Here is a 72,089-nt window from a genome sequence, read left to right as displayed (position 1 = left end):
TTCACTGGCTTCAACATTTATCTCTTCATTGGCCACAAATCTAGACTCCTCCTCCTCTAGCTATGCTGTCTTTGGCTGTTTTAGGTAACTCCTTGTCCCTCCTACCCTTTTGGCCCAGCCTATCCAAGCTACTTGGCCACCTTGCCTCAGGGTCCTATGGACAGTGCCCGACTAAGTTTTCTTCAAGCCCTGCAAATTGGATCATAACTGTTGCGAGAGGTGCATCTAAGTCACTTGTGAAAAGAGGTCATTCAACTTTGAATATAATGGTCACATTTTTTCTTCTTTTCTGACCCAGCATTTCTCTGGGGTATCATTCCTTCTGAATTCAGTTCATGTGATCTGGATGGGGAAAACCATCCCATTTGCCATACTCAAGGGTAGGGAAAATGACTTAGGCCTGGCTAATTAGAGTCCTTCCTTGGACAAAGTAATTAGTCCAGGATGGGTTAATAAAAGTATGGCCAATGTGCTGGGACACTTCTTGGTCAACAAGACAACGTAGTAGGACCACAAGCTCTCCTCTCTGCATGACTACAAACAACACCACAACTAACTGCTAAACAACCATTGGGGAAAAAAACACTGGAAGATAGCAAAAAACATCTTCAACTTGAAACAGAAAGAGAGAACTACAGCAAGACAGTAAAAAGGGGTGTGTTCATGACATAATCAGGCCCCATACCCCCCAGGTGGGTGACCAACAAGTTGAAGAATAATTAAGTCACAGAGGCCATCCCACAGGGGTGAGAGTTCTAAGCCCCATATCAGGCTCCCCAGCTTGGGGTTACAGCATTGGGAGGAGGAGGAGACCCCAGGATATCTGGTTTTGAAGGCCAGTGGGGCTTAACTCTAGGACCCCCATGGGACTGGGGAAAACAGACTTCATTCTCTTGGGAAGCATACACAGAATCTCACGTGTGCCAGGTCCAAGGGCAGAGGTAGTGTTTTCATGAGAACCTGCCTGCTGGATTTGGAGGGTCTACTGGGGAGGTAGGGGACAGGCTGTGCCTCACTCAGGGGACATAAAAGCTGGTGGCAGACAATCTGGGAGTGTTCATCTACATGAGATTTCCTGGAGGCTGACATCTTGATTGGATCATTGGCACCAAGATCTAGCTCCACCCAATAGCCTGTTGGCTTCAGGGCTGGAAAACCTCAGGCCAAACAACATAGTAGGTGGAAACACAGCCCCACTCACCAGCAGATTTCCTGATCCACAAACACCTCTAGAGAGGCTGTACCCACCAGAGGTCCAGGACCAAGCTTCACCCAGCAGTGGGCAGGCACCAGCTCCTCCTGCCAGGAAACTTGCATAATCCTCTAGTCCGGCCTCATCCACCAAGGGGCAGATATCAGAAATAAGAAAACAACAACCTCAAAGTCTGTGAAGGAACCCACAAACAGAGGCCAGACTCTACGCTGGGAATGGCTGGACCCTGGTCCTTGAGTGACAAGAGAGGAGTGTACTGCTGGGACACATAGGACATCTCCCACAGAAAGCCACTTCTCCAGGGTTGAGAAATGCAACTAACCTATCTAAAGATACAAACAAAAGATAGACAATATGAGGCAGCCAAGGAATATCTGCCAGACTAAGGCACAAGATAAAATCTCAGAAGAAGTAAGTGATGAGGAGATAGGTGATTTATCTGAGAAAGAGTTTATAATAATGATGGCAAAATTGTTCAGAGCACTCAAGAGGACTATAGATGCACAGAGTAAAGTTTTTATCAAAGAGTTGGAAAATATAAAGGATAACCAAACAGAGTTGAAGAATAAAATCACTGAAATGAATAACACACTGGAAGGAACTAAGAATAAACTAAATGAGGCAGAAGAGCAGATCGGTGAGCTAGAAGACAGATTAGTGGAAATCACTACTTCAGGACAGTAAAAGAGAAAAAAGAATGAAAAGAAATGAGGGTAGTTTAAGAGAACTCTGGGACAACATGAAGCACACTAACATTCACATTATAAGGGTCCCAGGAGAGAGAGAGAAAGGACCTGAAAAAAATTTTTGAGAGACAATAACCAAAAACTCCCCCAACTTGGGGAAGGAAATAGTCATCCAAGTCCAGGAAGCACAGAGAGTTCCACACAGGATCAACCCAAAGAGAAACACACCAAGGCACAGAGTCATCAAATTGACAGCAATTAAGGATAAGGAGAAAATATTAAAATTAGCAAGAGAAAAGGAACAAATAACCTACAAGGGAACTCCTGTAAGGTTATCAGCTGATTTTTCAGCAGAAATTCTACAAGCCAGAAAGGAGTGGCACAATATATTTAAAGTGATTAAAGGGGAAAATGTACAACCAAGAATACTCTATCCAGCAAGGCTCTCATTCAGATTGATGGACAAATCAAAAGCTTCACAGATAAACAAAAGCTAAAAGAATTCAGCACCACCAAACCAGCTTTACAACAAATGTTAAAGGAACTTCTCTAGTCATCAAACCATAAGGTAGGGGAACAAAAATAAGAAAGAGGAAAAAAAGACCTACAAAAGATTGCTTTGGCAGTTTGGAGTCTTTTATGGTTCCATATAAATTTTGGAATTGTTTGTTCTAGTTCTGTGAAAAATCTATTTTGACAGGGGTTGCATTGGATCTATAGATATCTTTGAGTAGTACAGCCATTTTGATAGTGTTGATTCTTCCAATCCAAGAGCACAAGATATATTTCCATTTCTTTGTACCATCTTCAATTTCCTTCATCAGTGTTTTACAGTTTTCAGAGTATAAGTAACCTCCTTGGTTTAGTTTATTTCTAGGTATTTTGTTGTTTTTGATGCAATAGAAATGTTTATGCCAATTATAAAATTCTGGTTTTTGAAGTAAAAAAAAGTGAATGAAAGGCCACAATTTGCAAAATATCCTTCCTTTATGTGTGGGTTGTATTCCATTGCATATATATGATGCATCTTCTCTATCCATTCATCTATTCAAGTGCATTTAGGATGCTTCCATATCTTGGTAATTATAAATAATGTTGCTACTTAAAAAAAAAAAAGACACTGGATTTTGTTCTCCTCTTGCTACTTTTGCCTCCTGACTAACTTCCCCAAGTGGCTCTGTGTGGTATGGTGTACCTTTCCTCTTGGGAATTGTAACAACTCTTCTTTCAAGTTAAAAAGAAGTAAGGCCTGTGAAATTTCTCCTTGGTATTTTTGCTAGAACTGTTGGGAAAGATGCACTCTTACTCTCTGAGATCAAAGACATTAATGGATCATGTAAGTCTGCAGCTAATAGAGGCTGCCTTTATCACCACAAACCCAAGGACAAAAAAAGCAAAGAAAAATCAAGCCAAGAGACAGAGGGACATAGATATTTGGTGATATCAATTTAGGCCTGGATCCAACTGTACATGTAGCCAGTTGTACTCCTACACTTCTTCTTTTGTCTTATACCACTTTTGCTTGGGCTTCTGTCACTTGCAACCAAGAGAGTTTTGACTGCGGCACTTAAATTCTTACTTTTCAAATTTCACCTTAGGGACATATTGATACAAATAAGCCAGAAAAAATTAGACATGTTCATGCTATGTGAAGTCATAGAATTTATGAAGGTGTGATTAAGGCAAATTGTAGCTTTCTGCCCATCTCTGCCTTCCCTACCACAATTCATAAATTTCTGGAAGACACAGGTAAACTATAGAGGCTAAACCTATTTGAGAGTTGCCTATATCTGATCTGGAAGACACTCCTTTTTCTTCTCCTGGATCCTCTGGAGATTTTCCTTGTTGGAGAGTTTGGCTTCCTGAAAGTAATCCAAGGCTTGAGATCAGAAGTCACATATGGCATTATTAAGGACCAAAGTCATAAAGAGTGCACAAGGATTAAGAGAGAAGAAAAGATAGCTATGGTCTAAGATAATCCTTTCCAGAGTCTGAGTTCATATTCTTTGGTTTTGAGGAGGCAGTTTGGTAAAGTATAAAGAACATGGGTTTTGGAATCACATATATTCCAGTTTTATCTCTGCCATTTCCTATTTGGATGGCCCTGAAAAAACTACTTAACTTGTCTAAGCTTTAGTTTCTCCAGCTATAAAATGAGGAATGTACCCTGCACGGTTGCCTATGAAGAGTAACTAAGATATCAAAACCTATAGTTGAGATGAGTGCAGTAACTTTCTAACAAATATCCTGCTATTCTTGCTCCCTACCACCCATTCCTCAAACAGTAGCCAGAAAGTTAAAATTTAACTTAATTGAATTATAATTTACGTATAATAGATGATTCAATAATACAATTTGATGGTATGATGGACAAATTTATGCACCTATGAAACCACCACAATCAAGATACAGAACATTTTCATCACCCCCAAAAGATTTCTCATGCCTCTTTTCAGCCCATCCCTCACTCTACCCAGAGCACCATAACCAGAGTGACTTTTAAAACAGGTAACTCAGATCATGCTACCCCGCTGCTTCATGCCCATCAATAGCTTCCCATACCTAAGAAAATTAAATCTAAATTCTTTACCATGTCCTTTCAAGACCTTTTGTTTTGAATCTTGCTATTTCTTATCATAGGGTCCCCCTATATTTACCATGCTTTAGCCACACTGGCCTCCTCTGTGTTCAGGAAGCTTATCAAGCCCTTTCTTACCTCTAGGCCTTTGCTGTTGTTTCCTCTATTTGATATCCTCTTTCCCCAGTTATAATCACCTCACTGGCTTGTCATCTTTCAGGTTTCAGTTTAAATACCACTACTTCAGAGTAGTCTTCCATGATCCTCCATCAAAAAGGAACTCTTCTAATTACTCTTTTTCAATACCCTGTTTCTTTCTTTCTTTTTTTTTTTTTTTCTAAATTGAAGTATAGTCAGTTTACAATGTTGTGTCAATTTCTGGTGCATAGCACAATGTTTAAGTCATATATATATATATATATATATATATATATATATATATATATTCCCTTTCATATTCTTTTCCATTATAAGTTACTACAAGATATTAAATATAGTTCCCTGTGCTATACTATAGAAACTTGTTTATCCTATATATAGTAGTTAGTATCTGCAAATCTCGAACTCCCAATTTATCCCTTCCCACTCTCTTTTCCCCCTGGGAACTGTAAGTTTGTTTTCTATGTTTGCGAGTCTCGTTTCTTTCTTTCACAGCCCTCATCTCATTTATTTGCTTACATGTAGTGTCTGTCTCATTCAATTGACTATGGTATCCATGATATAGAGAGCATAAATCTTTTGCTTCTCATTGTATCTGCAGTGTCCAGCACACAGTAGGGACTCAATAAATTTTTTTCAGTGACTTAATGATGCATTAACATCTAGAAGAGTTCCTGGCATATAGCGTGCAGTAAATATTCAGTTCCTCTGCCAACTCCTATCTCATCTTACTCTGCATGATAAAGACCATATATGAAAAACCCAAACATAATATCAAATTCAATCATGAAAGGCTAAAAGCTCTTCCCCGAAGACCACAAACAAGATAAGGATGGCTGCTTTAACCACTTCTATCCAACATGTTATTGGAAATTGTATCTAGAGAAATTAGACAAGAAAAAGAAATTAAAACCATCCAAATGGGAAAGGATTTGTAAAATTATCTGTTTACTGATGACATGACATTATATATAGAAAACCTTAAAGATTACACACTAACATACACACACACACACACGCACAAACTATTAGGTCTAATAAATGAATTCAGCAAATTTTCAGGATAAAAAATCAAAACACAAAATCAGTTACATTTATACATTAGCAATCAAAAATCCAAAAAGAAAATTAAGAAACAAGTCCATTCACAACAGTATTAAAAACAATACAATATTTGGGGAGAAATTTAACAAAGGAGACAAAAATCTCATACACTGCAAACCAAAAAATTATTGCATGAAAACTAAAAAATTAGTGCAAAGAGGGAGTGATCAAAGTACTGAAGGAACTAAAAGAGATAGTGTTTAGAGATATAAAATATGTCAAAAATGAAATGGAAGCTATAAAGAAGAGCCAAGAAAAATTGGAAAACTCATTTGCTGAGATGAGAGCTAATCTAAAGGCTGTACAAAGCAGGCTAGATAATGCAGAGGAACAAATAAGTGAACTAGAAGACAGGAAAACAGAAAACACCCAATCAGAACAGATGAGAGAAAAACAAATAAAAAATAATGAAAACAATATAAGGGACCTATGGGATAACATAAAGCGTGCCAATCTACACATAATAGGGGGTCCAGAAGAGGAAGAAAGAGCAAAGGGGAATGAAAAGGTATTTGAAGAAATCATGACTGAAAGCTTCCCAAACCTAAAGAAGGAATCAGATATCCAAGTACAGGTAGTTCAGAGAGTTCAAAACAGGAAGAACCAAAACAGACCCACACCAAGACATCATAATCAAGATGGCCAGGGTCAAGGATAAAGAAATGATCCTAAAGACAGCAAGAGAAAAACAAAGAGTGAGTTACAAGGGAACCCCCATAAGGCTTTCAGCTGATTTCTCTACACAAACATTACAGACCAGAAGGGAGTGGCAAGATATATTCAAAGTCCTGAATGAAAAAAAAGATGCAGCCTAGGATATTTTACACAGCAAGGCTATCGTTTAGAATAGAAGGAGAGATAAAGAACTTCACAGACAAGCAAAAACTAGAAGAGTTCAGCAACACTAAACCCATGCTAAAAGAAATATTGAGAGGTCTACTCTAAATAGAAAAGAAGCAGTATGCTACAGAAATGAGAAAATCATAACTGGAAAGGTGATAATGAATTACATGTATTACCATGAATTACAAAGAGAATAAACATGAAATTGTAAAGGAAGACATCTAAATCATTAAGAGTGGGAGAGGAAAGCAAGAAAGTAGTTTTTTTGTTTGTTTTTTTTTTAATTTTTTTGTTCTCGGTAGGATGGGTTTGAGCTTATGTTACTATCTGTTTAATACAAATAGTTATACTGATGGGTTAATAGGCTTACAAAAAAGGGTAACCACAAGCCAAAAACTTACAAGGGAGTCACAAAAACTAAATAAAATCCAAGATAATAGAAAGGAAAATTATCAAATCACAAAAGGAAGAAGAAAGGAACAAAGAGGAAATACCAAATCAACTGCAAAAATAAGTTCAAAATGGCAACAAACACACATCTATCATTAATTACTTTAAATGTTAATGGACTAAATGCTCCAATCAAAAGAAACAGAGTGGCAGACTAGATAATAAAGCAAGAGCCTTCAATATGCTGCATACAAGAGGCCCACTTTAGTGACAATGACACATATAGATTGAGAGTGAAAGGATGGAAAAGGATATTCCATGGAAATGGAAAAGCCAAGAAAGCAGGTGTAGCAATATTGATTTCAGACAAAATAGACTTTAAAACAAAGGCCATAAAGAAAGGTAAAGAAGGACATTTTATAATGATTAAAGGAGTAATATAAAAGGAGGATATTACACTCATTAATATATATGCACCCAATAGAGGAGTACTTAAGTACATAAAACAATTGCTAACAGAGATAAAGGGGGAAATTGATGGGAATACGATCATTGTCAGAGATTTTAACACTGCATTAACATCACTAGACAGATCTTCCAGACAGAAAATAAATAAGGCAACAGAGAAATTAAATGATACAATAGGAAAATTAGATTTGGTGGATATTTTCAGAGCATTACACCTTCCCAGAATAGGATATACATTCTTTTCAAGTGCACATGGAACATTTTTTAGGATTGATCATGCACTTGGGCACAAAAGAAGCCTCAACAATTTTAAGGACACATAAATTAACTCAAGCACCTTTACTGACCACAATGCCATGAAACTAGAAATCAACTACAGAAAAACAAAGGGAAAAAAATGAAAGCATGAAGATTAAACAACATGCTATTAAAAAAAAACCAATAAGTCAATGATGAAATCACACTTGAAATTAAAAAATACCTTGAGACAAATGATAATGAAAACACAACCACACAAAAATTATGGGATACACGAAAGGCAGTGCTAAGAAGGAAGTTTATAGTGATACAGGCCTTCCTCAATAGAGAAGAACAGTCTCAAATAAACAATCTAACCCACCAGATAAAAAATTAGGAAAAGAAGAGCAAAAACCCCCAAAAGCTGACAGAAGGAAGGAAATAATAAAGATCAGGGAGGAAATAAATAAAATAGAGATTAAAAAAAATAGAAAAAATCAATCAAACCAAAAGCTGGTTTTTTGAAAGAGTAAATAAAATTGACAAACCTCTGGTGAAATTCACAAAGAAGAGAAAAGAGAGCACAAATGGGCAAAATAAGAAAGGAAAATGGAGAAATTACAACAAATAACATAGAAATACAGAATATCATATGAGGATATTATGAAAAACTATATGGAACCAAAATGGATAATCTAGAGGAGATAGACAAGTTTCTGGAATCATACAATCCACCAAGACTGAATCAAGAAGAAACTGACCACTTGAACAAACAGATCACTAGAAATGAAACTGAATTAGCAATAAAAAAAAAAAAAAAAAAAAAAACCTCCCTACAAATAAAAGTCCAGGACCGGGTGGCTTCACTGGGGAATTCTACCAAACATGCAGAGAGGAACTCATACCAGTCCTTCTCAAACTCTTCCAGAAGATTGAAAAGGAGGGAATATTCCCAAACTCATTCTATTAAGCCACCATCACCCTGATGCCAAAACCAGGCAAAGACACTACTGAAAAAGAGAATTAAAGGCCAATATCACTGATGAACACAGATGCCAAAATCCTTACCAAAATATTAGCAAATAGAATCCAACAGCACACACACACAAAAAAGATTATACAACATGACCAAGTGGGGTTCATCCCAGGGGCACAAGGCTGGTTCAACATATGCAAATCAATCAATGTAATGCATCACATCAACAAGAGAAAGGACAAAAACCACATGATCATCTCAATAGAGGCAGAAAAAGCATTTGATAAAATTCAACACCTATTTATGATAAAAACTCTCACCAAAGTGGGTATAGAGGGAACATATCTCAACATAATAAAATCTATATATGACAAACCTACAGCCAGCATGGTATTCAATGGTGAATAACTCCAAAGCTTCCCACTAAAATGTGGGACAACACAAGGATGCCCACTATCACCACTCCTATTCAACATAGTCCTGGAAGTCCTAGCCACAGCAATCAGGCAAGAGAGAGAAATAAAAGGGATCCAAATTGGAAAAGAAGAGGTAAAAGTGTCACTATATGCAGATGACATGATACTATATATAGAAAACCCTAAAAAGTCCACACAAAAACTACTAGAACTAACTGAAGAATTCAGCAAGGTAGCAGGTTACAAGATTAACGTTCAAAAATCAGTTGCATTTCTTTACACTAACTATGAATCAACAGGAAAAGAAAGTAAAGAAACAATCCCTTTAAAATAACACCCAAGGTAATCAAACACCTAGGAATAAATCTAACCAAGGAGGTGAAAGACTTATACATGGAGAACTATAAAACATTGATGAAGGAAATGAAAGAAGACTTTAAAAAATGGAAAGATATCCCATGCTCCTGGTTTGGAAGAATCAATATTCTTAAAATGGTCATACTGCCCAAGGCAATCTACAGATTTAATGCAATCCCTATCAAATTACCCAGGACATATTTCACAGAACTACAACAAATCATAATACAATTTATATGGAACCACAAAAGACCTAGAATTGCCAAAGCATTACTGAAGAGAAGGAAAGAGGCTGGAGGAATAACTCTCTCAGACTTCAGGCAATACTATAGAGCTACAGGCATCAAGACAGCATGATATTGGTACAAAAACAGACATATGGTTCAATGGAACAGAATAGAGAGCCCAGAAGTGAACCCACAAACTTTTGGTCAACTAATCTTCAACAAAGGAGGCAAGAATATACAATGGAATAAAGACAGTCTCTTCAGCAAATGGTGTTGGGAAAACTGGACAGCAGCATATAAATCAGTGTGGCTAGAACACTCCCTTACACCACACACAAAAATAAACTCAAAATGGATCAGAGACTTAAACATAAGACAAGATACAACAAACCTCCTAGAAGAAAACATAGGCAAAACATTATCTCACATACATGTCAAAAACATTCTCCTAGGGCAGTCTACCTGAAATAAATGCAAAAATTAACAAACGGGACCTAATTAAGCTTACAAGCTTCTGCACAGCAAAGGAAACCATAAACAAAATGACAACTAATGGAATGGGAGAAAATTTTTGCAAAAGATCAAAGGCTTGATCTCCAGAATATATAAGCATCTCATACGACTTAATAAGGAAAAACCCAATTCAAAAATGGGCAGAAGACCTAAACAAGCAATTTTCCAAGGAAGAAATACAAGTGATCAATAGGCACATGAAAAAATGCTCAGTATCACTAATTATCAGAGAAATGCAAATCAAAACTATAATGAGGTTTCACATCACACCAGCCAGAATGGCCATCATTCAAAAGTCCACAAATGACAGATGCTGGAGAGGCTGTGGAGAAAAGGGGACCCTCCTACACTGCTGGTGGGAATGCAATTTGGTGCAGCCACTGTGGAAAACAGTATGGAGATTCCTCGGAAGACTAGGAATAGACTTACCATATGACCCTGTAATCCTGCTCCTGGGCATATATCCAGAGGGAACTCTACTTCAAAAAAGACACCTGCACCCCAATGTTCATAGCAGCACTGTTTACAATAGCCAAGGCATGGAAACAGCCTAAATGTCCATCGACAGATGACTGGATTAAGAAGTGGTATATTTATACAATGGACTACTATTCAGCCATAAAAACATGACAACATAACGCCATTTGCAGCATCATGGATGGGCCTGGAGAATGTCATTCTAAGTGAAGTCAGCAAGAAAGAGAAAGATTGCTCATATGTGGAATCTAAGGGAAAAAAAGTTTATACTGTATAAAAGTTTATACTGTATAGCCCAGGGAAATATATTCAATATCTTGCAGTAACTCAGGGTGAAAATGAATATGAAAATGAATATAAGTATATTCATGTATGACTGAAGAATTGTGCTGTACACCAGAAATTCACACAACATTGTAACCTGACTATAAGTCAATAAAATTTTTTAAAAATCATAAGTTATTCCTATGAAATATTTTAAGCCAATAATCTGAAATCTTAAACAAAATGACCAATATCCTGGGCAAACATAACTTAACAAAAGTGGCTCCAGAGAAAATAGAAAACATGAATAGACCTTTGAACTTTAAAGCAGTGAATCAGTAGGTAAAATTCTACCACAACTCTCATTCCAAATCCCACAACCCAGATGATTTCAAAGGTGGCTTCTATCAACATTCAAGAAACAGATAAACCTAATTTCACACAAAACCTGTTTAGGGAATAGAAAACTAAGAAAAATCCTCCCACAATTCATTTTATGAAGCTTTATAACCTTGACAACAAAATAGACAAGAAGATTAAAAGAAAAAGTGTGGGAGGGTATAGCTTAGCAGTAGAGTACATGCCTAGAATGCACATAGGTAATGGTTGTTTATATTTATCTAAGTTTCTTTGCTCATTATTTTTTCATAAAAAAATCATCTTTCATCTCATTCTTTCCAGTAATTTGTTTGAGATCTTTTAGTGAGAATCTGATATTACATATCTGAAAATGTCTTTTATTTAGCTCTTATTTATCAATATTAGCTTTTCAAGGATGGATATTCCTGATCGACAGATATTTCCCCTTGGCACTTTGAAAAAAATTATCCCCTTATCTTCTGGCTTTGGTTGTTGCTTTTGAGAAGTCTGCTCTCAGTTTAATAGTCATTCTTTGTAGATAATCCATTATTTCTCTGTGGCCCCTTTTCAGACATTCTCTATCATTTTACTACAATGGGTCTATACACAGTTTTATTTATATTTGTTTTGCCTGGGATTTGTTGTAATTTCCAAATCTAAGGATTCATGTTGTTCTTCAATAAAAGAAATTTATCATACATTATTCTTTAAATTTTGCTTCTCTCTCATTTTCTGCATTCTCTCCATCTAGAAATGCAACTGGATTTATGTTCAATTTTCTCATTCTATCATCCATATCTTTTAATTTCTCATTTATAATTCCTATTACTTTCTTTCTGCTGCATTCTGAGCAATTTCTTCAGCTCTACTTTTCTGATCACTAACAGTCTCTTTATTTCTGTCTAATTTGCTATTTAATCTGCCCACTGACTATTTTAAATTGATAGCTACATTTTTAATTGAAGTATAGTTGATTTACAATATTGTATTATTTTTTGCTGTACAGCACAGTGATTCAGTCATACATATATATGTATTCTTTTCCATATTCTTTTTTGTAATAGATTACTGTAGAATATTGAATATGGTTCCCTGTGCTATGCCATAAGAACTTGCTGTTTATCTGTTTTATTAATCTGCTATATTTGCATCTGTTTGTCTACTTTATATACCTGTGATATTTGTATCTGCTAATCCTAAACTCTTAATTTATCCCTCCCGTCCTTCACTTTGGTAACCATAAGTTTGTTTTCTATGTCTGTGAGTCTCTTTTTATTTTGTAAATAAGTTCATTTGCATCTTTGTTTTTAGATTCCACACATAAGTCATATCTTGTGATATTTGTCTTTCTCTGTCTGACTTCACTCAGTATGATAACCTCTAGGTCCATCCATGTTGCTACAGAATTACATTTTTCACTCTAGAAAATGCATTTGGTTCTCTTAAAAAGTTACCTAGACTTCCATGACACCAGACTTGGTAGTGTAGACTAATTCATCCCTGCTCTCCTTGCTACAATTACAAATCCAAGAAACAACACACAAGGTAACAAAAAGAGAATTCTGAAAGGTGGAAAGAGGACAGTGAAGTGGTTAGAGACTCAGGGACTTGAGGAAAAGTACATCAGCAGGGCATCTAACAATCCCCTACCCAACAGAAGTTGGCTCAGGCCTATCAATAACTGATCCCCAGATTAGCAACACAAGGTGACCCAGGTAGGTTTATTTCTTCCCCAGATGGAACAAGAGCTTCAGTGACAACCCTAAGTGAGCTCGGCAGCATTGGCAAGGTGGATCAATGGGCATCACCTTTGACAATAAGTGGCCGAAGCAAGCCTCTCCTTCCACACCAGGTCCAAGACTCCCCTCCTCCAGAGAGACAATATGTGGCCAGACAGTATCAGCAAGGAGTATCCCACTGTAACATATGACCTAGATCTAGAAACCCATGGGCTTGAGACTCATCGTCCCCAACCAGAGACATGGGGCATGGCAGCTCAGGGGGCACCAACAAGGAAAATCCCATTGCAACAGGCTGTCTTGGCCTGAAACCACTCTCATCTCTCACAGAAAAGGGGAAATCCTGCTACAAGAAGCACCTTGCCAGAAACCAATCTCCTTCCCCCACAGAACCAGAGACTTCCTGCCACAACAGGTGAGAGGTAGTGCCAGGCAAGGGGGACCTCACCACAACAAATGGCTTGGACCAGGAAGAACTCTTCATCCCTGTGGTTACAGAATTCCTTTCCCTATCTAGATGCACTAGGCAGCCTGACCATGGGAAAAGTTCTTCCACCTTCTCAGAGACCAATAGGAACCCAAGCAGCACCAAATAAACAAAGCAGATGAAAAGAGAATAGCAAGGGCTATGAAAATTAAATTAGCATTGGAACCAGAGCCTACAAAAGTAAGCCAGGATCTGTGTGCTATACCTAAACAGGATGAACTGCTTGCTAAAATAAAAGATTTAAATAGGACCCAGAGTCTCTTAACATAATAGCCAAAATGTCCAAGATACAATAAAAAAAAAATCTGGCTTTTTGTAAGAAGAATCAGAGCCAGAAAAATCACCACATGAATGAGAAAAAAACAATCAAATAACACCACCACCAAGATGAATCAGATGTTGGAACTATCTGTCAAGGATCATAAAACAGCTATCATAAAAATGCTTCAGCAAGTAGTTACACATTCAGTGGAAACAAGTGAAAAAATAGAAAATCCCAGAAAATAAATGGAAGATACAAAAAAAAATGGAAATTATGGAACTGTAAAGTACAATATAGAAATTTAAAACTTGCCACATGGGTTCAATAGTAGAGTGGAGATGACAGAGGATCGAATCAGTAAATTTTAGGACTGGTTAGTAGAATTTACCACATCTGAACAACAGAGACAAACGGATTGAAAATAAAATGAAGAGAATCACAGATGCTTGAGGGACAGTGACAAAAATCTAACATTTTTTTCATCAGAGTCCTAAACTGAGAGGAGAATGAGAATGCAACTGGAAGAGTATTTGAAAAGTAATGTCTGAAAACTTCCTAAAATTGGTGAAATACATAAACCTACACATGCAAGAAGCTGACAGAACCCCATAAAAGATAAACCCAAAGAAATACAAATCAAGGCACATCACAAATAAACACCAAAAGATGAGTCCATAAAAGGAAAATTTGATAAATTGAACTTCATTGAAATTAAAAACTGTTGCTTTGCGTAAGACTTTTAAAAGGATGAAAAAACAAAGACTGGGAATCTTAATTGCAGACCACATATCCAACAAACGATTCATATCTAGAATATATAAAGAACTCTCAAAAGTCAATAATAAAAAAAAGTAATCAATCCAATTAGAACATGTGCAACAAACATGAATAGATCTTTTACTAAAGATTAGATACAAGGGCAAATAAGCACAGCAAAAAGTGTTCAACATTATTAGTCATTAGGGACATGCTAATTAAAACCACAATGAGTGAGCCACAATGAGCCATTCATATCAGAATGGCTAAAAGAAAAATAGTGACAACACCAAATGCTAGCAAGGATGCAAATAAACTGAATCAGTCATACATTGCTGGTGGGAATGTAAAATAGTAAAACCACCTCAAAAGCAGGTTGGTAGTTTCTTTTAAAAACTAAGCATACAATGACTACATGACACAGCAATTGCATTCTTGGGCATTAATCCTAGAGAAATGAAAACTTATGTTGACACAAAACCCTGTATACAAATGTTCATAGCATTTTTACTCATAGTATCCAAAAACTGGAAACAATCCAGATATCCTTCATCAGGTGAGTGGATAAACAGACTGTGTTACATCCATATTGTGGAACAATAAAAAGGGAAAAAAAAACTATTGATAAAAACAACTACTTAGATAAAGCTACAGGGAATTATGTTGAGTGAAAAAAGTTAACCCTGTAAGGTTACATACTGTAGGATTCCATCTATATAGTACCTCTGAAATGATTAAATTAATTGAGATTAAAAAGAGATTAGCAGTCACCAAGAATTAGGGAGAGGCATGGAGGCAGGAGAGTGGTGGGTATTTTTTATAAAACGGCAATATAAGGGATCCTCATGGTGATGGAACCATTCCATATCTCAGCTGTGGAGGTGGATACGTGAATCACACATGTGATGAAACTGCATAGAATTAAATGCATACACATACAAACACACACATATATACACACACACACGAATACAAGTAAAACTGGGAAAATCTTAATAAAATTGGTGCATTATAGCAATGCTAATATCTTGGTTATGATGTACTATAGTTTAGCAAGCTGTCACCCTTGGGGGAAACTGGGTAGAGGGTACATGAGTTCTCTCTGCATTTCTTACAACTGTATGTGAATCTACAATGATTTCCAAATAAGATCAATTTTAAAAGAACTGTAATAAGTGTGGAATATCCATATAACGAAATATTATTCAGCAATAAAAAGATACCAACTTCCAGAATGGCAGTATGAGGAATGCTCTGAGCCCTCTGCCCAGAGAAAGAACAATCTCATTGCTGAAAATTATTTTTAAAACAACCATTTAAAGTCTATGGAAATTGTTTTTAAGGGTATACACCAAATGGAGAAACATCTATTCAAAAAAAATGTATGATAGTGAGGGTCTGTGGTCTTTGAGCCATTACAAACTCCCTTATCAGCACCCCAGCTCCTACACCAGTCATGTGTGGCCAAGAAGACAGGCCTCTCTCTCCATCTCTACCTGTAGGTCGCCATCTGGCACTATGGTTTCATCTTTGGAAGGGCAACCCGATAGCATCTCTCATCCCCCCAAGATTCATATTACAGAAGCTCTAATTTGGGCAAACATTGCCAAGAAGACCAGTCTCCTTTCCCCAAGACAGGCTGAGAAAGCTGGGTCCCAAATGTCCTTGTTCCAGCTTATTTAAAGGGTAAAGGGGAAAGTTCAGAAGGGGCTACAGCCTCAGCTGTGAGCCCTGCTGATAGAGCAATAGAGTCGTGGTAGGAGAAGAATCAGGCTACTGCCCCCAACCCCAACTCTTTTATAAAGGCACAGAGGTTCTTCCCAAGAGACAGATCATAAGAACAGAGAGTTCACACTTACAGGGGCAATTAATCTACAACAAAAGAGGCAAGAGTATATTATGGAGAAGACAGCCTCTTCTATAAACAGTGTTGAGAAAACTGGACAACTACCTGCAAAAGAATCAAACTGAACTACTCTCTCACACCATACACAAAAATAAATTCAAAATGGATTAAGACCTTTAAAAAGGTAAGACCTGAAATCATAAAACTTCTAGAAGAAAACATAGGCAATACACTCTTAGACATTGGTCTTAGTAATATTTTTTTGTATATGTCGCCTCAGGGAAGGGAAACAAAAGCAAAAATAAACAAATGGGATTATATCAGACTGAAAAGCTTTTGCACAGTGAAGGAAACTATCAACAAAATGAAAAGGCCTACTGAATGGAAGAAAATATTTGCAAATGATAAGGGGTTAATATCCAAAATATACAAAGAACTCACAACTCAACATCAAAAAGTAAACAATTCAATTAAAAAATGGGCAGAAGACATGAATAGATATTTTTCCAAAGAAGACATACAGATGGCCAACAGGTACATGAAAAGATGCTCAACATCACTAATTATTAGAAAATGCAAATCAAAACCACAATGAGATAACACATCACACCTTTCAGAATGGCTATCATCAAAAAGACAACAAATAACAAATTTTGGCAAGGATGTGGAGAAAAGGGAAACTTTGTACACTGCTGGGGATGTAAACTGGTGCAGCCACTATGGAAAATAGTATAAAGATTCCTCAAAAAATTAAAAATAGAACTATCATATGATCTAGCTTTCCATTCCTGGGTATTTATCTGAAGAAAGTGAAAACACTAAGTAGAAAAGATATATACACCCATATGTTCATTGCAGCATTATTTACAATAGCCAAGATATGGGAAGAAACCTAGGTGCCCACCAATGAATTAATGGATAAAGATGTGATATAGGTAAATATATAGGTAGATATATACACAATGGAATATTACTCAGCCATAAAAAATAATGAAAATTTGCTATCTACAACAACATGGGTGGATCTAGAGGGTATTGTGCTAAGTTAAATAAATCAGACAGAGAAAGACACATACTGTATGATTTCATTTATATGTGGAATCTGAAAAACAAAACAAATGAATAAACACAACAAAACAGAAACAGAGTCATGGATTCAGAGAAAAACAGGTGGCTGCTGGAGGAGAGGGAAGTGGGGGGAGAAGAGAAATAAGTGGGGGAGATTAAGAGCTACAAACTTCCAACTGCAAACTAAATGGGTCATGAGTATGGGATGTATAGTGTGGTAATATAGTCAATAATTATGTAATATATTTGTATGATGACAGATGGTAACTAGATTTATTGTGGTGATCATTTTGAAATGTATATAAATATCAAATCAGTATGTTGTGTAACAGGAACTAACAGTGTTGTGGGTCAATTATATTTCAAAAACACAAACAAACTCACAGAAAAAGAGTTCAGATTTCTTGTTACCAGAGGCAGGGGGTGGGGGGACAGGGAATTGGATGAAGGCAGTCAAAAGGTACAAACTTCCAGTCATAAGTAATTATTAGTGATGTAGTGTACAACATGATAAATATAATTAACACTGCTGTATGTTATAGATGAAAGTTGTTAAAAGAGTAAATCCTAAGAGTTCAATCACAAGGAGAACCTTTTTTTTCTATTTCTCATTTTTGTATTTATATGAGATGATGAATGTTCACTAAACTTATTGTGTAGTCATTTTATAATGTATGTAAGTCAAATCATTGTTGTATATCTTATACTTACGTGGTGCTGTATGTCAATTATATCTCACTAAAACTGAAAGAAAATAATTTTAAAGAACAGAGAGCCCTCTTCAAAGGAAGAATGGAACAGAGTGTGGGGGCACTCATGTCTGAAAGTATTATTGAAAACAATGGAGACGTTGATGCTGAACAATTAAAAGAAGGCTGGTATTTCCAGAATACTCAAAGCAACAAGCAAAATGATATACCATCTAGAAGTTTAACAGAGAGACACAGGGAAAGAAGCAGCTAATAGTCTTATGGGATATGAGCAGTCACAAAGATTGGTAACACCCTGCTTCTACAAAGAGTGTGTACTTTAATCATATCAGACCATGGAGTAATTCATGCCCCACGGTATCATCAAAAACAATGGAGCAATCAGCTAGCAATTAGTTGACACTAAGAACTGGGTAAGAAACCAGTAGAGGAAGACTAGCCCAGACACTCAAAGAGACTGTGTGTTTGCCCAAGGCTGTGCCTCTGAGGAGTGACATAACAGGCAGCATACTGTGAGGGAAACAGATATACTGAAATCGTCCAGCCAAGTCATTAAACTATAACCAAGAAAACAAGCAAACAACAATAAAAACGAGCCCCCAGGATAAATTAGGAGTTTTGGATTATCAGATTCAAGCTACTATATAAATAATAAACAACAGGTTTATACTGTATAGCACAGGGAACTATATCCAAAAGCTTGTAATAACCTATAATGAAAAAGAATATGTTTATGTATAACTGAATCACTATGCTGTACACCAGAAACTAAAATATATTGAAAATCAACTATATTTCAATTTTTAAAAAGAAAATAAAAAGAAAGAGCCCCCAGGGGACCAGGGGGATCAGTATCCAGGGCTGCTATATTACATAAAATATCCAATTTTCTAAAAATATTATAAGATGCAAAAACAACAGGAAAGTATGACCCATAAACAGGAAATAAAGCAGAATATACAAACTGCCTGTACGGACACCCAGATGTCAGACTTAGCAAACAGACTTCAAAACAGCTATTGTAGATATGTTCAAAGAACTAAAGGAAACTATGATTTAAAAAGTAAAGTAAACTATGATGACAATGTCTCATTAAATAGAAAATGTCAATAAAGAGACAGGAATTTTTTAAGAGAACCAAATGGAAATTCTGGAGCTAAAAAATATAATAACTGGAATTTTAAAATTCACTAGAGGGGTTCAAGAGTCATTGGAGCTAGTAGAAAAAAGAATCTGCGAACTTGAAGATAAATCATTAGAGATTATACAATCTGAAAATCAGAGAGAGAAAAGAAGGAAGAAAAAATTAACAGAGCCTCAGAGAAGTGTGGGACACCATTAGGAACATCAACATTCATGTAATGGGAGTACCAGAAGGAGAGAACAGAGAGAAAAGAGCAGAAAAATACTCAAAGAGGTAACGATGGAAAACTTTCCAAATTTGATGAAAAATATTAAGTTATACATTGGAGAAGCTTGATGAATTCCAAATACAATAAAGACAAAGAGATCCACACCCAGATACATCATAGTCAAAATGCTGAATGACAAAGACAAGGAGAAAATCTTGAAAGCAGCAAGAGAAAAACAAATCATCACATGTAAGGGGCCACAAGAAGATTACCAGCTGATTTCTAATCAACAACAATGAAGATTATAAGGCAGAGGGATGACATATTCTAAGTGCTGAAAGAAAAAAATTGTCAACCAAGAAACTTATACACAGCAGAACTATTTTTCAAATATGAAGGGAAAATTAAGACATTCTCAGTTTGGCAGTTACTCTAAATGTAAACATGGGACTACCTATGAGACAAAAGAAATGAACACATGTCCACACAAAGACTTCTACATATATATTCATAGCAATATTATTCATATTAGCTAAAGGGTGGGAATAAACCCAATGTCCATCAACTGATGAAAAGGTAAACAAAATGTTTTATATCCATACAATGAAATATTATTTGGCCATAAGAAGAAATGAAATACTTACTGATACATGCTACAATATGAATAAGCCTTGAAAACATTGTGCTAAGTGAAAGAAGCCAGTCACAATAAAAACATTTATCATATTATTCTTTTTGGATGAAATGTCCATAATAGGCAAATCTATAGAGATACAAAATAGATTAATGGTTGTTCAGGGCTGAGGACAAGGGCAGAGGCAGCTGGAGGGTGACAGCGAAGGGGATTGGGGCTTCTTTTTGAGTTAATGAAAATGCTCTAAAATTGATTGTTGTAATTGTTGTATGACTCTGTGAATACACTAAAAAACAGTGAATTGTAAATTTTTTATGGGTAAACGGTATGGTATGTGAGTCATATCTCAATAAAGGTGTCACCAAAAAGGTAGTGGGAATAAAGTATCTGATATACACAATGTGTAGAAATTGAAAATATTATATGACCAAAATAAGTAGAACCCTAAAGAGTATATACTGTGTTATTCCAGTATACCAGATTCTATAACAGTTCCAGAAAATATATCCACAGCTGCCTATGGGGGCCAAGGATTAACTGAAAGTGGAAATGAGAGAACTTTCAAGTGTGATTAAAAAATGCTTTATATTTTGATTTAGAGTGGTAAAACTACAGTGTATACATTCATAAAAACTCATTGAGTTATACATTTGGGATATGTACATTTCACTGTATGTAAATTTTATTTCAGTTAAGAGAGAGGATATAGGAGACAAGAGAAAGGAAGAGAGGAGGAAGAGAAAGGGAGAGGGGAGGGAGCAGATATATAAGCTATTTATAAAGTAGAATCTGTAAATTTGGCATTTGGTAGGATATAAAGGGTAAGGAAGAGGATCTAAAGGGATACAAAACAACAAAAGGTGGCAGAGTGATATTCTATAAGAAGCTGGCTTAAAAGCCAGATAGACGTGTAAGAGACTCCTCCAAGACCTATCTGTGACACTGTGGCAATCATCTCACCGCACAGAGCCTTGGTTTATTCATCTGTAAAAAAAAAATTATTATCCTTTCTTTTTCCACAAGGTTTTTATGAGGATTAATGAAGTAATACATGTAAAGTACCTAGCAGTCTTTATTATTATGACTCTAGATTTCTAACTTTGGTCCTAGGTAGGTCCAGCTCTGCCTCTGGGATGGGATAGGGGTCTTGGATCCAGGAAGGATCCAGGAATAACTGAAGGAAGAAGCCAGAAGTCAGGATGAGCAGCAGTTTTTCAGCATGCTGAGGGATGGCCTTGGAGCCCAGGATGAAAGTTGCTAGATCTATTTCTAGGAGCCCTCTCCCTACTTAATTCTCAAGCTGGGAGGTGGGATGCCAGTGGTATCCTTACTCTGCCAGCTCATCCTCAAAGAGAGGGGCATAAACTCTCCAAACCTGTCTCCTTATCTCTGTCCAGGTGGTCAGGCTTGGCCTGGGACCCATTTTCTGGCTCAGTAGATAGAGTGGTACTCTCTCTGAGAGCAATGGGACATTTCCCTGAGATCTGTGGGGGAGCCTCCATTTTTTTGCATCAGATCAAGAACCTGCTTCCTCTTCCATCCATGCCCTAATGTCCAAAGGTGTGCAGAGCCCAGAGGGTGAGAGGTAGTGCAGCTGGGCTCTGGGCCATGTCTGACCTGCCAGAGCCATTTGGCAAAGAGTAGTAGAAGCTGAGTCATGGCTCCTGGGTTAACTTCAAGGCATACCTGGGAAGGATCGTGCTCTTAGACTTTGAGATGGGTGCTCAGAGATGCTAGGGGGCTTCAGGTTAGCGATTTTGAGACTGAGCAAACTCTGAGAGAAATTATCCATTCCCAATGTCTTCTTTTTAATTTCTTTTTTTAAAAATGGAGGTACTGCGAATTGAACCCAGAATTTCGTGCATACTAAGCATAAGCTACCACTGAGCTATACGCCCCCAACTCCCAGTATCTTAAATGCCATCTTTCTCCACTCACTTCCCACATCCCTAGAAGAGCTCTGAGCCAGGTAGTCTGGATATAGGCCAAAGGGGGCAACAGCGCCTCTTAGTGATGGCCTGAAGCTTACCAGTCTCATGATTTGACCGAGTTGTGTTCTGCCCCTGTCCCAAGAGAGAGCCATGTTCTTGGCAGCACTGCAGAGAGGGTTGGGGTGGCTAAAAGGAACTGGAAAAAGTAGCCAGTAATTTGGAAATCTGACAGCCTTTTTTCAGAAGTCACCTCAGGTGAGGAAAAGTAACCTCAGTTACCATGGGGGGGCAGCAGAGGCCAATTTACAGAACGCTTAGTCTAGACTTAGAACTGGTTAGAATCTGTTTGCATCTGTGCATGGAGTCATATGCTGGGGCAGCTCAATCCTAGGCAGCATCACCCCACTGAAAGCCAGTTTAGACTGAATCCAATGTAGGGTGAAGGCAGTCTAAAGAGCAACCAGAGGTCAGGGAAGATGAAAGTCTCCAGAACAGAAGAGACCCAAAATGCCACAATAGAGAAGTCCAAAGCATGGTAAAGGAGGAGGGCCGTTGTTTGCATATAATTTATTTCAGTCCTTACTATGTCTGTGTACAGAAATATCTCCCTCCCTAACTGACTCTCACATAGAAACATTCTCCCACTTTTGATATTCTAGGCTGAGCTCTGCCAGCCTAGAACTGCTCAGAACAGCTGCCTCAGCTTCTCCCACAGATCACTCTAGCAATGACTTTTTTCTATGTCTACCCTGCTGGCCTCTCTGGCCTGGAAAAGCTACCTTTTTACTTTTATGGTCCATACATTTAAGGTCTCCAGATATTATAAATAGGCAATTCAGGGACTCTAGGAAGAGTTCCACTCTCCCTCTGGGTACACCAAAAGGGTGAATCATCAGTGATTTCTTGGTACAGAGGGTGGTAACCAATGCTAGCCAGATTAGTTACTAAACTCAGAAGACATTGGCCTTCTACATCCTGTAAATGAGCTGAAAGCCAAAAGCACTCCTGAAAAATAGGTCCTCACTGGGAGAGTCCAGAAGCAAGCTCTGACTTCAGAACAGAAAGAGATTGTTTTTTGTTTGGGGTTTTTTTTTTTTTTTTTTTTTTTGCAGGGGAGGTAGTTGGGTTTATTTATTTTTTAATGGAGATACTGGGGATTGAAACCAGGACCTTATGCATGCTAAGCATGCACTCTACCACTGAGCTATACCCAAGAGACTGTTAACTGACATACCAGAGCCCAAAATGGCATCCACTCAAGAGACCACAGAGCTGACAGAATAAACAGGCCCAGATATGAGTTGAAACCAACCTGTGAAGGTGCTGAGCTTCCCTGAGGGATACCCCAGGGAAGCCTCATGTGCTTTTCCTCCTAAGCCCCTAGACTATGTGTCAAGTTCAAACCAACTCCAAGAGATTCACTGGCTTCCTTCCTGAAGACCTAGGGATTCAGCCTACTTTGTTTTTCCTCTCTAAAGCTGCCATTGGCATTCATCCCTTTGAGTGGGACACAGCTCTCCTTTGGCTGGCTGAAGAGTGAGAGTCATCCTGGCACTCCCCCAAAGATCAGTCTAAAGATAACCTTCAGGTAAAGAGCTCTACTGACTACCACCAAAGCAAAACAGAACAGAAGTATTAGACCACCACTACAGAACAAAAGAACAAAAGCAACAAACTGCACATACTATGTTTGGTGAATTGTTACAGTGGAATGAATATAAAATGGCAAAGGTTCCATCTTCCGAAGTTCTCAGATTGGGGAGGTTGAAGAGGCTGGGCTCTATTTCCTGACTCCCTTCTGAGCTGGCCACTAGAAGGTCTGTGAGGCTTTTCCCCTCCACATTCCTTATTTGGAGGATGGGGATCACTTCCCCCTAATACTCCCTCACACACATTTCTCCTAACTAATACCTGAGAAGCAAGGGCTTAGAGGCTCCCTTTCTCTGTATCTGAGGATGTTTGTCCTGAGGGTGGGGGGGTGGAGACAAGCACAAGGCTCTGCTATACCCAGAAAGTGTCCCCTTTGAGAATTTCCTCTCACTCAGAGAACCAGACTTAATAACCTACTAGTGAATGTGTCTCAAGCAACAGAATAGAACAAAGACACCATGATAGATGAAAAAGGGGATGCTTACCTTGTCCTCCATGGAACAGTTCAGAGTAGTCTAATACATACTAAGGGCCATGCATGAGACACTTTAGAGCCATCATGATATTTTATCTACACAACAAGCTTATGAAGTACCTGTTTTTCCCATTTTGTGATAGGGAAACTGATAGATTCTGATGGCTTGTGCTTGGAAGTGCTGGGCTGGGATGCAAACTCAGGCCTCCCTGACTCCAAAGTCTGTACTGTTTTTACTATCAATGTGCTGCTTCCCAAAGAGGATAGGAGCCACCTGAAAGAGGCAACTTCTAGATCACTGTATTAAGCCCCAGCACTCACAGAAACCCCAGGGGACAGGACAGCTACAAAGTCAAAGTGCAGCACATGCCAGAGTGTGGGCCTCCAGCCTCAAGCGGTGCAGCAGCAGGTTGTGGGATAGACTGAAGGAGAAGTCTAAAAAACCCAGGCCTTCCTTCCATAAAAGTCCCAGCTCATACGTGGACCAATAGTCAAAGGTGACTCAGACTTTAGTGCTCAGCCCAGTTCTGCTGCTTTACAACCTCCACTTAGTTCCCTTCTATATTCGGCTCTGCTGGTGGCAGAAGATGAGGCAGACAGTGACTAGGTATTGACTTGTGGAGGACGGAGGCCCTTACTTGCCCCCTGGGCCTACCTTTCACCACCTTTACTAGGCATTTCCCTGTGGTGTGATGAGGCAGGAAGCTGCAGAGAGGGGCTTTCTGGCCTTTACAAGCAATCTGCACCAGATCTCAGGCCAGAAGTCTTTGGATCGAGGTCTTGCCCAGCCTAAGGGGCTGGCTCCAGAGAGGATCTGAAGAGCAGTGCTGTACGGGTACCATCTGCTCACTGCCAACTGGAAAATCTGCTTCTGTCTCGACAGGTAGATCTCTTGTTTGACCTATGAGAAAGTATCCAATGGCTAAAAGACCATTTCCCTTGTTAGGAGAAATCCATTGCACTAAAAAGAGAATCTTCATGGGGAAGAAGCCGTGGTTTCTTCCCAACTCTGGTCCACTGAATCTCCTCTTTTCCCTTAGGGCCCTAGGTCTCACTCTGACCTTACGTCTGTCACGTCTTTGGTAAAACAGAACATGGACTCTCTCAGACTGGGACAGAGAAGACCTAAAGAAGGAGGGTATGTGGGAGAGAAACTCTCACACCCAGGACCCCCATAGTGGGCCCCTCGGTAAGGCTCTGCCTCTTTCTCATCACCCCTCCTGCCATGTACCCAGCTCCAGGCACGTGCCACTCTCTTTTCAACACTTTGGCCTAAGAAGGCCACAAAGCCAATCTTTGGTTTTCCCTGGACACAGTAGAGGCAGCAGGAATTATCTGCACAAACAACTTCCTGATGCACTCTGGAGGAAGCTATGCCAGAAACCCAAACTTCCACAGCACATATTTCTGAGCCCACCATGGCTAACTCTTCCCTGGGACTCACACACTACATGTACTATATCCAGGCTCCAAAGGGTCAGAGGCATGGCTCTTTCCCTCTCTGCCCCTGGCCTGTGTTCACGGGGCAGATATCTCTTACCTCCAACTTCAAGGAGGAAGTGTTTGAGGGCTAGGTTCCCTCCCAGCCAATACTATGGAAGCCTGATTCCCAGACTTCCCAGAGGCCTCCTCCTCGGCCCTCGTCCCCTCTCTGATGAATACATTTCCCTCTCAGGTGATCCTCAGGATGATGATTGATACCAATTATTATCCTACAGTTCAGATGAGAGCCAGCCTCTACATTGAGAGGCATGGCTTTGTCCTGTACAGACCCCAAAGTCTGACAATACTTCAACCTTACAAGACCCTTCACATCTGAATGCCTAAAAGTAGCCCACATACGTTATAACAGATGTCACCTCAATTCTCTGTGCTGTGAAATGTGGGGACTTACACTCAGCCCAAAACCATAGCCTTTATCAAGAACTCTTTGGATATAGCTGAGGCAGTACACTTCCATCCTTACTATGAAGCATGAAGAAATAGCTTTAAATTCAAGCAAGAAAGATGAAAATTAGAAGCAAGATTGCCAGTAAATGATGGAACTGAGAGAGCCTTGGAAGTTGTAGAACCTCTACCCCATAGCAATCCTCAGTATAGGAAAAATCCTGGTTCTCCCAAATATGCACTAGAAGAGAATTTCTTTGGATAGAGAAGGAAATAAATGTGGTATCAATGAGGCTAGGATCCTAAAGTGGTTTCTTCCATGCCTTTTTCATTTTCCATTCCAAAAGGAGTCTGAATCCTCTTTGCTCAAGCTACCCTTTCTTTGTACCAAACCTTAGAACTGTAAAACCTTGGATAGCAAAAACTTTGGAAGTCATCTAGTCTAGTAGCTACTTAACTACAAGAAGTCATTCAGTTTCTGCTTAGACACCTTCACTGAGAGGAATTCACTACCTCTGGAGGCAACTAAGAGGGAAAGACCCTCTATTTCTATATGTTGTGGTTCATCTTTGGCATTAAAACACAGTCATGCTAGAAGATATGTTAGAGTAAAGCCACACCCCTGTAATGAGGTGGGGATGGTCCCACTTGAAGTGTCTATCCACTCACTCACTCATTCATTCATTCATTCATTCAACAAATACTAAGCATCTATATGTTAGGCACTATACTTGCTGCTAGAGAAACAGGGAGAAACAAAAACAGACTTGGCTCCTGCTCTGATGAAGTTTGAAGTGTAGTGGTTGAGACATTAATAAACCAAGGAATCACACAAATAAGGGTGAAATGCAACTGAGATAAGTATCATGAAGAAAGGAAGACAGTTCTATGAGAGATATAACAAAGCAACATGCCCTGTCCTAGAGGGACTGGTCTAGGAAATCTTCCATGAGGAAGTAATGCTAGAACTAAAATCTGAGTATTAAATAGGATTAGCCAAGCGAAGCAGATGAAGGCGGGAAATGGAGATGGTGTTCCAAGAAGTGGGGGGAAAGTATGTGCAAAGGCCCTGTGGCCAACGAGGAATAGTATATTTGGGACTAAAAGAAGTCCAGTGTGGCTGGAGCATAGAGCATGAGGGAGAAAGTGATGTGAGCTGTGGCTGGAGATACAAGTTTGGGCAAGATCTTAACAGGGCCTCACAGGACACATTAATGGTTCTTCTTTCTTTTATAATGGTTCTTCTTTCTTTTATGAGTCATAGGAAATTATTGGAGGATTTTTATACAACATGATAACACAATCAGATTTAACTTTTGAAAGCATCACTCTGGGTTGAAGAAAAGCTAGCATGGATATGTAAAGACCAGTCTATTGTAATAGATAAAATGAGAGATGATGGTAAATTGGACAAGGGTGGTGGCTGGCAGTGTCACTGGAAAGATGTGGATCAGCGAAGAAGCTCTTTAGAGGTAAAATAGAACTTAGTGATGGATTGGATGCAAGGAAGAGGGTTTGCCAAGAATAACTCCTAGGTTTCTGAATTGCATAAATGGATAGTTGCAGATGCCATTCACTGAAAAAAGGGGAAACTGGTAAAAACCTGGATCTCAGGGAGGAGATTGGAGGTTTGGTCCTGGATGTATTAAACTTGAGTAGTGTTTGAGTCATTTCAGTAGACATATAACTATGGAATGCATACCATGGTCATGGATGAGATTTCCTAGTGAAAGAGTATAGAGGGAGAAAGTCATGAAGATTTAAGGAATTCCAACATTTTAAAGCCAGTTAGAGAAAAATGAGCTCCTCCCCCCCAAAAATCAATAAAGCGTGCTCAGGGAGGTAGGAGAAAAAGAAAATAGGCTAATGGAAGAAAGTGTCTCAATAAAGAGGAAGCAGTCAATAATGTTAAATGCCACTGAGAAGCCAAGTAAGATAATGATGGAAAGAATCCTTTGAATTGAATGGCATGAAGGTCATTGGTGACCTGAGTGAAAGCACTTTCAGGTTAGTGATGGGGAGGAAGCATATTTGGAGTAGGCTGGGGAGTTAATGCAGACAACTCTTTTGAGAAGTTTATTTTGGAAGGGGAAAAGAATGAGTGGTCACTGGAGGGAGGTATGGAGTTGTGGGGAACATTATTTTTAAGATGGGAGAGACTGTTCTACCTGCTACTGAGAAAGATCTAGTTGAGAGAACGAGGTTGAATACGTAGGAGAGAAAAGAAATAGTTGACAGTGTGAGAAGGAGAGACAGGATAGGCTACAAACACCAGTGGAAGGAGTGGCAGTCTGAGAAGAAGGGACACCTCTTCCACTATTACAGGAGGAAAGTCCTACAGAGGATGTTGATGAGGTAATGTGAGAAGTGGAGGGCCTGCCTGATGCTTCAATCATTTTTTGTATGTTGGTGGGGAGGAGGTAGGTAGGTTTATTTATTTATTTTTAGAGGAGGTATTGAGGATTGAACCCAGGACCTTGTGCATGCTAGGCACGCACTCTAACACTGAGCTATACCCTCCCCTCTGCTTCAATCTTCTTGATAAAGTAAATGATCAGGTTATCTGCTATGAGAGAGAGAGGGTAGACACAGGGGTTTGAAGTTTAAGAAAAGAGTAGAAAAGTTTTGAAATAGTCATCCTGGAGAGTGAGAGGTACTAAAGCAATTTAGTACCTAGTAGGATTATGAAATGGTGTTGAGGGCTCAATGGAGACTGGTGATTAATAGTAGAGCAGATCCAGTTTGAGACAATGGAGGTAGGTGGCTCAGGTGGAGTGGAAGAGATGAGGATGTTTAGGAAGCAGGAGGTCCAAGTGATGGCTGAATTATCAACATGGACCCTAAGTCCCTTAGGATGATGGCAGGACTTACAGTTGGGGGGGAGAGGAAAGCCAGTGAGACGGAAACCAAAGTCTTCATTGAGAAACAGGCTGTATTCCTTTCCCAGGGCTCCTCTACCAAATTACCACAAAATGTCTTGCTTAAAACAGAAATTTATTCTCAAACAGTTCTGGAAGCCAGAAGTCCTAAATCAAGATGTTAGAAGACTTGGTTCCTTCTAGGGACCCTGACAGAGATCTACCTATTATTCCATGCAACTCTTCTAGTTTCTGGTGATTGTCAACAATCCTTGGCACTCTTTGGTTTGGCTTATAGACTTGTCACTCCAACATCTGCCTCTGTCACCACATGGCTGTCTCCCCTCTGTATCTTTCTCTGTGTCCAAATTTTCCTTGTCTTATAAGGACACCAGTCAGGGGCCCATCCTAATCCAGTATGACCTCACCTTAACTTGATTACATTTACAAAGAGCCTATTTCCAAATAAGGCTACTTTCACAGGTACTAGGGGTTAGGACTTCAACATATCTTTTCACAGGATGCAATTTAATCCACTACAGAGGATATGACCAGGAGGTCCATAAATGACAGCGATGAAAAGGAGTGAGTGATATATTGAAATGATGTGAGTCTCAAAAGAGCTGTAGTGTTTGCAAGAGGGAGGAAAACAAATGGTCCAGAAGTAGTAGTGGGGAGCAAGGAAGACTCGTACCCAACCTCCTGACCCTAAAATACTGAACAAGACAATAAGCAGCTTTCACATAAGAAGGCAGCAGGGGAAACAGAACCTTCTGGGGAGAACTAGGTTTCTATTAGGTAAAAGAGGTTGAGAATGCTGATTTAAGAGCAGCTGGTCAAGAGGGTTCTGGTGGAAGACTTTGGAAGGTGGACAAAAACTGGAAGGAGATGAGCTCAAGAGAAAAACCAGAGTAGTATGAGGACCAATTGGAGGGTGGAGGTGAGGCTTACACTTCGGGAGTAGACTGATGACTCTGGGAAATATAGGGCAGGGTGGATTTACTCCTAGCATCTTTGAGGAGTTATCAGGCTCTGGGCCTGCTTAAAAGGTGGCCAGAAAACCAGCTCTCTTGGCCTGGGTTGGTGGCAGTTGCAGGAGCCACAGACAGCACACTACAAGCTTTAGGGTGGTGGTGACCCCAGAAGTGGCCAACCATCTCTACCTTTGCCACCTAGAGTGGAACAGAGTCTAGGGTGAGGCCACTCTGTCAGTTCCCTTGGGCTGAGGTCAGATTCCTCACACTGGAAATTGGAAGCAAGAGGAAAAGCCCAAGGTGGGCTAAGATGTGGGCATTTACTTCTTTGGGTTTTGGCTGAGAAGGTATCAAGATATCCAAGAGGAATCCCCTGAGCTGCAAGTCTTAAAATGGGGCCCTATCCCTCTCTGCCCCATCTGTGCCAACTTACTTGCCATTGCTGAACAATCAGGCAAGCTGCAAATGCTATCTGGTGTATCTGGTGTTCAAATCTAGGCAATTACCAAGAATTACCAACCCTCTTCTGAAAGGAGGTAAGGTAAGCATGAACTCTTGTGTTCAAATTCTACCCCAGCCACTTGCTATGGCAAGTGACTTAATCTGTCTGTCTTCATCTGGAAAACGGAGACAATAACAGTTTCTACCTTACAGAATTGTTGCCACAGAGGATTAAGTGACTCAATATATGTAAATGCTTAGAACGGTACCTGATACATATTAAGCACTATATAAATGTTTGTTTTTATTGTTATTGATTCTCCCAGCCTCCCACTTAATCACTTGATACTACCCTGCTTGCTGTAATTTTACCCTGGCTCTGAACCCCAACTTGAATAATTACTTCTGATCCTTCCCCTATGGGAGATCTTCCCTGAGCCTGTTTACCTCTAGACCGAAAAATCCCAGGCCCCTCAACTGTTCATCCTAGGATGTGGCTGCTGGTGCACCAGCCTGGTGACTCACGTTTGGACACTTTGCACTTTGTCACTGTATCCCTGTTTCAATGGGATGTCCAGAACAGAGCACAGTGCTCCAGGTGGGATGTGACAATTGTAGAGAAGGGCAGAACCATCTTTTCTCTTGTTCTGGTTCTATACTTCTATTAATGCAGCTGAAAATCTAATTACCTCCTTTGGCAGCATCATCACTCTGTTAGCTTGCATTGACTTTACAATCAAATCAAGGTCTTTTTCACATGTGCTGTTGTTAAACTAGGCAGGTCTCTTCTATCTGCTAGAGAAACAAACCAGCTGTAGTTGCTGTGAAGAAGTCAAGTCCAGCAGTCAAAGACCATTATCTGTGGAGGTTAGTAATAAGAGAAAGGTGGTCCAGGCAAGCAGTTGGTGGTTGGGGTTCATGGAAGATGCTTCCAGTTGCCTGCCCAGTAAGGATTCCCTTTCCTGCTTACTTACAGAATCTTAAATTTGCTTGGAGCAGCAATGTGCCCAGCCTAAAAGGACTGGATTTCCCAGCTTCCTTTGTAGCCATGAGTGTCAAATAAATGTATGTGGCTCTCACTGGGGAGAGTGTTACATTCTGAATAAAATGGCAAAGCCTCTCTAGAAGGCCCACTGTCCTGAGCTTTCTTGCCCTGTGGCTGTTTCCCCTTCTCTCTGTCTCTAATACAGACATAAGGCTCGGAGCTGCAGCCGCTGTCTTGTGACCATGAGGCAAAAAGCAAGTAGATGAAAGCCTACCCTAAGGATGGTGGAGTGAAAAGCTGGGGTCTTGATGGCATTGTTGAACTGCCTTCCAGCCCTGGGCCATGTACCCAGGGAATTTTTGTTGCATGAGACAAACTTCTATCTATTTAAGTCACTGTTGTAGAATTGTCTAAGTTATTTGCAGCCCAAAGCATACCTAACTGACATAGGATTATAACATAGGAAAACTGGGATCCAAATGGAGGGCAAACATGACTAGAGGCATTTAGACACTTATAATTACCAGTGGACAGTAAGGATCAGAGAAGACCGTCAGTAGGCCAACAGGCTTCAGTCACTGCATTGGGGTTTGGGGTCAGGACTTTCTCCCTAGATGGTGGACTAAAAGCGCAGGGTCTCTAATTGGGGGACTCAGACACAGAATATGAGACAGAGGCCATGGATTAGAATTGAGGAGTAAAATAAGCCCAGTGGAAACGAGATCAGACTCAGATTGGCAGCAAAGAGACTATTTGAGTCTGAGTAACAGTGTGCATGGTGGAACCCTTCAACCCTTCCTGCCTTAGGACAGGTATAGCCTGCAGGTGGGAGGAAAATTACTCCAACTTTGGAGGGAGGAGGGGGACAGGGTGGGGGGATCCAGTCAAAGCCTGACCAGCTTCAGCTCAAGCTGTGCTTTAGCCCTCCGGACACCCTTATTATGGGTTCTTAGATTCATCCATAATTACGTGCTCTCATTTCCATCTTTTGGCCACGACCTTTTAAGATCTGAGCTTAACAGAAAGCTCCCTGTGTAAGCACAGTGGTCTCTTTAAATGGCTCCCACTTTTCCTTCTGCCTAATTGCTGGAATTTCACTGTGGAAAAAAAACCTTTCCGTCCTCCCTCTACTCCAAGTTCTCTTCCCGCGTTGAGGGCACTCTATCACTCTTCCTGGGCAGTCTGGGCCCCCTCAGAAGTGACCCTCCTTTATCCTCTGGCTTTAGCCTCTGCTGACCTGGGAACAGGTAGAGAGAAAGGGTTGGGAAGAAGGCTGGCCAGGGCCCACTAGTTCTGGGGAGCAGCAGCCCCCCCCCTTCCTCTCCCCTTACCCTCCCTCCTCTATTCTGTTCCAGGGACCTGATTAGAGGCCAACACCATCCCTTCCCCCATCTCAATTTCTTGTGTCATCTAAAGCAAGAGAATGAGAACTTCCTCTGACTGCCGGTGTGCTACCACCTCTCCTTTGTGTGCAGCGGGTACTGTGTGGGTAAGTTATTGTTATATTGTGCTCTTGTGATAAATGGACCTTTGTGAGACACTTTTCACCCTGTGTATGCTGGGGGAGGGGGAGGGAGTCTTGCCTGAGTGACTCCTCACAGAAAGCTCCAGAGGTGCTCAGAGCTGATAGCCTAGGCCTGGCAGGCTGCTCTTTCATTGGTACTCAAGGGTGTCAATCACTGTGGTCCTGCCAATCAGCTCTGAACTAGGTATCTGTAAGCGATTAGCCTTCTTTGTTAAACAGAACACTGTACCCTCCAAGGACTAAACAAAGAAGGGCTCTGGAAACACAGTTCCTAAGTTAGCAGGGGCAGTCGGGCCAGTGTCACTAACTCAAACCCTCTGCTTTCATCCTCCTTCTTCAGGCCCTGTCTCTACTTGATTCCTTACATCTAGGCCAGTCCTAGGTTCTTTCAATTCAACCTCTGCCATTTCCCTCCCATGTGCATTTCTTCTCTCCACTCTTGCTGCTGCTGTGTTTGTTCAGCCCTCAACAACCCTGACCTGGACTATTAACCAGTCTCCTCACCAGTTTCCCTGCCTCGAGTATCCCCGACCCACCCCCCACCCTGCCCAACCCAGTCTCCATCCAGCAGCCAAATGAATCTTCTGAAAATACAAAGCTGAGTGTGTCACCTCCTGCTGAAACCCTTTCAACCTCTCCCGTGGCTCTTAGTATCCTTGGGATAAAGTCCAAACTACTTAGCATGACACCCAGGGCCCTTCATGATTTGGCTCCTGCCAAATCCTCAGCCTCATTTTTGGCAGTGCTCCCATTTCACACCTAGTCACAGTGAACTCCTTTGCAGGTTTCTGAGCATGCCATTCTTGGCTTTGCTCCTCTGCCTTTACACATGACATTCCCTCTGCCTGGGACATCCTTCACACACCACCTTCTCTCCTATCTGTCTAGCCAGTTCTTACTCATCCCTTAAGATTTTGAATAAACTCTCTTAGCCCAAGACACATATTTTACTCTTGTCTATATTTCAGATGCCTAGTACAATGTCTGGAACATAACAGATCCTCAATAGTTGTTTGCTGAATACTTAAATGAATGAATGCCCCCAAATCAAGTGTCTGTGTGCAAAGTTACCTCTAAGGGAAGCCGGCAGAGTTGATCAGCCCCTTCCTGTGTGGGAGGGAGACCTCTCCTCCCTCCCACTCATATCATCCTTATTACACTGGGCTGTGATTCCTTCTCTAAAATGCCTGCCTCCCTAATTCAACTGTGAGTGTCTCAAGGGCAGGGCCACATCTGATCCACCTCAGTCTCCTACTTAGTCCCCAGCAGAGTGCTTGGAATATAATGAATAGGTCTCCCAAATGCCTGACGTTTTGTCCCTTGTCTCATGTCCCTTTACTCTTCCCCACAAGCTCTCGCCACCAATACAGCCAACCTGTCACACCCATGGCTCCACAACCATACTAGGCTCCTCCTCATCCCTGAAACTTTTCACCTGCATTCTTCTTACCTGGAATGCCTTTCCCACCCACCCATCCACCTAAATCTTGCTACTGCTTGAGGAACCAGCTCAAGTTCTCCATCTTCCAGAAACCTTTCATGCATCCCTCCAGCCCACCTCAGAGTAGTGCTAATGATACACACCCATCTCATTCAGCCCTTGGCATCCTTCCGTGCTACTCAGAGGAAAACCAAAACTCACAGAGAGAAAGGACTCTCTTAAGGGCACATGGCATATTCTGGGCACATGGTAGAACTATTACCTGAACCCAAGTCTCCAGCCCATGAATACTCCCACTAGCCAACATATATGCCTCATCTGTGTATTTCTCACATAGACTACAATTTCCTTGAAGGCAGGACTGTCTTCCACCCATTCATTCATCTTTTCAGGGCTTTACTGGAGTGTTGAGATCTCTAAAGCCAGACTGCCTGGGTTTGTCTCTCGGTTTCTTTGGTTACTAGCTGTATGACTTTAGGCAACCTAACCACTCTGAACCTCAGCTTACTCATACCTAAATGAAGATAACAGCAGTGCCTATCTCATTAGATTGTTGCGAAGATTAAATGAAATAATGAAGGCAAAGTGCCTCGGACAGTACCTAGCACCTAGTAAATGCTCAATAAAAACTGTTCTATTGTTCTTTTTAATATTAACAAATCCTTACTGGTAATGTTTGATTACAAATTAGAGGTGGGAGTTACTGGGAGTGGGAGGGTGTGAGAAAAGGAAGCAGAAAACCGGATCAGTCTGAGATTTGGTGGAATCAAAACAAGGTTAGTGTCGCGGCAGGACGTTTGTACGTCTGAGTTCCTATTACCATGTGACTCTGTGAGAGCCCCAAGCACATGGTTCCATCCTGGAGGCGCAGCTTCCCTAACTCTCGCTCAGCTGTTCTCAGCGGCCTGTAGGGGGAGCCAGGAAGCTAGGACGCGGGAGAGGCTGCTGGAAATCTTACTAAGGGCAAAAACGACTCCCCATCGCTACTATCCATCTCAGCCCACTGTCTTGCCCCCTCCAGGACGCTCTCCAAGCTCTGTCCTCTGCGGCAGCTAAACTGGGAGCTGTCCTTCAGCACCAGGGACCACCTTGGCCTCGGGCAGGACAGTGAGGGCGACAGCGGAGTTAGGGACATGGGACTGGTCCGATCCGCAGCCGGCTCCAGCGTCGCCTAGTCACGGGGACGGGGGAGGCGACCCAGGGAGGCAGCGAGACGCTAAGGAGGTGCCTCCTGCCTTCTGCCTCTAACCATCACCCTCAGAAGTCCCCTAGCCCTCGGGGGGAGTGAGCGGCCGCCCCAGGGAGGGAGGCGGACGCCCAGGTTGGCGGGGGAGGGGGAGCGCCGGGGCCTGGGACTCAGCGTGCAGCGTGTGCACGCGGGGAGCAGGCGGATGAACGGAGGCGCTGAAGTGAATGGAGTTGGGGGTGGACTGGAAACATCCCCAAACAGCACAGGCTGCGGCCGGCGGGGGCTGAGGTGGGGGGGGTGAGGGGGAGTCCTGAAGCGCAGGCGCAGTCGGAGCCCCGGTCCCGCTCCCTCCTCCTCTTCGTGCCTTTTTCTCCGCCCCGCTCCCCCCCAAACACACTCGCACACGGGCTCTCAAGGTGTTCTCCGCACAGCGGAAGATGGCGACAGACTGAGGGGGCATGGCCAGCGGGAGCCACGGGGCCGTGCCGCTCGGCGGCCGCCACAGCGGTGCGAACGCGAGGCGGAAGCGAGAAGCGCACTAAGTAAAGCCCCGCGTCGGCGTCCGGCGCCTGTGGCGCCGCCGGGAGCCAGGTGGCCCGCCCGAGCCGGAACTCCGGGAGCGGCGGGCGCGGAGCGGGAGCGGAGCTGGCCCGGGACCGGCCCCAGCGAACGGCCAGAGCGCGAGCGAAGCCCGAAGGGCCGGGCAGCTGCCGGCCGGCGGGCCTAGGAGGGCGCGAGCGAGGCAGGGAGCGGCGCGGAGCGGGCGGCCGGCGGGCGGGCGGACCGGCGGGCGGGAGAGGAGCGGAGCGGCGCGGGGCGAGCAAGCAAGCGGAGCGGATCGCGGCGGCCGGGCCCGCACGGCGGCGCTGAGGGGCGCAGAGCTGCGCCGAGCCGAGACGGCCGGAACGGAGTGCGAGCCGGGCGGCCGCCGGCACAGAGTGAAGTGGCGCGGAGCCCAGGGCAGCTGAGGGGCCCGACACTATGAGGAGTGCGGCGTTGCCGCCGCAGCCGCCACCGCCCCAGTGCCCCGCACCGCCCCCCGCCGGGACGCCGGGCAGCGCCTAGCGGGCCGGGCGGCCGCGCCCGGGCGGCGAGCGAGGGAGCGCGGGAGGGGCGCGGGGACGGCGCGAGAGCGCCCCGCCACTCCGGCCTGAGCGGGGCCCCGGGCCGGCCGGCCTGCCTCGCCATGCAGCCCCCGAGGTAGAGCCTGGACGGCGCCGAGGAGCGCGGAGCGGCGCGCAGCCCGCTCGCTCGCCCGCCCGCCCGCCGGAGACGGCCGTCCGGCCTCGCGCCTGTCTGCTCCCTCCCTGAAATATGTTCAGGGGCGCTTGGATGTGGCCCGGGAAAGACGCCGCCGCGCTGACTATCTGCTGCTGCTGCTGCTGCTGGGCTCCCAGGCCGAGCGACAAACCTTGCGCCGACTCCGAGCGGGCGCAGCGATGGCGACTGTCCCTGGCGTCCCTGCTCTTCTTCACCGTGCTGCTCGCTGACCATCTGTGGCTGTGCGCGGGGGCCCGGCCCCGGGCCAGGGAGCTGAGCAGCGCTATGCGGCCGCCCTGGGGGGCCGGCCGGGAGCGGCAGCCGGCGCCTCCTCGCGCGGTGCTGCCCCTGCCGCCGCCGCCGCCCGGCCAGCCCAGCGCGCCCCCGGGCACCTGCGGCCCGCGATACAGCAACCTGACCAAAGCCGCCCCCGCCGCTGGTCCCGGGTCGGACTGCGGCGGCGTCCCAGAACCCACAGGGCTGGACGCAGCTTGCACCAAATTGCAATCTTTGCAGAGACTTTTCGAACCAACCACACCGGCGCCCCCTCTGCGGCCCCCCGGCGCCCCTATCCGTGCCCCGGCCGAGTTCCCCTCCGCCAAAAAAAACTTGCTCAAAGGCCACTTTCGGAACTTCACTCTTTCCTTTTGCGACACCTACACAGTCTGGGACTTGCTGCTGGGCATGGACCGCCCCGACAGCCTGGACTGCAGCCTGGACACGCTGCTGGGGGACCTGCTGGCCGTGGTGGCTAGCCCGGGCTCCGGGGCCTGGGAGGTGTGTAGCAACTGTATCGAGGCGTATCAGCGGCTCGACCGACATGCTCAGGAAAAATATGACGAGTTCGACCTCGTGCTACATAAATACTTACAGGCAGAAGAGTACTCAATCCGGTCCTGCACGAAAGGCTGTAAGGTAGGGACTGGCGTCCGCGGCCACAGCGGCTGCGTCGGCGGCGGGAACGGTGGCCGTGGGACCGGGAGAAAAAAGGTTTCCCCCTCTGCCCACCCCACCACTCCCCATCACCCCCACTGTTCTCAGCTACCTTGGGCCCCTCCCCAGAGAAGGGGCCTCAGGGATTAAGGTCAGGTGACCACCTGGCCAACTTATATTAATTCTGGGTTTGGGCGCTGTAGGACTGGTGCTTCCTGGCGCCACGCTCCCACATGAGGAGGGAGGGGTCCCGGGGCCCCTAGCAGGAAAAGGGATGGAAAGAGGCTCTGGCTCGCCCAGCCCCCATCCTCAGCCAGCGGTGCCCCTCTCCTTCCTGAGCTGGAATGGAAAGTCCTGGGACTGGCTGGTGCAGCAGAAAGGCCGAAGGTCGGTGGGGGGTGGGGCGGGTGGCTTAACCCTCATCACCCATTAGCCCCTGCCAGTGGACACTCCTGGTGGCGGGGTACAGCACGCCATTGACCTTATATGACCTGAAGTAGCCAGACCTTATATGAGCCTGAGGTCAGAACCGAGGCAGGTGGCGCCTTGGGGTGCCTGTTTTCTCCCAAGGAGGGAACCTGCCAGCTCCTCTCCCCTGACAAGAGAAGGGGCTGGGAACAGGGCACAGCAGCTTTCGGGAGGGCCACCAAAGGCTGGTGTATTACCAAAGTCCCAGTGCCTTCCTAGCACCTTCCCAGTGCCCCGGGGTGGCAATGGAGGGAAAGCTGGCTTTCTGGCTGCTGGGAACGGGCATTCAGAGGAGAGGCGAGGCTGCTGCAGAATGGGCCTGCCTAGGGCAGAGTGGAGTGTTGAGAAACCTCTTGACCCTCAGCAGGGTCACTCTTTGACAGTAGATGTGTGGAGGGTGTAAGCATTTGGGATGCGGTGCTCCTGCCCTATTGGATCAGCCTGGCCAGGTACCCTGCCTCTGAGAGGAAAGAACAGCAAGGTCAAAGGGTCAAGTGAAGAGGAGACCAGGTCAGGTGCTGGCCTCACCCATCCTTGAGCTGGGGTCTGAGAACTGGAGAGGGAAACAGTTGCCTCCTAGCCTAGCTTGTCTCCCTCTGAGGCTTTGGGGAGGGGCAGAAGGTGCCCCCCTTTCCATCCAACTCGACCCCTGTGGACTTCTGCAGGATTCCACTCTCTTGGTAGGCTCCTTAGGGATTTGGGCAGGGGATTGGGGAGGAAAGGGGTAGCTCCTTGATCCTGACTTCACTTTCTTGTTCTCCTTTTTCCTGTTCTCGTAACCTAGCAGTCTCCCTCCCGCCTCCCTCAGCCTCAGCTGACTCACTGCCTCACTCACACTACCAAATGAGATATTCCACTTCTTAAAGGTGTACAGACAGATAGACACACACATACTGCCAAACAGCACCACCACCACCCTGGGCAAAGTCACACAGAGATACAGAGAGGTCGTCACACCCCTAGACAGTGCCACAGAAGCAGACACGGTGTCATACACATGCACATCTCCCCAGGATGTCAGAGACACACAGGCAGAAGTGCTGTCACATGAGAAAGGACACATTTTGTCATATAGAAATAGAGACACACACTCTTAATGTCAGCCACAGATACAAACACAGCATGAGCAGAGGGACGTGGTCCACTTGCAGACAGAAAAAGATGTCTGTCTTTTGTGGCCTTTCCTCCAACCCCATGGCCCGGCTTTTTTTTTTTTTCCCCACAGTCGCCAGGATGAATGAGAGACCACACCACAACTTTCCCATGGGGTTTTCTCCAGGTTATAGTTGGCTTTGAGCTCTGTCTGACCTCACGCTAAACAATAATCCCTCATGTTGATTATTTTTGCCAAGCAGTCTGATGTAGGAGGAAGACAACCGATCTCTTGGATTCAGGATGCCTTATCATCTCTACCACTTGTTAGTAGTGTGACCTTGGGCATGTCACTTCACTTCTCAAGGCTTTTGTTACCTCATTTGTAAAACAAGGATAATAATCCTTGCTCTGCCCATATCCCAAGTCTTTCATGAGACTGAAGTGGGAAGAGGTAGCTGAGAGTAGTTTGCAATAACAACACCTGACATAGATGTAGTGCTTAGGGTTTTCAGTCTCTCTCACATATATTTTGAGATCATGCTTGCCCAGGGAGGCTGATAATACCAGCACTGTTATCCCCATTTTACAGATGGGGAAACTGAGGTGCAGGGGCGCAAGCAGTTTGCCCAAAGGTCACTTGAGCAGAAGCGCCAGGCCTCTGACCCACATGGCATGGGTGCTAAGCCCATGCTTTTGCCGTGGCCTCTCATCAGGTTCCTGATGGCTGGTGCCCTCCCTCCTCGCCTTTGTCTCCTTGTGGCTGTCGCACTCCTGCGCTCTCTCTCCCTCTCCAGTGAACTCTGCCTGCTCTCTTGCTGCCTGCTGTGCCAGGAGAAGGGCAGTGCCAGCTCTACAGCTTTCTTCCTGTCTTTCCCACCCTCCCCAGTGCACTCCCCCTCCACCGAGGCCTACACCCCCAGGCCTCTCTATTCCGGCTATATTCTGGGCACTGAGGGAAATGACAGCCCTGTTTCCCTCCTTCCTGCAGCCCCTCTCTCTTCACCCCAGCACCCCTCCTCTATCCCAGGCCTTTTCTGCAGATGCCTGAGCCTTCCCCCCAAGCTCCAGGCCCTCCTGTCCAGCCCCTGCCCCAGATGGGATCCCTGGGAGATAATGCCCCATCTTCAAAGCTTCTCTTGGGCTGAGGGCCCGCAGCCCCAGGTCAGGGTGAGGAGGCTTCCTCCGCCGCTGGAAACCAGACCCGGAGCCCCTGCTTCCGGACCAGGTGCCCCCCATCCCTGGGGGTCCTGTCCTGACTGTTTTGGCTCGATCTTTCCTGGGCAGCTCTAGAAACCCTGTTCTCTCCTTTTGCAATATCTGCCCCTGTTTTGGACCACACAAGGCCCCACACATCATACCTGTCCTCACTGCTGCCTGTGACACCTCCCAATTTAGTACCAGCTGCGACATTTCCTTAATGTGTGACTGACTTCCTCTCGCACAGCAGGGCGATAACTTAGGCAGGCCGATGCCCATCCCCACTCTGGCCTCTCCCAACCTGTGGGGCCATGCTCCACCCCTCCCTTACCTCCCTCACGCATACCCCACCAAAAGCCCTTGCTTGGCCCTCCTGACCTGCCTACCACTACTGGACCACTAGCTCACTCCCCCAACCCGCTCCATCTCCCAGCCCCACCAGGCCCTGCCTGGTTTTGATCACCTCTCCCTCCATCTCTGCCAGTTCCCAACTCTAAATTCAGGTGAATTTAGTGAAGATGGGGACCAAACCCTGGCCCCTTCTCTCATAGCTCTGATCCAAGAGGGGATAGAAGCCCAAGAGAAGGCCATTTCTCAGCCCTCTCACCAGCCATAAGGCCGCATCACTAAAGGTTAGTGCCAAGGAGGGATATGCTAGTTCTGTTCTCTTCTGGACTAGCCCACACCCACTGGGTAGATCGTGTGTTTGGTTCTGAGTCTCACACTGAGCAGGTTAGGAGGAGGCTAGAACCCAAGTTCTCCTGGACAGAGTCGAAGAAGCTGTTTCACCTGGAGAACAGGAGACTCAGGAGGATGTGGTCTGTGACTTCAGACTTCAGAAGAGTTGTCAGGGAGTGAAAGGAGAGGCATGTTCTGCTGCTTAGCCCCAGAGGGACTTCGTTGTTAGAAAGTCCCGGGTTCAAACCCAGCTCTTTGATTTATTACCTGAGTGACCTTGAGCTAGGGACTTCAGCTCCCTCAGCCTCACTTTTCTCATCTGTAAAATGGAACTAATTCATCAGAATGGCCCTACTAGCTCATTATTAATGAGAAGTCTACACAGTCCCTAGGCCTGGCATATCAGAGTTGCTTAGTTAACAGTTGTTTCCTTCCAAAGAGGAAACAGAGGGCCTTAAGAGGAGATGAGTTCCTACTCCCAGGGGAAGGGTCTGGCCTGATTCAGGCAGACCCCTGGAGGAAATGCTATGGAGATGACTCTGACTCCTGATTATAGGGCAAGTGGGACCAGCCGACCTCTGAGGTCTCTAGCAGCTCTGAGTTGAGGCCCATGAGCAGAGCCTGCTCCCCAAACAAAAGCATTAGAAGGGAAGGGCTAGGGAAGGAGGCCTGACACCCACACACAGGGGAGGGGACTGACAGAGCCAGCACTCGCCTTCTACCCAGACCTGCTGGGGCCCTGCTCTTCCTCCACTCTGGCTGGCAGCTGTTTCTGCCTCGCTGCCTTCCTCTCTCCTCCCACCTGCCACAGCTTTCCTGCCAAGCAGGGCTCCCAAGCTAATGCTGGTGCTGTGAGCAGGAAGTTCAGGGCACTGGGCAAAGGGCAGGAGCCCCAGGTCGGCATGCGGTCCCTACTGTCAATCCAGCTGGCAGTCCAGGAGCAGTGCCCCACAGTCAGCCTCCCTGACCCAGGCTTCTTACGGGCAGAGAGGGTGCTCTGGTCCGAGTTTGGGGGTGGAGGAAGGGGGATACAGTCAAGAAGCTGCCTCCTGGGAACCATGGCAAAGCCGCCCCTGAGAAGAGGCCGCCCGATCCACAGAAGCCCATTGCCCACCTACGTGAGTGTGGGGCTTCTGGGAAGGGCCTGGGACAGAGAAGAGGCAACATGTGGAGCTCGGACAAGCATATAGTGGATGAAACGTGGGAGTGGGAAAGTGGTCTCACGCTGCCCACCCCTCTCCAGACACCCCCACCCCCATCCTGACCCACCCCCACTCCCAATCCCCATATTCCTCCCAAATTTTGACCCACACGCAACACCCCAATCCACATACCAGTGACCTCACAGCCTTCCTAGTCTTTTACTATATCACCCTAGACCCTTCCCAGACCATACCCACATCTCACTCCCTAATCCTTACCCAGTCCTTACACTCCAACCCCTACTTCTCCCTGTAGTCACCTCCACCTGCTTCCTTCTAATGGCCAGTCTTTTCCTGTCTCCCATCCTACCCCACTCCCCTCATCTCTCACCTCTATCTCCCACTTGCCCAACCTCAACCCCATGTCCTTACCTCATCCTTCTAACTCCCCCACCCCAACACTGCATCTCTTGCCTTGTCACCTCCATGCTGTCTTGCCCCTCACATCCTTCTTACCCCACTCACACTTCACCTTCCTTTTCCCCATCCCTCTTCCTGCTCCACTTTCATCTTCTGGTCCCCTCTTCTCCTGTCCCCTTTATCCCTCCCTGCCCCTCTCCCTCTCTGCTCATTTTTTTCTTCCTCCCATCTCTCCTCCCCACTTAGGGTGGACGTGTGTGTGTGCACACATACACACACTCACACATACACAATCTTCTTCATGGCGACTTCCCATCCTTCCCACAGGCTGGTGCCTGACTACTATAGTCACCATAGCAACGGGAACCTCCAGGAAGGATAAACTGGTATCTCCTGAAGGTGGGGGCAGGGGGAGTTAGGTGGAGGAAGGGAGCCCAGCAGCCTCCCACCCAGTCTCATGGTCTGACTAGAAGAGTCTGCTGAACCCAGTGGAGGTGAGGGCGAGGCAAGGGAAGACATGGGGTGGGGCCAAGTTTAAAGGAGGGTCAGGGATCTCTGAACGTATCACAAGCACAAGAGGATGCACTTCAGTCTCCTCCCTGGGCGTCGGCACCTCAGGGGAAGGGCACACCCTGCCTTCAGTGTGTGGGTGCAGATGGAGGATGACACCTCAGGCTTGAGGGTGGGAATTTGCCCTAGAAAAACTTCTCCCTCAGGGTAGTCTTGTTGTGTTCCCACTCTCTGGTGCTGTTTGCCTAGGCATACTGGGCATCAGATCTGCCCCCTCCCAGTCACGTCTCAGCCACGTGTGGATTCCAGCTGCAAGTGTTGGCTGGAAAGCCAGGGGCCGCTTCTGAGGGTTCTAAACAAACATGGACCTTCAGAAGCACCGTCCTCCGATGCTGACCCAGGAGGTCTCTGGGGAATAGGTATATTGTGTTCCCGCGGTTACAGGCGCACAGACCAGGGTGTGTGCAGGTGAGGCTGTGCTGGACTTTTCTCCCTGAACGTGAGAAGGGGTTCAGGAAAGCCTGAATTTTTGACACCTCAAGCCAGGCAGGTGCTTAGAGGGGAGAGCAAGGGCACTAGGCATGCTGCCGCTGGCCCTGAGGAAGGAAGGAGTTAGCACGGAGTGACAGGGGCTGCCAGGGCCAAAGCTCCTGCTTGAATAGATTCTGGAGAAAAGAACTGGAACCTGAGCCACAAGTCTCTGGGCCAGAAGGCGAAGGCAGCCTGGCACCAAAGAAGAAAGGGAAAGGGGAAAAGAAAAATGCAAGCTTTCAAGTGCCTGGCAGATGCCAGGGGCTTTCTATGCATCTGTGAACTCATTTAGTCCTGACAGTCATCCTAACAGGCAGGGACTATCGTTATCCCCTTTTTATGAATGCGACCACTGAGGTTCAGTGAGGAAAGTGATCCACCCAGGCCACAGAGCTAAAAGGTGGGAGGACCGAGACACAAACCCAGGTCTTTCTGTTTTTTCCCCAGGGCACACGTGTATAAAGAAACATCTTAATAAACTCCCCCAGCTGTCAGAGGTGATGCTCAGCTGGCTCCTGAGAGGCTGGGGTGAGAAGCTGAGTGACCACAAGGGAGGTCCAGCAGTGCCTACTGGCAACTTGTAGGGGCCCCCAGGAGTGGCTCAGATCCAAAATGGGGACCCACCAACATCCTCTTTGTTCAGTACCCCAGTCTCTTGTCCTTGAGCCCCATTGACAATCACCAGTATCCTCTTGGGATAGTGACAGAGGATTGCTGCCTTCTTTTTCTACAGGCTCTGCCAAAGAGAAGAGAGGGACTGGGCTCCTATTGCCTGGAGGGAAGGTATCTGTGATAGTGTCAGCCCCAATCTGCAGGGAGGATAAACCAGGGCAGGAGGGAAGTTGATCCCCTAGGCAGGCCTAGTGCATGCCTGAGCCCCATCCAGTACCTACTGAGAGTGCTGGGAGGGGAAACAGTGGGACCTGGTCACCCCAGAGCCTGCTGAGGCCTGGTATGGACTTTGGACACCCTGTTCCCATGCCAGGATTTTGGTGAGCCCTGGCCTGGGATGGCTAGGCTTCTCTTGGAGGTAGAAGGAAGTGCCAACTCACCAAGTCCTGCCTGGAGAAGGAGCACATGGTGTTACTATTGTTTCCTATCTTTGTATTTGGTCTTCAGCAGATAGCATGGCTACCTACCTGGCTGATCTGTGAGAGGTGAGCATATCCGATTAGGGTTGAACTCAGCTAAAACTGCCAACCAAGTTAATCCCTCTGAACTGTTATAGACTTGGAATCCTTTAAAAAATACCTTTGTTCCAATTGCTGAGAAAAAAAGTCTTTGAGAAATTTTGGAAAACAGAGGTATAACAGGAAGAATGCTCAATGTTATTGTGTATCTCCTCCTAATATGTCTTCTTATAGCATGGTTTTTTATTGCGGTAAAATATATATAACATCAAATTTACCATTTTAACCATAAAAATGGTACAATTCAGTGGCATTAAGTATATTTGCAACATTGCACAACCATCTTCATTACCCATTTCTAAAAAGTTTCTCCTAAACTCTTTACCCATTAAACAGTAACTCTCCATTCCTCCCTCCCCCCCAGCCCCTCTTAACCTCTATCCTACTTCCCATCTCTATGAATTTGATCATTCTAAGTAATTCTTATAAGTGGAATCATACACTGTTTGTCCTTTTGTGTCTGGCTTATTTCATTTAACATAATGTTTTTCAAAGTTCATCCAGCTTGTAGTGTGTATCAGTACTTCATCCCTTTTATGGTTGAATAACATTCCATTGTCTGGACATAGCACATTTTTAAAAATTCATTCATCTCTAGGGACATCTGGGTTGTTTCCCCCTTTGGGTATTTATGAATAAAGCTGCTATGAACATTCATGGACAAGTTTTTGTGTGGACCTATGTTTTCATTTCCTTCCACATTTTGGCTATTGTGACTAATGTTGTTACGAACATTGGTATACAAGTATCTGTCTGAATGCCTGCTTTCAAGTCTTTTGGGTATATACACCCAGATGTGGACTTGCTAGATCACATGGTAATTCTACATTCAACTTTTTGAGGAACCTCCATACTGTTCTCTATAATGCTGCATCATTTTACATTGTTATGAGCAATGCACAGGCTTCTAGTTTCTCCAAATGCTCATCAACACTTAACTCTTTTCCAGGTTTTTTTTTTTATAATAGCCATCCTAATAGATGTGACTGTATATTTTTACATAGTTAAAATCATATAGTTTTCCACCTCGCTCTTTTTAATTTATTGCTAAAGTCATACTGAGTATCTTTCCATGTAATTAAATATTTGCAAACATCATTCTTGATGAGTATACAATATTCCCTCCCGTGAATATAGTGCAGTTTATTTAACTAGTCCCCTACTGTTAGATATTTACTTTACTTTCAACTTGCACTATTATAAATAACACTGTAATGAATATTTCTGTTCATAAATCTTTTGTCAGACCTATGATTCCTTTTTTCTGATAAATGCTATCTCAGTCATTTTTTTTTTTCTGATTTCTCTACTTGGCTGAGTTTCTTAAATCACAAAATAATGTACCCTCGTTGTACCAAATCTAACAATACAGAGAGGTTTATAAAGAAACATTTAATAATCCGCCCACCCCCTCCCCACTCAATCCTGAGGTCATTGATATTAAAAATTGGGTGTGTATCCTTCCACCTCTCTCTCTCAGATTACAGAAACATTTGCACACAAAACGACTTTTTCTTTCCCTTGTTTTACATACAAATGGAAGCATATACATTCATTCTGCAGGATGAACATTTGGGACTAGTCTTACAGAATCAGAGTATTAACCTTTTTAAGGCTTTTGACATACAAATTTCTTTCTTACCAATCTCTTTCTAGAAGGATGACTCTAGTTTAAGTACCCTCACCAAAAGTGTGAGACGAATTTACCACCCTTGTCCAGGATTGAGTATATTTTTTAAAACTTTACGAATTTGGAGCTGAAAAAATGGTAATAGCATTGGTTTTTAATTTGTGTTCCTTAGATCAGACATTTATTTTTCTTGTTTGTGGGCCATTTGTATTGCCTGTTTTGTGAATCGTCTGTTCATGTCTTGTGTTTTTATTATTGACTTTGTACATAGTTGTTTTTATGTATTAATGATTTTTTTCTTATTACATTTGTGGCAGTTTTTTTTTTCCATTTATTATTGGAATCTTAGAGCTGAAAAGAGGGAATGGGAAAGAAAGAAACTATCCCAGGCATCTTTTAATATACTTTATCTCACTTAATTCTTACATCTGTCTTGTGAAGTGCATATATATTGGTCCCCATTTACATAGGGAAAGACAGGCTCAGAGAGGTTAAGTAACTAGCTCAAGGTCATCCAGCTAATAAGACTTGGCACTGGGATTTGAATCCAGGTCACATCCAGGGATTTGATTGCCAGAAGGCAATGGTACCATCCATTCTGTGCCAGTGTAATTATATGATAGGTAAAGCTTTGTGCTAGTTGCTTTGTGAACATCATTTACAGAAAGGTTAGGGATAGGTGTTTTTATTATCTCCATTTTGCAGATGAGGCAAGTGGAGATCAGGGAATTTAAGTAACTTGCTTGAGGTTTCATAACGGATAAGAGCAGACCTGAGATTTGACCACAGGACTATTTGAGATTAAAGATGTTTGACCCTGTCTTCTCCCCATATATGCTACCTCCCTAGGGACCATTTTCTTGGATCCAAATTGAGACCCAGAGAGGGAGAGCACTTGGCTTACAGTCACATAGCAAATTAGTGACTGTGCCCCTACCTCCTTCCAGATGACTTGTCCCAGTTCACACAGCCAGTTAGTGGCAGAGCCAGAATCTGAACCCAGCTCTGGCTAATTCTCCATCCAACTGGAGCAAAGGCTTTGCAATGAACATTTATGATATGAGCTGGGGAGAAGGAGCAATTAGGTAGAGTGTGTAACTGCCCTGAAACCTTTTTGAAAGGACAGACTCTGGTATTGGAGTCTTCTAGGTCAAGGCGGTTCCAGAAGCCCCTAAATGACAAGACCTGGGACAGGAGAACTCATGCCCAAAGGCAAGAAAATCTTTCTACAAGGAAAGAGCTGCCTTCCCTTCACCAGTTGACAAAGATTATAGCAGGAACAGTTGCCTCTTTTCAACACACTCAGAGTGTGTGTGTGTTTGCACACATGCACATGCATGTGTGCACGTGTATTTAGAGGAAAGAAGAAAGGGAGTGCTTTGATGGGGGAATGGAAATGGGCATTTGTAGCCCCTAGTACCCAAATGTTCTTCCCCCTATAGCTCCTTATAAAGAAAACCTTACTCATATAAGGAATGGGCTGAATACACTGATTTTAGAAAATCACTCTCCCATCCAGTCCTAGAAATCTCTCCCCATCTTGACCGGAAAGTCCATCAAAAAAGAGTTATTTGAGTAACAAGCTAACTACTTCAATGGTGATACAAATGAAGGGGCCATCCGAGCGGCAATGTGGTGTACAAGAACTTGGGCACTGAAGTCCAGGTAACCTGGCTTCAAATTCCAGTTTGAATTTCTGTCCTCATAAAACAGTTTTTGAGACCTTGAACATATTCCTTCATCTCTCTTGGAACCTCACTTTCTTTGAATTCAAAACTAAGGAACAAGGTCATCATAGGCTTAAATGACATACAAGATGCTAATCTCAAAAGGACACAGTGCCTGTGAGCTGGAAAGTGCTCAAGAAATGGTAGCCACCCTTATTATTATTGGCTGTGTGGCCTTGGACGAGCTCTTTAAACTCTGGTCCTTCTGGTCCTTACCTGTAAATATGTCTTCACCTCAGGGGGTGGTTGTGAGGATTCAATGAGTTGATAAATGTCAGTTGCTTAGAACAGAGCTTGGCGTATAGTAAGCACTTAATAAATGGTAGCTATTATTATTCTTACCTGAATTAGAGGTGCTTAATCTAAATGACTGCTGAATACTCAATTGAGATTGGCAACATTTTCCCTTAGGAGAAGGGAAAGGTACTTTGGGAGCAGGAGGTGAAGTGTCTGGCATGGGGGTGGAAGGTTAGGAGCCAAAAGGCAACTCGAGAGATTCTAGTGAGTGAAAGCACGAAGATATGCTTGGGTAAGGGAGGGAAGAGGCAGAGATGGAAGGACTCTAAAGCTGTGATTTACCTCATCCTATGAGACCAAGCACAACTAACTGACAGGTCTTTTTTATTAGGTCTCTGTTCTCCCTAGCCTCTCATCTGTTTAATAAGGCACTGAGATTGGAGGAAGGAGGTAAGGTAGGGAGAGGGTGCTGGTATCACAGAAAGCTGGAGATTTCTGCCTGGACCTTGGCCCAGAACTAGTGGTGTGTGGAAGACAGGCATGCCTTTGGAGGGAGCAGTGGGATTTTATGCTGCACACGTTTGTGACCTGCTCAAAGGAAGCTATGATTGTCACTGTCACACTGGCGCCATTCCTTTGGTGGCCTGCATAGCCATTGGGCACCGAACCCTCCAAAGTTCCCCTCCTCTCATATTGGTTGGTTCCCTTTGGTTATAAGACTACTCATTAATTCCATTGGCCTGTTTGTTAAGCTTATCTGGCTCAAGCTCATGGCCAAGACAGTGGTGATGGAGTAGGTGATCCACAACTAGGCGGTGCAGGGCCTGGGGGTTTGTGGCAAGGCTGGTCAATTCAAGTCTTTTGTTGTTTTTGAGGTTCATGGCTGCATATCAGTTTAACACTTTTATTTTATTTTATCAAAGCAACATGTATTCATAATTTTAAAAGATAAATAAGCTACATATATACACTCTTCAGAGTTAAACGCTTGAAACTCCCTTAGCTTTTTCTTCAGATATTTATCTTCACATTTTTTATCTCAATTTTTTAAACACCTTTATTGTGGTATGATTCCTGTACAGTAAACTGTACGTATTTCAGAAATACAATTTGATGAATTTTGATAGATGTATACACCTATGAAACCACTACCACAATCAAGACAGCAAACATTTCTGTCACTCCCCAAGAGGTGCAGATTTTGAATTCCCAATTTATCCCTTCCCACTCCCTTCCCCCACTGGTAACCATAAGTTTGTTTTCTATGTCTGTGAGTCTGTTTCTGTTTTGTAGATAAGTTTATCTGTGTCCTTTTTCTTAGATTCCACATATAAGCAATATCATATGGCATTTTTCTTTCTCTTTCTGGCTTACATCACTTAGTATGACAATCTCCAGGTCCATCCATGTTACTGCAAATGGCATTATTCTATTCTTTTTTATGGCTGAGTAGTATTCCATTGTATATACATACCACGTCTTTATCTAGTCATCTGTTGGTGAATATCTTCACATTTTTAATGGTGTGCCAACACTGCTATTTCTTGACTTTTCTATTTTAAATATTTTTGTATGTATACACACATGTGCAAAAATACACACATATATACATATATGCATATGTATATATGTATCTATCCCATATGTATATATCCTTGTAGCTTGTATCCATTTTTTAAATTATTTATAATGTAACATTTTAAAATGATAAATGTATATCTCAATGCTTATAATTAAAACAGAAGCCCTCTGCTACAACCCTGAGCCTCACTCTTCAGTCAAATAATTCCAAACCTCTAGTTGTTTCTTGTTCTGATATTTACCTTCACATCTCTAAATGGTATGCCAATCCTGTTATTTCTTGATTTTTTTCTGTTTTAAATATCTATTGACTTTTTATTCTATTGGAGGGGGATTTGGCTTTCTTACTACCAGCAACACTGTATGAGCACACATACTTCCCCTCCCCTATATCTAATATTGTCATATGACAATTTCTGGTTTTAACAGTATTCCATATTTACATTATTAGAATTATAAATATTGTTCACAGCTGAGTCATGTAGAATAGTGTGATTACATTTTCTTTCTTGGCCAACTTGTTTTCCTGGAGTTAATAATTGCCTCTTTTTTCCCTATTTGCTTAGTTTTCTATAACTTTTTTGCTAATGCAGCCCTAATTTCTCCATCAAAGCTGTAAAACTTATGCAACTCATTACATAACCCATTACTTATACCTTTTTCTTGGAGCTCTCCATTTTGCTTCAGTCTGGGCTAGTTGCTGGAGGCTTGGCTTTCAAGTGCTTGGATTTTAAGTGTTTAGCAAGCATCTCTTCTGTATTCCCAGCTCAATATGAAATCCTTAGGGAAATAACGCAGATAAGTAAGATACAATCCCTGTCTTCAGGGAGCCTACGGTCTCAAGGATGTTTAGTTCATGGAGATATCTCAGCAGAAGGCTAGAGCTCCTTCCAGGGACTTTGATCTAGGCTGTGTCTTTGACCCCACATTCCAGGCAGAACTTCCCCTCTCAATCTCCACTGAATTATCAGAAGAATACAATACAGTCTCCCAGAGAACAAATGTGGTCTTAGGCTGCATTAACAGAAACAGCTTCTAGGACAAGAGAGCTGATACTTCTGCTTGACTCTGTGTTGATAAACTCTGTCTGGGGGTTGCATTCAGTTGCAAGGGACATAGAAATGTAGGAACTTAATCTGAATATGAACAACCAGGATAGAACAAAGAACTGGTAACCACATCCCATAAAATAGTTGAAAAAAACTGTGAACACTTGGCTTCTTGGAAGAGTAGTCTACACATAGTCATCCATCTTTCTTCCTTCATATTCCCTTTTAAATTGCTTACAGTTTGGTTTCTGCCCCCACTGCCCTGCTGAAACTGCTCTCACTGTGATGAGACTGCTGGCATGTCCTTATCTGCTGACCACTCCTTATTCTTTGAAACTCTCCTCCCCTAATTTATAGAATGACATTCTCCTGTTCCTTCTCCAAACTCTCAAACTGCTCCTCCATCTTTGTCAGATTCCCTTCTTCCACTTACCCCTTAAATGTTAGTGTTTTTCAGGGATCCACTGTTGGTCCTTTTCTCTCTGTGTTCTCTCTCGGCAGTCTCATCCACTTCCTTGGCTTCCACTATCACTTTATCAGTCAGAGCAAGCTAGTTTACACAAACGACCCCCAAATATCAGAGGCTTAATGCAACAGTTATTTCTTACTCACAATACCTGTCCAAAACAGGTCAGCAGGGAGTTCATGGATAGTCACCATATCAGGCCAGTAAAAGGTCCATTTCAACACTGCTTCCACAGTCAGCAACAGAGGGAAGAGAATGTGACAAATCATACACCAGCTCTTAAAGCTTCTCCCCAGAAGCAATCCTATCACTTCAATTCACATTTCATTGGCCAAAGGAAGTCCTATGGCCATGCCTGAGGATATTTCAAAGGATATGGGAAAGTATAGTCCTACTCTGTTCCTAATGATTAACTCCTTAACCCTTGATGACTCCCAAACCTTTATCTATAGCCCAGACCCTCCTTCTGAGCTCAGGCCATTATGTCCAATGGCCTCCTTGACATTTCTATCTAGTCTATGTTGACCTATACTTAAAAGTTAACATGACGAAAACCTGAATTTATCTTCACCCCCAAATCTAGTCCTCCTCCTGGTTTCCCTTCTTTAATGAATGATACTACTATTCACCCTGCTACCCAAGCCAGAAACCTAGTAGTCATCCTGGACACCTCCCTCTCCATCATTCCCCATATCCATAAGTTATCCTGTTGATTCTGCCCTTTTTGACATCTCTTCTCATATCCATCCCGTCCTTTCCATTGCTTAAATCTGCTCCTACCGCCTTAGCTGAGATCCCCATCGTTTCTCACTCAGATTGTTACAGTCGTATCCTAACTGGTCTCCCTACCTCCAATCTTGATACCTATGCTCCATCATCCACACTTTCAGAACATAAGTCTGAAAATTTTGTCACAGAGGTGATAAGCAATCTTTTAAGAAGCAATTCTTTAAAACTCATCAAGAGCTGTCCATTGCCTGTAGGATGAAGCCTGGCTCTTCCTCAGCATTCAGAACATATCATAAAATGGGCATGGCCTTCCTCTACTGCCTCATCTCCCATCATGGTGCCCTTTGTACCCTCTAACTGTGCTAAACTACGTCCAGTGACTGAATTCGGCACTATTTCACACCTCCAGGCCTTTCTACCTGCTTATTCCTTTGCCTTCAGTGCCCTTATTCCTGCCCTATCCCACCTAGTGAATTTATACTCATTTTCTCCCAGCCCCAACTCCAGCCTCTCCCACCTAGAGATATTTTCCTGTGCTTCAGCCCTCAAAACACAGTTGATCCCTCCTCCCTTTATGCAATCACTGTACCAAGTACATACTACTTACCACAGTGACTTCTAATGATTGATTCACAAGGTTGTGAATCCTTAATTCACAATCCTTAATTCACCTCCTGCTCCTTAAAGATAGCAATCCTGTCTTCCTTATCTATATCATCTGTAGATCCCCAGCACAGGACTAGGCACTTGAAGATGTTCAGAAAGTGATCATTGCATGAAAAAAAATGCTTGGGAAGACCTGACCCAATCCAAGGAGGTTTACAAATACCTCCTGCAGTGCTGGCATGGGGACAGGAAGTTTTGGGCCCCAGAAGAGCTAGTAGGAGCCATGAGGAATGTCGCAGAGAGGCATTATCTCAGCTCAAAAGAAGAAATAACTTCTTTAACTACTAGAGTTATCTGAAGATACAGGCTGCCCTAGGACATAGTGAGCGCCCTGTGATAAGAGGTTTACTGTCAGTAACTGGATCACTCTTGACAGTAATTTTGGAGTGGAAATTCCAACAGCAGATAAAGAGGTGGAGTTACGATTCTCACCGTAGCTTCCATTCTGGAGTGGTCATGAGCCTGCCTCCTCTGCTCACCTGATTAATATGGATCCTTTAGGCTCCTTAAGAGCTGCTCCTGCACCAGGGACACCACTTCTCCACTAACCAAGCCACCACTGGCCAGGCCAGGCCCGCCCTGCCATGGGCCTTGGAGCAGGTAGCCTAAGAGGCTTAGAGATGATTGGACTCTCTGGGTCTGCACTGGCCCTAGGTTCTTCTCACCTCTCCAGTCATCTCCCCTACCTTTCCTCCAGGCCAGGCCAGGGTGCTTTGACTCATGGATGCTCATTATCAGCAGCAGCAGGAGAGCTGTTGCTTATTTTTACAGCCAACTTAAGTAAAGCCATCTGATCCACCTGGATTTACCCTGTAATGCCTCTAATCCCAGTCTGACTCTGCCAATCCCAAGGAACTACTCCCAGAGTTATGTCTATGACCTCCTTCCCCTGGGTTGGAGAGATTGACTTTGACCTTACCCTGTTCTGCTCCAATTCTTTGAAAGCCAGAAGCAGGAATAGGAGTGCGTGGCTCTTTTCAGACCTGCCCAAGGATGTCCCTCACATGATGCTAGGTGTGTATGGCTGCCATGCAAAGAGACATTGGATTGGTCGGCAGGGTACCTCCCTCGAATCCTGGCTTTATAGCTGATGTCTTGTGTGCCTCTGACTCAACTAACCCAATCCCCTTTTCTGGGCTTCAGTTTCCCCCTAAGTAAAAATCTAGGGGCAGAGTGGTTACTTGTGTGCTGTGGACAGTGGGTTTTATCCCCCAGCCAAGCGCAGATTCCTGCTCTGCCTCCACAGTCTCTGCAGCTGCAGCTCCTGGCCAAGTGTCCCAGGGGTGCATTAGGAAAACAAGCAGCCATGAAGAGAAGGTCTGCAGGGAGGCTTTGGATGGGGAAACAGGCCCTAGGGAGGGATGCAAGTCAGAATGCAAGAAGGAAACTGCCGATTTCCTGGTTGGCAAGAACTGAAGCTCTCCTTTCTGGAGGGTTTTCCAGCCCCCAGACCAAGGAGTCCAGGATGGCCTCCTCTTTCCAAACCCTCCAGCCCGAGTCTTGGCTCTGAGCTGTGTGTGTATACACGCGCTCATGTGCATTCAGGCAGCACCCTGGGGGGTCAGGAGAAGTCAGGTGCTTCTCCCCAGAGGAGCATAGGGACAGGAATGCCCTGGCCAGGGCTGCAAACCAGGGAGCAGAAAGGTCAGGCTCTCTAGTTCCCCGCACTTCTCCCTAAACTGGCAGCTGCAGCACCCAGGATGGGTGGGGATCCCCCTCATCTTACTGGCTCCCCTTTCAAGAGTGGTTTAGCAGCCCAGCCAGGGGGAGGGGTGGGATAGCCTTCTCAGCTTCCTTTTTGGGTTAATTGGTGTTCCCTCTAGTTACTCGCTGCTTCCTTCCCCTCCCAGTTCCCATAGCAACTCAGCTGTAGCAGCCAGAACTTGATTGAGCCCAGCGGTGGCCTGCTGGAGGTGGGAAAGAGGGTTCTGTAGGGAAAGGAGGGCACTGCCAGGTCAAGGCTTCCCACCCTACCCATCATCTGCCACTACGTTGAGGGTCCCTGACAGGGCATAATGAAGCAGTCTCTTCTGCCAGGGCTGGAGTTGGAAGAGCCTTAAAGCCCAGAGCAGGCCTGGCTCTCTTCAGCTCTCCTCCTGTACCCTCGCCCCTGGGTCACACCCCCTGAGTTTGGAATTCCCAGTCACTGGTAGGATGGTCCAATAGGAAGAACCCTGGGGCTGGAGTAGAGAAACTGGGTTCCTCACTTGGCTGCTATTTTATTTGATGGTAGTCAAGTCTTTCCCCCTTTTCTGGGCCCCCATTTCCTCATCTGTAAAATGCAGTAGGGTGAAGTTCTCTGCGTATTAAAATTACCTGAGGTGTTTTGGAAAACTCCACAGAGGTCTGGGCCCCACCCACAAGGATTCTGATGGACTTGGTCTGGCATGTGATGTGAGCCAGGCAGGAGCCTTTAAAAAAGACTCTCTGAGTGATTCTCATATGCAGCCAGAATTGAGAAACTAGAGCAAAAGATCTCCAAGGGTGTCCCAACTGACTGTTGTCTGATTTAGAGACATCTCTTTCTTCACCCCACCTGCCTGACCTGCAGCCAGCCCCTCAGTACTCCCAACCTGGGCTCTCCTGGCTCTTTCACACCTTTGATGATGAATGCCCAGGCTCCCTTTGACTGCCCAAGTCTTAACTGATGTGACAGGGCCCACGACTTACGCCCATCCAAGGAAGATGGCTGCAGCGACTAAGGCAGGCTTGTGGCCCAGGTGGTAGCATTGAGAGCCAGATTTTTTACCCAAGAAGGACGCTGGGCCACCTCTGAAGCACATGGGCCAGAAATGGCCTCAGCTGGCCATCTGTGGGGCTGAGGAACTGGATTACCTCTCAGCCTTGTGTCATTCTTCTTCCTCCATTCCCCTCATTAGCTCCTGGCCTGTTCCTGCCTCGCCACCCACAGGCCTGGTGTCCTCCTCACGCAATCTGCTCACCTACTCGTTGCCATGGTGACTCTGGTTGGGGGTGTGGGGCTTGAGAGACGGTCACCTAATTAAGGAGAAAGGTCCCACTCACACTGTCAGGCCCCCCTCTCCTCGCCCTGCCTCTCTCAACTCCCTCCCTCTTTCCCAGAGCAGAGGAAGGGAGCCCTCAGCCATCAGAGCTTGTTATTAGGCTCATTGCAGTTGCCTGGGAGAAGGGCTGGACCCCTAGTGCAGCCTCTTCAGCTGGAAGCGGAAATATTGAACTAGAAGAGCCCAGGGAGGATCCCACAGGGGCCTCAGAACCCCAGCAGTGGAGGAGTAGGCTATTCCACACAGTCCAGGCCAAGGGTTGAGGCTCAACCTGGGTCCAGGATGCAGAGGTTGGGGCAGAGGATGTGGACAGAGACTCCTCTTGGCACTTTGGGGCCCACAAGATGGAAGGAGGTCTCTGAGATACTGGGGCTTTTAGCGCTAAGGATTTCCTTTTGTTTCCTGCCTCACTTTTCTTTCTTTCTCCTCCCATACTTCTGCTCACTTATCCTTTCTTACCCCTGCTTTCCTCTGCTCCCACCTTCCTCACCCACCTTTATTCCCCTGCTCACTCTTAAACCTTCATCTTTCTTTTTTTTATTTTTAATTTTTTTTTATTGAAGTAGAATTGATTTACAATACTATGTTAGTTTCTGGTGTACAGCATAGTGATTCAGTTATACATATATATATATATATATTCTTTTTCATTAAGGTTATAAATCCTCATCTTTTTTAATTTAAACATTTTTTAAATTGAAGTATGGTCAATATACAGTGTTGTATTAATTTCTGGTGTACAGCATGATGATTCAGCTATACGTATATGTGTTTTTTCTTTTTTGAATTAAAATTTTTTGTGTGTTTTTTAGGGGGTAATAAGGTTTTGTTTATTTGTTTGTTTGTTTGTTTTAGTGGAGGTACTGGGGCTTGAACCCAGGACCTCGTGTATGCTAAGCATGTGCTCTACCACTGAGCTATACGCTCCCCCACATTCTTTTTCATACTCTTTTCATTATAGGTTATAAACCCTCATCTTTCTTACTCCCTCTTTGTGACCTATCCTCTTCACAGCCCCTCTTACATCTCTCATGCCCCCACCCTCTTATCCTCCTATTCTTTCTTACCCTTTGTCTTCTCTCACCTTCACTGCACCTCTTTACCTCCCTCACACCCTCTGTGTCTTATTCCCCTGCTTCCTCCTCAACCCTGCTTTTTTTCCCTACCCCCACTATTACCACCATTTTTTATCCTCTAACTCCCTACTCTTTCTTACCCTTTCTTTCTGACTACCCTCCTCCCTTGTGCTCCCAGACCCCACTGCCACTCTCTCCAACCCATGAGGCCCTCTCCTATCCCTCCAGCTCCTTCTTCCCCTGCCTTTTACCTTCACTTGGTCCTCTCCCCACTCCTTTCACTCCATTCTCACTCTTTTGCATGCAACTTTTATCCCAATAATTTCACTTCGAACTTTATATACATAAAATTTAACACAAGTGTGCAAGAGGTGTGTACAGAGCTGTCCACCAAAGCATTGTTTATAATAGCAAAAACCTGGAAATCACTTAAACCTCCATCCACAGAAGATTGGTACCCTTTGCACTTCATTCATACAAAACCATTCTCTGTTCTTTTAGCGCACCATGCACACACTCATCTCCATACCTTTGGTTAAGCTGTTGCCTCAGCCTGGAATGCCCTTTTGTCTCATCTCTGCCCACCCCATCTAAAATCCTAATTTGAGCCTCAACTCGACTGTTATCCCCTCACTGAAATCTTTCCCCGCTTTTCTGTTTGCTTCCCTCCAATGGCCAAGGGTTTAACTTCTCCTATAGTATAGATTATGTGCCATAGTTTCAAGTTAGATCTGTCTATCCATGAAACTGGAATTTCTCTGAGAATAGGGGCATGTCCTCTTTTACTCCTCTGGTTCCTGCAATCAACAGACTTTTTTCTTTTAACATACATTGTACTGAGTAAACAGTGGTCAGTGAGACAGACCCACATCTGCTTTCATGCATTTTAGTGAGGTGGACAGAAAAACAAAAGAAGGATGCAGACAAAGTCATATTTTTGGTGAAGAAATAGTTAAGAAGAAGAATAATGAAGGCGGCATGCTCTAGCTCAAGTGGCCAGGGAGACCTTTCTGAGGATGTAGCATTTGAACTGAGGCTTCAAAGTTGAGAAGGACCCAACCAGCCCAAAAGTGAGGGGAAGAGCATTCCAGGCTGAGAGAACAGCATGTGCCAAGGCCCCAAGGTGAAAAGAAGTAGGACAGGTTCAAGGAAAAGAAAGAAAACCTCTGTGTGGAGCAGGATGAGCTTGAAGGGAGAGGTAGAAAATGAGGTTGGAGAGACAGACAGGGGCCAAGTTATGCAGGGGGTTGAAGTCTGGGGTCGAAAGTTTGGGTTTTATTTTCAATGCATTTAAGGGTTTGAAGCAAGGGAAGAACAGAGTTAGATGTCATTTTGAGATCACTCTTACTCCTGTGGAAACAGTGGATTGGAAAGAACAAGAGTGGAGGCGGAGAGGCCTCATAGGAGAATGTTGTCCAGGTGACAGATGACCATGGCCTGCACAGAGTTGTGAAAGTGAAGGGACAAATCACGCCTTGCTGATGGACTGTGTGCAGAGATGCAGGCAGAGAGAGAAAGGAATGCTAACACTTAGGTTTCTGGCTTGAATACCCAGGTGGAGAATTGTGGCACTTAACTGAAGTGGTCAAGGTGTGGTGCAGGCAGATTTGGAGTACAAAAACCAAGAACTGAATTTTAAGATTTACAGCATGCTAAGTTTGAGATGCCAGTGAGATATCAAAGCTCTGTTCCTCAGGGGGTTGATTTTCATCACAACCCACCACCACCCATCACCACCCCCCTGCCCTTGCTTTGCCAAAGTCCATGTTCCTGGTGGAGTTCCTTGGATTTTAGTGTAAATGCTTAAAGAAGCTCTGAGCACACTGCTCAGAGTGTGGTTGAAAGGCCTCTGGCAGCAGAATGACTTGGACCCTTGTTCAAAATGATTCCTGAGTCCACCTCAACCCTCTTGAAGCTGAATTTTGAGGATGTCGTCTGCATATTTAACAAGTGTCCCAAGGGAATTCTGGGGCACAATGAAGTCTGAGAACCATTGCTCTAAGGAGCCACTATGGGAAGGTACCCCAGAAGCTATGAGCACTAGATGTGGGCAGGGCTCTATCCCCACGTGTGAAAGTTGCCTGGGAAGCTTGTTAAAATGCAGGTGTAACTTGGCAGGTCTAGGGCGGGGGCTGGGATGCTGCATTTCTCACGAGCTCCTAGGTGATGAAGATGCTGCCAGTCCAGGTCTACATTCTCAGTAGCAAGGAGCTACATCAGTGGCTCTCAATGGGAGGTGATTTTGCCCCTCCCCCAGGGACATTTGGCAATGGCCAAAGACATTTTTTTGGTTGTCACAGTGGGGTTGGGGAGGATGTGACTGGCAACTACTGGATAGAGGCAAGGGATGCTGCTCAATATTCTACAATGCACAGGACAGCACCCACTACAAAGAATCATCCAATCCAGTGTCAGTTGTGTTGCTGTTGAGAAACTCTAGTCTTGATGATAGCCAAAGAGTATAGAGCAGGGACCATTTCTTAGCTAAGACACAGTGCCTGGTAGGAGTGGCCTAGACAAGAGAAGTATACCAGTGAAGGAGTTTACAAACGAAATGTGGTTTCTGCTCCACTCCAGGACAGAAGCCAACTGGACAGAACATGGACTAAGTAGAGCTTGAAGGCACCTGTGGTGCTTGGTAAGGCAGATTCCCATTTTTTATTAAACATAACCCCTTATATGTGTATTGCACTTGAGAGCTAGCAAAACATTTTCAGATGTGTCATATTATTTGATCCACACAGCACCCTAATGAGGTAGAACAAAGATTATTCTCTCCATCTCCTTCCTGAATTTGGAAACTGAATGCCATCAGCCAAAAGGGATGTTTGCTGAACTGAACATAACTGAAATTTACCTCAATACAGGTGACCTCAGACAAGTCAGGACATCTCTTGGGGCCAACTATAAAATGGTACGGTTGGATGAGATGGTCTTCCAGCTTTGACATAAGAGTAATTTTGTAATTTTACCAATGAACCAATGAACAAATCTTGAATGACTACAAACTGGGGGACTCAGGAGTTCTGGAGATGAGATTAGAGAACTTAGGGTAGGAGGTAATGGTCTTGTCCCAAACCCTTCTTCTTCTCCACACCCTGGATCCTGGTGTTGGGTTGGTGAGCACACTGCACCCTCCCCCAATAGAGTACAGGTGGACCCCTCTTCATCCCTTTTCTCCGAGCTGGGAAGGGGCTGGCGCCTGGGCTGACGCTCTTTCCTCTCCCCACAGGCTGTCTACAAGGCCTGGCTGTGCTCAGAATACTTCAGCGTGACCCAGCAGGAATGCCAGCGCTGGGTGCCCTGCAAGCAATACTGCCTGGAGGTGCAGACCCGGTGCCCCTTTATACTCCCTGACAATGAGGAAATGGTGTATGGAGGGCTCCCTGGCTTTATCTGTACAGGTAAAGGCAGGGCATTGGGGAGGAGGGAGAAGCTGGGGGCGGGGAGCAGGGCAGGCACCAGGTTGGGGGGTGTAGGAGCAAGGAGGACAACAGGGAAGTCAGGTCAGGAGAAGGTTGGTGGCTGGAGGAGCAGGTAATGAGGCCCCCATGTTGGGACAGTGCTAAGTGGAATGGGGTAAAGAACAGAGTGGCCGTCTCCAACCAGAACATGCCTGGCCAGGGAGTAATCCCCGAGAAACTGTCTGGGGTCCTTGGTCCCTGTCCAGAAAGGGAAGGTGCTAGGGGGCAGACTCAAGAGTCTTGGGCAGGGTGACCCGAGCAGCCCCAGCTTTGAAGATCTCTCTCGGAAAGGCATAGCCGGCAGCGCCTTGAGCACCCCACCCCCACCTTCCTTATCCATTGACAGGGTTGCTGGACACTTCGCCCAAGCGGCCGGAAACCAAGTGTTGTGACGTGCAGTGGGTCTCCTGTGAGTCGGAGAAGAAGAAGTTCAAGGAGTCTGAAGCCCCCAAAACCCACCACCAGCAATTCCACCACTCTTATTTCCACCACTACCACCAACAGTACCACCACTACCACCCCCGACACGACCCCCCAGGCCACATCAGCCACAAGCCCTCCCTGCTGCCGGTCTCTGGGGGCTCCCGCCTCGGCCCCAGCAGGATCCGGCTCTATGTCCTTGTTCTCATGCTCCTCCATACCATGGTGTCCTTCTCCAGCAGCCAGGGTGGTGGGGGACCGGGGCTGGAGGCACTGCCTGCCCTAGATGAGGGCCTCACTCGGGAAGAGTGACAGCAAGGTTGGAGATCAGACCTCCACCACACACCAACATCAGCTCCAGGCCCTCCCAGGGGGAGGGGGAGGGGCTCCTCCCATGGGAGGTGTAGGACCAGGTTGGGGATGGGGGAAATGGGGGACCACGCATCACCCCCAACCAACCCCCACCCCAAAAGCAGCTCCCACAGAACCGCCACAGGGCCTCAGGGAGCTGCAAAACTCATCCGGGAGAAAAAGGCAGGAGCAGCAGGGGCCCCCTCTCAGGCCCCCATCTGTGGGGCTTAGCCAAAAAAAGGTGGGGGTGGGGGCTGGAAATGCCCACCCCCACTGAGAGTCCTGACCCCAGGGAAGGAGGCTGCTCACCCAGCCTTGGCCCTGTAGGGAATGTTGGGGGGCACAGAGGGGAGAAGCTCTTTCCCCCCTCCGCATTCCTTTTGTTGCCACGATCCTTAATTCCCTCCTGCCCGTACCCCTACAGGCAACGGCAGACGATGCAGTGGCCCTCCTTCCCGCTCCAGCAGGCCTTGTCCCACATGGGGCCTCCACAGGGAGGGGCCAGGCTGGGACACAAGGTGTACACAGTTGCAGCTAGGTCGGAGCCCCAGTTTTAAGCTGTGCCCCACTACCCTAGGCAATGAGATCTAGGAATAGGGTGCAGAACGAATGGTGAGAGAGAGTGGAGACAGGGAAGAGGGAGAGGAGAGGAAAGAGGTGGGCCGAGGGCTTAGAGAGATGGCTGAATGGGCTGTTGCCACTTGGCTTTGGGGAGGCAGATGATCCGTGTCGAGGCAGGCTCAAGGATAGCTCCCCAAATCAGAAAGGGTAGCCTAAGGAGCCCTCTGAGGAAAGAGCACAGAGACTGGGCTCTTGGGCCTTGAAACAGAAGGCTGAGGGCATGTGGTCAGACTGCCGCTGTCTGAAGGGCCATATTTTCCAGAAGGTGCACATACTCCCAAGGGCCGCTCTTGCCCTGGAGATCTTGGCCTTGGGGCCAAAGACGTTTCCATTTCTGATCTCCATGGGGAGGAGGGACTTAAGCCCAAGTGGGTCAGGCCTGGCCTGGGTCCCCAGACTCCCCTATCTTGCCCTAGCCCAGGCCTCCATGAAGGAAATCCTGGTGGCCTTGCCCCAGGGCTTTCCAGAGATGAGCCTCCCTGATCCCCAGCCTGTCCCTGCCCCCAGCCTACCAAAGAGTATTCATCCCTTCTGATCCCTAACCCCATGGGTTGCTATCCCAACTGTGGAACCACCAGACTGCTCCTCACCCTGTAGCAGGTCCCCTAACCCAGCCACTCCTGCCCCTTGCTGGAGAGAGTCCAGAAACTGACAAGAGGACCCGCTGAATAAAGACAATGTGCTGTCTGTTGTCCCTTGGCTGAGAGACTTGTCATGTCAGTCTCTCGTCAGGCTAGAGGGCTGGATGAGAAAGGAGGCACAGAGAGCCCTTTCGGGGGGTCCACTAACCTTGTGCTGATCTCCTGGGATATCTGCAGGCCCATAGGAGCAGACAAGAAAGGGAGCCGTTGCCAGGACAGGCCAACGGGCTTTCAGTGCCAGAAAGGGCCTGTGTTCTAGGATGTGGTGCCAGTGAGTTAAGGGGAGGGGTGGGCCTGGAGTTGCATTTAGGCAAAGCGAGAGGGAGAGGGGGAAGGGGACGGGGCAGCTGGAATTGGCTGGTGGTGGGGGATACATGGGAGACCTCCCTAGTAGAGAGGGAATCATCCAAGGAACTCAGCTGGGTCCCCACATAGGCTTTGTGAGACTGGGGAGTCCTTCCCTGCCAGTGTTCTTTCTCTCAGTGTGTACCCCTCCCCTCGCCCCTGTGCCCTGCCCACAGACTCCCTGTTTGGCCTTCAGCATTTCAGGCCTAGCCACATACCCCATCCCTAGAGTGCTCTTTTCAGCTGGGGAGGGGAAGAGGTGCTGGCTCCTTTCCAGAGATGCTTATGTAGATGTGAGAGACCCTAGGTACTGCCTTCTAACTCCTGCATCCTCAGGAGGGGAAAAGGGACTGGGAAGTAAAGGGGGACCTGCAGGCCCCAGGGAATGGACCCTTGGAGACTCCCATCCCCTCTTCCCACTCACCAAGTGCCCAGGAGACCCCTGGCTCAGACCAGCCCAGGGCCTTGCCCAGTGGCAGGGGAAAGGGGCACCTCACTCCACCTCGAAGTCATTTGACTGTCCTCCACCCTACCACCCAGATCATCCACCACCACTCCAGCTGCCCCTGCCCTCTGTCACAGGCAGCAAAGCTGGGCAGCTTTCTTATGCCATTTTCTACACTGTGCTTCATAAGTAGGACTTTCTTGCACTAGTTCCTATGACTGAGTCTCCAAGCTGGATTCCTAGTAGTCGCCCGTCCCTTCCTCCCTCACCTGGCTACAATTCAGTTGTTGCCCTTCCCCCGCCTCCGTGTTTCGGTGAGAGTCTCTGTATGTGTACTGCTTTCTGTTGCATTGTGGGGCAGAGACCTCTCTGCTCTTGTTTAACCCCATAAAGAAATAAATGTTAAGACTTGATAATAACCCTCCTATCATGGTTTTGTTCTGCGGCGTCAAGAGCGGCCCAAGGAAAAAGTCTGTGGCTTGGGGAGGAGGTAGGACCAAAGGATGCTGACCCTGTGCCCCGCCCCTTGTTGGCTCAAGTCTCAGAACAAAAGGGGGAGCTCTGTAGTAGGCCATTCTCAACAAGGAAGCCCAAACTCAACCTCCTGCGAGAATCAGGCAGAAAGAGTGAGTGAAGGAAGTGAGCCGGGCGGGGTTGGAGGGCAGACACCAAGGCTGGTGAGAAGCACAGGGACAGAGGCGTCTGGACGGGCAGCTCCAGCCCAAGGTTGTCTTGTGGGAATGTGGGCCCAATGTTCCCAGGTTGTCTCATTTTTCAAGGGACACATCAAGACTTGGAATTTTTCTATGAAGTCTTTCATTTCTAAATGTTGGCTCACGTCTGAAAAAGCTGCACATACCTCTGTGTAGGCTAAACGTGACTGCAGGCCCCACGTGGCCTGGGGATTAGCAGTTTTCCACCTTTGTTTCAGCCTTTGCTTCTACTCTTCCAGCCTCATCTCTTCTACGCCGCCTCACCGGGCCCATCTTCCCACCCCAGGCCCGAAGGCACTCAGGGAGAACTGGAGAGGCAGCAGACAGAACCATATGCCACTGCCATTTTCCCACTTCCATGGGGGAGGGGAGAGGGTAAATTGGAAGAGACCTGGTGTCCTCACTGAGCTGCTGAATTCCTCTGTCGGGAAAACCCAAGTCCCCCAACTCCCCCCAAAAGCAACAGAACGTGGAAGTCAGGGCACAGTCTCTGGAGCCTGAGTGTCTGAGTTCCAAGTCTAGCACTACCATCTTCTACTTGTATGACTTAGCCTGAGTTCCTTGACTTCTTTGAGCCTTAGTGTCCTCATCTAGCAAAAGGGTTATTGGGAGAGTAGATGATAGACATAAAGCCCTTTGCACAACACCTGGCACAAAGGAGCCAGTCAAATATTGATCGTTATTATTGTGATTGATCACCAAGTCTTTCTTCTATTTCCTTCACCTCTACCTAAAACGGTCACCAAGGTCTGTCAGTTCTCCCTGTGGAATATGTGTTCAATTCTTCCCTCCTTTCCACCCACCTCCCACTCAGCTGCTTCAAGCCCTCAGCAGCTCTTTGCCTGGACTACTATAACATCTATCATCTCATCTCTCATTCAGTTACTCCAGTTCTGATCCACCTTGCCCAACACAGTGCCCTTCTGCACTTAAGACACACTCCATAAATATCCTTTGAAAGACCCGCTGCCGTCTGTAGCTGCACATGGCTAATCTTCCTGAAGGGTACATATTGCATCCGGGATCGGAAACATCAGATAGCTCCAAATTGCCTGTAGAATCCAGTGGAAACTTCTTAGTGTGACTTCCAAGGCTCTCTGTGTTCTGCCCGACTGATCTTCCGCACAGGCTGTCACGCACCCCCATCCCAGCCACGTTTCACTGAATGAGCTCTGCTCCTTCTCGCCTCTCACCCTTTGCTCACATAGTTCCTTCTGCCCAGGATGCCCTCTCTCTATCTCTGCCTATCACTGTCTTACCTAGTTTTCAATGCCCAGTTCCAATGCTATGAAGACTTCCATATCCCTTCTCTCCCAAGGTGAAAACTCTTGTCCTCTAATGTACTTCTATAACACTTTGTACCTTAATCACGGTACTTATTACATTCTGCCTGTATTTGACTTAATCATTCATTTATTCAAAACAAACCTATTGAACAATTACTCTAAGTCAAATACTGTGCTGGGTGTTGGGAATACAGCAGTAAGAGAAAGACAAATATCATATGATATCCCTTATATGTGGAATCTAAAAAAATGACACAAATGGACTTATTTATAATACAGAAGCAGACTCACAGACATAGAAAACAAAGTTATGGTTACTGGGGAGAACGGGTGTGGAGAGGGATAAATTAGGCATTTGGGATTAGCAGATACTAATAACTATGTATAAAATAGATAAACAACAAAGTCCTACTGTATAGCACAAGGAACTATATTCAACAGCTTGTAATAACCTATAATGAAAAAGAATATGAAAAGGAATATGTGTATATATATATGTATAACTGAATCACTATCACTAACTAAACAAGAAACTAACACGTTGTAAATCAACTATACTTCAATTTTTAAAAAAACAGACACGTTTTTGATCCATAAGATAACATGATGCCATGTGATCAGCAACCATCATATGCTTACTATAACATTCAACTTTTTCTCTCACCACATATCCATGAGGGAGCCAGGCTCTCTTGGTCTTGAGCATAAGAAAGAGAGGTAAGTGACTAAAGGCAGCTATACACTCACAGTGCTGAGGGAGTCAAGGGCACAGTGACTGTACCAAGGAAATGACCCTACCAATCACCAGCTGCCCTTTGACTCCTGGATTTTGCCCTACAGCTGCTCCTCTGAGCGACCCCTTCCCCCTGGGCCCAGGCCCTGGTGCTCTCCCTTTAGGTCCATCCAACTGCAGGTAGCCTCAGACTCTTCCAGCCTCAGCATGTGCAGGAGGGGTGGCGGCAGTGGCTCACAACCCTGGCCGTGCAGCAAAATCACCTGGGGAGTTTCCACTCTAGTCCCACCAGCAGAGATTCGAATTGAATTAGTCTTGGTTGGGGTCCCAGCTTCAGTATTGTTTAACAAACTCCGCATGAGGTTCTAATGTGCAGCCAGGCTTGCCAATCATGGGATGAAGAGATGGCTGAGGCTACATGAAGTACTTGTTATTCTCGGATAAGTGGTGCTAGAAAAAGGCCACTTACAATGAGTTCATTGAAAGTGGGGACTTATATTTCACAGTAGAGTGGGGGGAAAAGGAGAAAGGGTTTGATTGGGATTTTATCTTGGAAAATACAATTGAAAATGCAGAAAATATTTTTGTTTAAATTGAAAATGTGGAAATAATCACAAATACGCACTAATTCTTAGAATGAACAAAGAATGAATCAAGCATTGGGGGATAACAATTTTGCTGACGAAGTGCATGCAAACACAATATTGACTTTTACCACACAATCATAAACAGGGTTTTGTCTTGTTTTTCCAAAACTAGAGAGCTTCTTTAATTATCCCAAGGACCTCCTGTAATCCTTTGAGAGTTGAATCATTCTCTTTGAAGCCTTGATCCTGTCATTACCCAGGTCAATTTTCTCTTCTGCCAGTGGTAACTGGTCTATCACTGCCAAATTCCATTTACCAAAGACTTTATGTGACATTAGAGATAGTCATCAACATCACTTTCATGGACTTCATGAAACCCTGAATCTTTTTCAAGACCTGCAGTTTCACTCTGAAATTTATTTGCATTGCATAATACTAGCAATTAACAAGAGGCAGAAAAAGACAGCATAATGGGTATAGATAAACAATATTAGGGTGTGAAATGTGGAGAAGGATTTATATGTAGGACTCAGAATAGTGAATATTTTGTGTTATGACAACTTTGCCTTTCATAAAGTCCCTTTGCCTTTTTGGATTTTTAATCTGCTTATCTCTAAAATGAAGGGATAGGGTTAGATGTTGTTATAAAGATTAGATAAATTCACTTAAATAAAGCAACATATGTGATAGCATTGAGCACAGTTCCTAACACAGAGGAGGAACTCATAATTCTTGCTTTTCCATCCCTTCCAAAACATTTTTTAGATTCTTTTAGAAGACATTGAGGGACAAAGGAGGGACAAGAGAGATGGGCAGCAGGGTAACTAGAAAGAAGACTCAGAACTTCTGCCCAGGGCCAAAGTTTCTGTCTGTCCCTCCTGTCACATTCTCTATAGAGGGTTACAGAGATCTATTCACTAAATACTGAGCACCTATTAGACTGTTTAGGGGTGTAGAGTGGGTCTCCAAAGATCACTTAGACAGGAGATCTGCCCTCAAGAAACTCCTGGGTTGGTTGGGAAAAAATCACATGAACAGAAATCGCTCAAAAATACGTCTAGAATCTGATAATTTCTCCCATCTCCATCACAGACCAGGCCATCATCAACTATCTCCTGGACCACTGCACTGGCTTCCTTGCTTCCAGTTTTACCCCTGCCCTCTGACACACACATAGTCTACCCATAGAGATCTTTTTAAAATGCAAATCAGATCATGTCTCTCCCCTGCTAAAACCCTCCAGTAGCTTCCCATCTACTTACCACGGCCCACGGGGCCCCACACGACCTGTCACTTGCCTACCTCCACTCACCCAGTACATTTCCTTCACTATCCTTCTGCTGCCCTGCTTTCTTTCTTTTTCTCTGATTTACTAAGTTTGTTTCTGTCTCCAGACCTTTGTACGTGCCCTTCCTCAGCCTTGAAATGTTCTTCCCCTAGATTTTTGCAAGGCTGGCTCCTTCTAATTATCAGATCTCAGCTCACCTGTCACTTTCTCAGCAACTCTTTCCTGACTCTTCTAGGTATGGTAGCATCCTTCTTGTCCCCAGACACTCTATCATGCCACCCTGTTTGCATATGATCTAGTGCTGGCAACTATTGGAAATGATCGTGTTTCTACGTTGTCTTTCTCGTTCATTGCCTCTATTTGAATTCAAGCTCTGAGTAAACAAGGATCTTGTCTGTCTGCTCCCCGTCTCCGCAGTCAGTAAAGGTTCATTGAGTGAATGGATGCTGATGAGGGTGAGTGGTTCACTTGAGCAGGCATGAGTGATGGGAAGATGTGGCGTGGGTGGCAAGAGATGAAGCTGGAAAGATAGCCTGAGGTCAGAACAAGGAAGGCCTTGAAGGTCAAGTTAGGAAATGCCGACTTTAGATCCAGGCCCCTGGGGAGCCAAGCAAGATTGTTGAACTTAAGAGGAATATTATCAGCTGACTTAGAGGAATATTCATCTAGGGCCACGTGCCGGATAGATTGTGGGGTGAAGTGAATGGAGGGTCTCTTTTAAGAGTGCATTAGCCACTAGGTGCCCCAGCTTGGCACTCGCTCGCCTCCAGACGCTGGTCCATTCAGCTCCCCCACTCTTCCTGGGGGCACGCAAGAGCCCTGACCGCCGTTCCCCGACACCGGCCGCTGGGTGGCGCTGTGGCTCCTCCTACCCGGGCCGGAGGCGCCAGGGAGGCGGAGGCGCAACCGCCGAACCGGGCCTGGCGAGGGGGTCCGTCGGCGCCAGTGAAGAGGGCTCTTCCTAGTCCGCCTTTCTCCCTCTTCCGCACTTCCCCGCGTTGAGGCCCGTCCCGCCCCCGCCCCCGTCCTCTCCCCGAACCCCCCTCCGTCCCGGCTCTCCCCCTCCGGGGCCCGCTTTCCTCTGTCTCTGGCGCTCCTTGGCTTTCCGACCCGCCCGGCCAAAGTAGGGCTGGAGGCGGGAGCCGGGCGGGGCGCAGGGCGGCTGGGGCCCCGAGGCGCCCTCTCTGTTCAGTCCATTCAGACCTCGGGACTCCCTGGACTCCAGGGTCGAGAAAGAGCTCCGGCGGGCCCCGCCCTGAGACACCAAGCCACCGGGTCAAGCCAGGCCCAAACTAAAGGGATGTCATGGATGCAGGGGCAGCCTTTTGATGGAAAGGGGCCTGACCCGAGCCATTATGGGGCCAATTCCCCGTTTTATGTGTTGATAGCCCTGCTTTTCTCTGGAGCAAGAAACCAGTCATGAGACTCCTCCTTTGGTCCCTTCTACTCCCCAACTCTTGGCCCAGATAGCCTATCTCTCGCTCTATGTATATTCTGTATCCTAAACTGATCCCTCCATCCTCACTGCTCTTGTCTGCCCACTTCCTCATTACCTCACAACAGGCCTCCCTGCCTCCAGCCTCCAGCCCAGACTTCCTTGCACGGGATTGGGAGCCTCCTGGAACACCGGCCTGGCATCCTGCCCCTGAAACGGCTCCCATTGCTTGGAAAAGTTGAAAGCTGGCATTCCAGACCCTCCACACTGACCTCACTATTTTGGCCTCTCCTCCAACTTACATCTAGAGTAAAAGCTGGTAGGCTGCCCTGAGTAGAAGAGGAGCCAGAATGGGAAGTGAACACAGTGGGAGGCTCTGGGGGACTCTATACAGGGCTCCATAGGCATCTGTTTGAACAGCTCGAACTCGTGGTCACACTGTCACAACTGGAGAGGTGCAGAGGACACAGCACCTACCTCCCCTAGAGCCTGGGAGCATATCCATGTTTATTCCTTTGCCCCGTCTTGGACTCCCCTGTACCCTGCATCTGTTCTGCTCTCCCACAGTCTCCCTGTCCCCCTTTCCATCCACATTGCCCACTCCCTTATGCCCCTCCTGCTAGTACGTGAGGCTTTTTCTCAAGAAGGACACACCAGCCTTTCACAAAGTGGTTGATGACATGCATGACCAGGTTTCTCCCTGCTGTTGAGTCTCACTTTCTGTATTTTTTTTTCCTGGAGGAACTTAATATTCACAGACATTAATACTATAGGTAGCTCTTCATGAGGAAAGGTTGGAGACTCCTATATTAAATTTAGCCTTGTTGAACCTGGCACAAAAACATGTAAATTAACATGGGAAAAGCATACAAGTGAGCAGGAAAATTGGCAGAGGCAGATGTATTGGCAAACAAAGCACTGATGGTTAATTTCAGGCCGCCCTGCTCCCTTGAAATCCGTGCCCAGAGTTAGATACGGCTCATTCACGGTCTTAGAAGTGGCTGGATAGACGAAAGAGCTTGAGATCCTAAACATAACCCTGAGAAGAGTGGGATATGAGGAGACAGCTCATCTTCCCTGGCTTCATCTCAGGGTAGCTTCTCTTGGGAAATGAAAGCTTCCTGTCCCCCCAAACAAGCTCTACTGATAAGAATATTCTCTTCCATGGGGGAGGGACATTGTACGAAAACATAAAATAGGCCCTGTACCCTCACTCTGTTCTCAAGAGCGGTTGAAAATACAGGCATTGTGACTGAGGCGCAGGAAAGGGCTTTCACACGGCTCCTGGGCTGTGCTGACACCCAGCCTGGGTCTGAATGATGGCAAGGGGACTCCATCAGTATTGAGGCTTGCAGGACTAGCAGAGCAACAGACAGCCTCTAAAGCTGAGGTTTTCAGCTGGAGGCTTCCAAAGGCATTTTGTGTGGCTTGGCAGTGTTGGTCTGTGAAGTGCTTAAATCTGACTTTGGTTTCCTGAATAAGAGGTTTAATAAGAGTGTTTAAAATTTCAGATACTAACCACTATATATAAAATTAATAAACAACAAAGTCCTCCTGTATAGCACAGGGAACTAGTTCAATAGTGTTTAATATCTTGTAATAGCCTGTAATGAAAAAGAACAGGAAAAGAAAAAAATATATATATACAACTGAATCACTATACTGTACACCAGAAACTAACACAACATTGTAAATTGACTATACTTCAATTTAAATAAACAAATAATATTTACAATAAACACACACAAAGAAAGTTCAAATAAGAGTATAGTCATTAACATAGTAAACAAATTTATGGTCACCAGGAGGAAAGGGGGTGGGACAGGATAAATTGGGAGTTCAAGATTTGCAAATACTAACTACTATATATAAAATAGATAAACAACAAGGTCCTACTGTATAGCACAGGGAACTATATTCAATACCTTGTAGTAAACTATAATGAAAAAGAATACAAAAACAAATATATGTATGTATAAGTATGACTGAAACATTATGCTATACACCAGAAATTGACACATTGCAACTGACTATACTTCAATTTTTAAAAATTAGAAAAAAACAGAGTATAGTCATTAAGAGCATGGCCCAGGTTTGCATCCTGACTCTGCCACTTGTTCTGTGTGACCCTGGGAGGTTACTTAAACTCTCTGTGCTTCACTTTGCTCATCTGTGAAATGGAGATACATTCTACCTCATAGAGTTACAGTGAATTTTGAGGTAGGCTATCTAAAGCACCTAAAACAGTGTTTGACACTTGGTCAGTGCTATATGGATGTTCGCTATTACTATTATTACTATTTTTATTGTATATAAATTGGGGTGAGTTCACATAAAATCTACATTTCTATCTTCTAAAAGTTCAGCAGTTTGGGAGGAGGGATAAATTAGGAATTTGGGGTTTGCAGATACTAACTACTATATATAAAATTGATAAACAACAAGGACCTACTGTATAGCACAGGGAACTATATTTAAATCTCATAATAGCCTATAGTAAAAAAGAATATATTATAATGTAACTGAATCACTATGCTGTGCGCCTAAAACTAACACAACATTGTAAATAAACTATACTTCAATTAAAAAGAAAATTAAGAGAGGGGAGGGTATAGCTCAGTGGTAGAGTGCATGCCTAGTGTGCATGAAGTCCTGGGTTCAATTTCCAGTACCT

General features: G+C 44.9%; 1 protein-coding gene across 1 annotated transcript; it reads left to right on the top strand.

Annotated features, from left to right (window-relative positions):
- The first annotated feature begins 35,828 nt into the window (after positions 1-35,828).
- Positions 35,829-63,792, top strand: FAM155B (family with sequence similarity 155 member B). The gene is made up of 3 exons (XM_032474905.1): positions 35,829-37,653; positions 60,319-60,490; positions 60,897-63,792. Exons 1-3 carry the CDS (start codon positions 36,793-36,795, stop codon positions 61,280-61,282), a joined length of 1,419 nt encoding a protein of 472 aa, XP_032330796.1. The 5' UTR covers positions 35,829-36,792; the 3' UTR covers positions 61,283-63,792.
- Positions 63,793-72,089: the final 8,297 nt, after the last annotated feature.

The sequence above is a fragment of the Camelus ferus genome, chromosome X (genome assembly GCF_009834535.1).
Source record: "Camelus ferus isolate YT-003-E chromosome X, BCGSAC_Cfer_1.0, whole genome shotgun sequence".
Taxonomy (NCBI): domain Eukaryota; kingdom Metazoa; phylum Chordata; class Mammalia; order Artiodactyla; family Camelidae; genus Camelus; species Camelus ferus.
This window is presented reverse-complemented; position numbering and strand designations above follow the sequence as displayed.

Excerpts from the sequence above, each read along its gene's own strand:
- FAM155B (XM_032474905.1), top strand. The coding sequence starts at position 36,793 with ATGTTCAGGGGCGCTTGGATGTGGCCCGGGAAAGACGCCGCCGCGCTG. Across the intron at positions 37,654-60,318 it reads CCTGCACGAAAGGCTGTAAG|GCTGTCTACAAGGCCTGGCT; the intron begins GTAGGGACTGGC and ends CTCTCCCCACAG. Across the intron at positions 60,491-60,896 it reads CCCTGGCTTTATCTGTACAG|GGTTGCTGGACACTTCGCCC; the intron begins GTAAAGGCAGGG and ends ATCCATTGACAG.